Raw genomic sequence first — 60,948 nt, forward strand, 5'->3', positions numbered from 1 at the left:
GATTTTCAACTGTAGGAGGGTCAGCACCCCTAACTCCTGCATTCAAGGGTCAACTGTATATCCAAAACGATTGAAAGCAGGGATTCAAACAGGCATCTCCACACCCATGTTCACAGCAGCACTATTCTCAATGGTGGAAACAACCGTGTCCATCAATAAATGAATGGATAAACAAAGTGTGGTGTATATATTACACAAAGGGATACTACTCAGCCATAAAAAGGAATTAAATGCTTATATATGCTACAACATGGATGGACCTTGAAGATATCCATGAGGTCTCACTAAGTGATATAAGCCAGACACAGAAGGACAGATACTGTATGATTCCATTGAGACGAGGTAGCTAGAATAGGCAATTCACAGACACAGATCAGAAAAGAGGTTGCCGGGGGGTGGGGAGGAGAAAAGGAGGAGTTGGTATTTCCTGGGAACAGAGTCTATGTTGGGTGCAGATAGTGGGGATGAGTACACAGGACTGTGGATGTAAGTGATGCCACTGAAGTTACACTTACGAACAGTTAAGACGATAAAAGGTATGTATATTTTACCACAATTTTTAAAAACTCTTTTAAAAAAGGGAAGGAGAAGTAAACAGTTTCTCAGACAAGTAAAAATTGACAGATTCTAAAATTTATGTGGGAGTGGAAATGGAAAGGACCTAGAATAGCCAAGCAATTTTGAAAAATAACAAAGTTGGACATCTTATACCACCTAATGTCAAAACTTGCTGCAAAGACACAGTAATTAAGGCAGTGCAGAATTGGCGTAGGAATAGAAATGTTGACCGATGGAAAAGAACAGGCAGTTCAAAACTATACCCATGCATATACGGCCATTTGATTTCTCAGCACAAAGACAAAGGTAACTTAATGGTGTTGGAACAACTGGAAATCCATGTGATAGACTTTAAAAAAAAAAGACTCTTGACTCTTATCTCACACCATAATGAAAAAAATCCCCTGGACAAGCTAAAACCACTCAATGTCTAAAACAAAACATCAAAGAAAAAAACTGTTCCCTTTACTGAAAGTACATTTCCTATGCAAGAAATTGTTTTATAACAGATTTCAAGAAAAAGGCAATTAGTCGCATATAGTTAATATTGACTTTAGAAGGGCATTGAAATAAAAAATGTCTCAAAGTAGCCTGAACAGTTAAAATAAGATGCTCTCCTAAAAGCAGTCAGCTGTATTCAGTAATGCTTTTTAAGTTCTCAAAGCACTTCATGATTAGATTTATTTTTATACAAAGTTTAGAAAAGTTAAATTATTATTTTAAAAGTCTCTACTAGATATGTATTTACCTAAAAACTATTATCAACCACCTTTCTAACCAAATATTGTATCTTAAGTCACAGAGCTAAAAGTAACAAACTTCCCACGAGTGATATTTAGATAGCAATTAGCTAAACATTTAAAAGAGCAGAAAAAAAATCGTTAAGGAGATTAGTGAGAAAAAGTCACATCACTAAGAAGATAAAAGTCTGTACCAGTTTTTTCCTCCATAAATTACCAACTCAAGGACAGTACAAATTAATTAAAGATGTGGGCAGCTGTATTCCCTCTTTCATGTTTTCTGAAATCTAACTTTATTAAAAAAATAGAGAGATGTATATTATATCCTAACACAATGAAAAAGGGACAAAATTATAACTGTGCGGGATCATTCAGTAGGAATGGTATGTTGCTAAGTTGTTAAATTAAAGAAGCAGAAATACATGTTCCCTTGGAAGAGCATTTCCCAGGCCCCAAAATTTGCTCGAATTCACACAGACAAATTGGAAGTGATTCAAAGTTCATTATTCTTAAAATCTTTTTAATTAACATGGAATATTGGAGGCCAGTGCAAACAATCAGAAAGAAAAAAGAATTAAAGGTAATTTGTCTTTACTTGTTTTCAAATCCCGTCTCTGCCACTCACTAGCTATGTGAGCTTAGGAAAATTACCTCACCTCTCTGTTTGCAGATTTTTCATCTGTAGAATGAAGATACTATTGCCTACTGCATAGACTGATTATAAGATTAAATGAACTAATATGTGTAAAGCAGTGATTACAGTGTCTGGCACACAGTAAGTATACATGTCAGCTACCATCACTATTACATTGTTATCATTCTCCTAAACTATGCTACAGAAAATAGATTCCTCAAAACTATTTACACAAATGGTCAGGAAGGTAGATTTGGCATACACAGTCTGATTCCAATTTCCATGTTTGACTACAGACAGTGTCCAAGCCCCCCTCCCATATCCCTCCCCTGTGCCCCACATCTGAGCAAGCTGATGAGAGCATCGAATGCTCCTACTTTGGTGCAAGTTCAAACCACACAAGCCCAGGCTGGGTCGTGGGGACCCTACGCCAAACCAAGGCAGTCGCCTTCCCCTGCTCTCTTGAGCCACTTTCAAACCAGGCTGGGAGCCAGCGGCTGCTCGCCCCAGAAAACCTGACTATGTAAATAAACTTTTTTTTTAATTTATTTTTTACTGAAGTATAGTTACAATGTTGTGTTAATTACTGCTGTATAGCAAAGTGACTCAGTGATGCATATATATATATATATGTACATTCTTTCTCATAGTCTTGTCCATTATGGTTTATCGCAGGATATTGAATATAGTTGCTTGTGCTATACAGTAGGACCTTGTTTATCCATTCTATATATACCAGTTTGCATCTGCTAATCCTAAACTCCCACTCCTACCCTCCCCCACCCCCTCCCCCTTGGCAACCACCAGTCTATTTTCTATGTCCCTGATTTTCTGTTTTATAGACAGTTTCAGTAAATAAGCTTTTCCATACTCACTTGGCGTGATGGTGGTGTCATCCGTCTCAACATCAGAACCAGTTTCTGGGTGGGGTCCATCCTCCTTCTGTTGCAAGGTTTTCCAAAGAGAGGAGCTAATCCAAACAAAAAATTATATAGAAAGGGTTGAAGAATGTTATGAGAACACCAAGAAGTAAACTGAAAGCTTCTGTGAAAGACACATATTATTGTGTAAAATATGTTTATGAATACCTGAAAAACAACTATTATAGTATTTCAAAACCTTCTAAAATATGTTAGTAGCAATAAAGTGAAAAATAATTATAACCGTCCCTTGGTATCTGCAGGGGATTGGTTCCAGGGCCCCCTCAGATACCAAAATCCATGGAAGCTCAAGTAACTTATATAAAATGGCGTGGTATTTGCATATAACCTATGCACATCCTCCAGTATACTTTAAATCGTCTCTAAATTACTTATAATACCTAACACAATGTAAAGGCTTTGTAAATAGTTGCCAATGTGCAGCAAATTCGAGTATGGCTTTTTGGAACATTCTGGAATTTCCCCCCCAAATACTGTTGAATCTTCATGGATGCAGAACCTGCAGACACAGAGGATCAACTGTAGCAGGGTCTGAGTTTCTGTATTTTCATACACCTCAGGATGTTGTCGGTATATTCATAAAACACACTGATTAAAAGGCAAGAAAGTATACGGTTGGGGGGAGTGTGGTTCTGTACTTCTATGTCTAAATTCAAGGTCTGTTTTTTAAATAGTAATACAGAATATTTTAATTAAAAAGTTTTAAAGCTTTTTTATTTCATCCATTAAGTTTTGCCCTCCTTCACTGGTTCTACCTAAATCTTAACTGACTAAAAATAACCTACGTGTCACTTTAGATCTAAAAAAACCCAAAAAACTGTTTTTAAGGAAAAAGCCAGAAAAAGAGGGACTGGAAGGAAATATCAAAATGTTAATATAGGGACTATTTCTTGGTGGTAGGATCATAGATAACTTATTTTTCACTTTATAGTTTTCCATGGTTTCTAGTTTACCTATTAACAGCAAGTCACTCGCATATTGATGCAATCTTGTTGCTGTCGTTATTTTGTTTCGTTTTCTTCACATTCGTTGGACAAATGTGAGTAGGAATTGTGGGTATGGGCATTGAGATGCTTGGGAATCTCAGGCAAATTTTTATCTGTCAAAAAAAAAAAGCTCAGGAATATATATAGTATATTTAGATGATCTGTAATCTTCAAAATGATAATGAAGACCAATCAGAAATACTCATTTTAACTCTATGAATTGTAGTTAGTACAGATACAATATAAATCTGTACCTATATATTTACAGATTCATATATATCCTATCAAAACTAAGTCCTGTATGGATGAAAAAAGCACAGGAACCAAGTTACAGTTTATAAAAGGGAGCAACACTGAAAGATGGAAATCCTGTCTTGAAGATCAAAGTCCCCTTGCATAGTCACATCACCCTCATGTCTGTGTGTTAGGCAGCCTCCTCTTTCTTGCAAGTGTTTCACCCTTGTTCTCATGTCTTCCTCTTACTTTATTACCTTCCAGTAGCTATTATTTGTACATACACTTACAGATTGCAAAGTACTTTTCACATGACTTGAGTATTTAGGGAAACCACTCATGTTATCCAAATAAGATGAGTAAGGCAGCAGAACGTTTCAGATAGTCTATAGATGGTTTCTTGTCGCAGCAATATTTATAATCTGACATCTGTAAGTTTCGTCCCTGGCAAGATGAATGAACTTACGTGTAGTCAAAAATTAGAAATCGTCTCGCTGGCCCCTCTCCAGTGTATACCATTTCAGAGTTTACAAGCCATTCTTACACATCAGGACAGTTAATCCAAAGCAATTCAAATTCTCCCCAGAATACTACCTAGAACTTATAACTTGAGGCAGTGCCCACTGACCAGAGGAAACAGGTGACTTCCTTCTAGCAGGGTACACCAGAGGTACCCTCAAGAGAGGTGAGAACGTCCGTCCCTCCAGTGAAGTGAAAAGGGCGAGTCTAGTAGCCGTTGTCTCTTTCAAGAATGAGAAAAACACAGGAATACTCCCCATGTTGAAATAGTGGAGAAATAATCCAATTCTGTAGCGGATGTCTCTGCCTTTTACATTCTCTATTGATAATCCTATCGACAACAGGAAGTCGGTCATCAGTTTAACAAGCACCCAAAGTAGGCAGGATTCAGCATTGTTTATGCCAAATAGTTTGTGAAAGTGGCGAAAGGCTCTAAGTAGGCAGAAAATAAGAGGAGGGGGCAGTGATTGGAAGCGACGACATGGCCCCCACATATGAAGATGGCATGAGTCCCGGAAGTTTTGATTTTATCCTTTCTTCAGTCTTGAGGACACTTGTAATAGGTAGCTATCCAGCACTTACTTACTACTTTGGATTGACTGCTAGTTGGTTATAATTTTTAAATGAGGCCTCATTTCCTCCACTATTAATTTTTAAAAGCAAACATCTATACGATTAAATTTTTTTTTTTTTTCGGTACGCGGGTCTCTCACTGTTGTGTCCTCTCCCGTTGCGGAGCACAGGCTCCGGACGCGCAGGCTCAGCGGCCATGGCTCACGGGCCCAGCCGCTCCGCGGCATGTGGGATCTTCCCGGACCGGGGCACGAACCCATGTCCCCTGCATCGGCAGGCAGACTCTCAACCACTGTGCCACCAGGGAACCCCACGATTAAATTTTATAACAATTTTCAACGAGAAAACATTACAGAACACATGAAGGCAAAATAATTTGACCAAAAAAAGGAAGGAAAGCAATTGGATGAGGTTAGATAAAGAGAAGCAGTAGGTAAGACTGGAGTGGGAACAGATCACACGTAATTGCCGGGAAAGGCAATCTCCTGCCCACGGCCCTTCGACCTCGCCCGCTCCCTGGATACTTCCTCACCAAGGGAAAGAGCCCACACAGCCTGGTCTTTTACGGCCTTGTGTGGGATGTATTTCCCTGTTTCAGGCTCACTGTGGGCTCCTTTGCTCCGCTCCAGTGGGTGTCTGGATAACCCGCAGACTTTCAGTATTTCAGACTCCTCGGGGAGGGATCGGGTCCTTCTGCTGCAGCACAAGAGAGATGCGTGCAGGCCGTTCGTCCTGCCTCGGCTGGGGTGGGGAACTGCTGGCCGTGGGAGAGCAACACACACTGTTTACTGGAGCTGATCTTCCTCTGTCTCTTCTCTACACGAGTAAAAGTGTTGGTCCATCCAGCGCTACACCGCGCTGTGTTTTCCTTGGCGACTCTGATACCAGTGATGAGTTTCGCTGCCCTCCGGGGGCTGGAACCCTCCCCTGGCAGTGTCAGCCAATGCACGGTGTCATCCCTCCCTATTCTGTCTATTTAACTAACTTTTCTAACTACCGTCGCAGTTCTCCAAGTGTGGTCCACAATCATTGGGGGTTTCCAGACGCCTTTCATAGGGTCTACAACGTCAAAACTACTTTCATAACGACACTGAGATGCCGTCTGCGTTTTTGGCTGTGTCGATGCTGTACTGATGGTACAAAATCAAAGGTGGTAAAACTGCTGGCACCCTAGTACCCATCCAGGCAGTGGCACCAAACTGTATTCTTCACCACTGTGCCCTCATGGCTAATAGACTGCAGGCTTGTCAAGATACGTAGAAAAGTTTTTAACTCTTCAAAATTATGGACATATATTCAAACAGACATTAAGAGGAGACAATATAATGCATATACTAGAAAACCATTTTCTATTCCAACACTCTTTGATTATACTGAATTATATCAAACTGCCTGAAATTTTGCAAGCTGCAAAGGGCTAATAGTAACCAGCTGCACTAGGAAACACAGGCGCCGTGACTGTTCACATCCAAAATACGATTTTCTGAATTTCATCTGAGTGAATAAGAACAGCAACAGCCAAAAAGAAATGCTCTAAACTTTCCAGAAAAATGACTGTTCAGAGACTTAAGTTATCATAACGAGAAGTCTCCTGAGATTTCTAACATGTTCAGCTTCACAGAAAGCCAAACACTATGGACAATTTAAAAAACACTGATGACTGACTCCTTTCTGTGATGACTGATTCCTATGTTTCCCCCAATCACTTTGTGTCAAGAAAACTTTTTCCCTATCAAGCGCTGATGATTACTTTTCGTAGCATGTGAAAAACTGTGAAAATTGTCTTCCCATTAAGTTCTACTTAGATCTCAGTTACAATGGAAACGTGTAAATCCGAAAGGTCTCTACTGACATTTACAACATAAGTTAGTACAACTGTGGTCTAAAACAGGCTACACAGAAGGCTTCTTTCATCACAGCATTTTAAGAGGTAAGCTCGATTGCCGTTTCTTCCTTCTTTTCTGACTTTTATCAGTTCTCATTTTGAAACAACTTTGGACACTGAATTCTCCCCAGGTTCTGAGATTGTATAGTAGAAATTCAGCATAATTCAGCATAATATAAAGCACTCAGGCCGGGTCTTTCTATCTTACCTACCTGATTTTAGCTCAGAGGACATTAGCCACAGGAGAGAAAGGCCCATGAGCAGGAACTGTCCAGCTTCTTCAGTGCGCTTGATTCACGGGCCCACGACGACTGTCGCTGTGACCACCCGGGGTTAGGACCTGACACAGAATTTAGGTCTGGGAGCACGTACGTTGGTAACAGAAGAGACATCGTTTCCAGATTCTGTTTGTTTTCTGACTAATCTGCATTCTAAAACTTGAAGTTTTCATCTGAGTCGATTTTCATTTCTGGTTCAAAACCGTACTGGCACCTATCATTCAACAGGAAATTAAGACGTGGCTCCGGAGGCGGCCTTTGTGTTGCTCGTGACCTGGCAAAGCTTGCACCCACACGTCTCTAAGGAAAGTATTTCTCCCAAGCTTGCAACTTGAGCTTCAAAGTCTTCCCCTAGGAACCCTAGGAAAAAGGATTTGGACATAATGCTTTCCTCTGGTAAATGTCAGGATCACAGGAAACGTACTGGAATGTAAATTCAGATTCATTAATTTAACAACACAGACCTACCTATGAATAGAAAAAAAAAAGAGAAAAGAACGTATAAGAAGGCATTTTAAAAGGCTGGTGTTAAATCCTTTTTTTCCCCAGTTTTATTGAGATATGACTGACATACAGTTGGGTGTTAAATTTTCAAACTACAAGGCACACAATTTTAAAAACAATCTATTGTAGGGCTTCCCGGGTGGCGCAGCGGTTGAGAGTCCGCCTGCCGATGCAGGGGACACGGGTTCATGCCCCGGTCCGGGAAGATCCCACATGCCGTGGAGCGGCTGGGCCCGTGAGCCATGGCCGCTGAGCCTGCACATCCGGAGCCTGTGCTCCACAACGGGAGAGGCCACAACAGTGTGAGGCCCGCGTACTGCAAAAAAAAAAAAAAAACCAATCTATTGTAAATGTGGAGGGTAAAATGTTGCTGAAAGGACATCTAGTTATCTGTGACTCCACCCCGTACACAAAGACACCTCCCCCACACACTCAAAACATACAGAGGTCTACCTCACAAATTGACAGCTGAGCTTTTTAAAAACTAGACTTTATTAGAGTTTTAGGTTTACACACAACGGAGCAGAGAGTACAGAATGTTATCGTATACTCCCTCTCTCCCCATCTCAGTTTCCCCTACTATTAATGTCCTAAATAGGTGTGCTACATTCATTACAATTAATGGACCAATGTTGATACATTATTAACTAAAGTGCGTAGTTTACTTTAGGGTTCACTTTGGTGTTGTGTGTTCTACGGGTTCGGACAAATGTACAATGACACGTATCCACCATTATAGTATCACTCTCGTAAAATCCTCTGTGTTCAGCCTGTTCATCTCTCCCTCCCCTTGGGCCCCTGGCAACCACTGTCTCCATAGTTTTGCCTTTTACAGAACGTCATATAGTTGGAATCATACACTATTCAGCCTTTTCAGACTTCTTTTACTTAGCTACGTGCATTTAAGATCCCTCCATGTCTTTTTGTGGCACGATAGTTCATTTCTCACTATCCTGGAATAGTATTCTATTGTACTGATGTACAACGGTTTGTTTATCCATTCACTTACTGAAGAACATAGCATACAGAGATCTACTGCACAAATTGCTGTGCTTGCAACTGCAACATAACAAAAAATTTTTTAATACAAAATGTTTTGACTTCTAGGCAGATCTTACCTAGATCTTAGAAGGTAATTTTATCTGAAAAATTAAATCATCTTTCCCTAAACTTCAAAAAGGTTCTGAAGTCACTGAGAAGTGACATATACATCAAAATTCTAGTTTGATCAGTCATGGAAAGACCTACAGTGAATATTAAAAAGTCTGGAGTGCATCTGATAGAGTACTTTGTAACAAAATGTAAAGTTGAGGGAGATTTTTTTGGCCTGGTATTTATTTATTTATTTGGCTATGCCGGGTCTTAACTGCAACATGTGGCATCTTTTTTTTTTTTTTTTTAGTTGCGGCATGTGAACTCTTAGTTGTGGCATGTGGGATCTAATTCTCTGACCAGGGATCGAACCTGGGCCCCCTGCATTGGGAGCGTGGAGTCTTAGCCACTGGACCACCAGGGAAGCCCTGAAAGAGGAGTTACTGGGGCAAATGGCATTGACATTTGTAAGGATCTTGAAGCACGTTACTAAATTCATTCCCACCAGCAGTGTGTAAGCAAGCCCATTTTACCAAACTCTTGCCAGCACTGAGTACAGGAATTTATATAAGTACCTGGAATTTGAGAAAGCAAGAATGTGTAGTTATGCAATTTTAAAGAATAATAGGCTGCAGTTGGAAGGTCCAATGAGGCTCTCGTCATCACCTAGCTCCACTCCTTCATTTTAGTCGAGGAAACTGAGATTATACAACTCACTCAAGGCCACACGCTATTACTTAGCCGCAGAGCAGTGAAGGAAATTGTTAAATGTCTCCTAACTAACTCTTTATGTGAACTTAACGTTTTTTCTCTAATGGCACCTAAGTGATAACGCTTACTGCCAATCACCCTAAATAAGCATGGCCTTTAAAACCTTGCCTACACTCTTCTCCATCTACCTTCTTGCCCAGAACCTAAGTGAGCTTGGTCAATCTCATTCTTAAAATGCATGCACACGCCACGTCTCCAGAACGTCTATCTCCGGCTCTACTTTCACCCTTGAACTCCAGACCTGTCTATCCACTGCCTACTTCACATCTACAATTAGACATTTAACTGGCATTGCAGTGTGAGGAGTTCCATGAACCCACTCCCCAGCAAACCTGATAAAAGGTATTTAAAACAATCACTTATAGTCTCTGGAAATTATCCTAAGGGCATGCAGCAAATGAAGAAACACTCATTCAAGAAAATCTACTAGGGGCTTCCCTGGTGGCGCTGTGGTTGAGAATCTGCCTGCTAATGCAGGGGACACGGGTTCGTGCCCCAGTCCGGGAAGATCCCACAGGCCGCGGAGCGGCTGGGCCCGTGAGCCACAACTACTGAGCCTGCGCGTCTGGAGCCTGTGCTCCACAACAAGAGAGGCCGCGATAGTGAGAAGCCCGCGCGCCGCAACTAGAGAAAGCCCTCGCACAGAAACAAAGACCTAACACAGCAAAAATAAATAAATAAACTCCTACCCCCAACATCTTTAAAAAAAAAAAAAGAAAATCTACTATAATTTGGTAAAATCAGCGAGAGTTTGTGGTATTTGAACCAACACCTGCTCCCTCCTTCACACCCTCCCAAATCAGAGAGACAGAAACTCCACCCCAGCCTGGTGTCACCCAAAACACGGGGCTCCCTGTCCCCCAGCTCCCAGGCAGAGGGCCATCTTCTGGAGCTGTCAGCCTTTCTCATTCTGCCCCCAGCTCCCTGTTCCTCAGGCTAAGTTCCAGGAGATGCAGCCAAGAGGAGAGGACTTTCTTCTGCCCAGCTCCCGTTTGTGGACTGAAGGCTTTACACCTCAAGTGTGGCACCACTGAGAATACTGGGGCCCTGACTGCCTTTGCCATGGTCCCAAGGCAGAGGCACTGAGAGAAGGAGAGGACCTGTGGCTACCGTTGTCCCCTTCCGCCGAGCGCCCAGCCCCTAACACAGTGTCACTCAGAGAGAGGCGTGTCACTGCCCGACTCCCAGCTCCAGAGTCCTGGATCAGAGACTTTGCCAGGAGGCTACAGGAGGCTGTATAACAGACAGCCTCTCATCTCCTCCCAAAAGAACTGGCTTCATCTGCAACAGAGGAGAGGAAGTTCGAGCTTCCAGATGCTCTCAGAACAGTGGAGGATGTGGGGAAACACAACCCGGAGGAGATTGGTAGAATCATTGCATATGGAGGTTAAACTGTAGGCCAGCCGTTTGTAACAGAGAACCAGGGATAGAGACTGGTGGTAGGAACCCACCTTGAGTCAGATCTCAGTCAAATCTCAGACAGTGACCTTAGAAAGTATCCTGTTAAATGTCCCTGAATTTGATTGGTTTAGTCTGTGGACCAATTTATGCCCCAGGGTAATGTTGAAAACAATACAGCAGTCAGCCAGCACCTAGTGGAGCTTAACACACCGGGGTATGGCCAGTATAAGAAACAGGCAAAGGGAACCTTTCCAAAACCACTGTCATCCCAGAGCGACTGTAGGAATCCGCAAGGCTGCACTCCCTCAGGAGCAACACCAGAGACTTCACACAGCATGAGGTGAGGAAGGAATAGACTTCACTAGAATAACTGAGTCACTAAACAAATGAACAAGCATATAATAATAACAAGACTGGAGAAGGGTGGAAACCAGTAACCAGAGTTGCTAAAACATGCCAACTTCCAGCAAAAGGTTACAAGGCATGCAGAGAAACAGGAAAGTATGACCCCACACCATGGGAAAAAAGCAGGCAATAGAAACCGCCTGTGAGAGTAACTAGATGCTGGACTTACCAGCAGCTTTCAAAGTTGCCACTGTAAACATGTTCAAAGAACTAAAGGAAACATGGTTAAAGAAGTAAGGTCTGATGACAATGTCACATCGAATACAGAATATCAATAAAGAGAAATTATTTTTAAAAAACAAGCGGGAATTCCGGAGTTGAAAAATACAATAATTGAAATGAAAACCTCATTAGAGGGGCTCAACAGTAGATTGGAACTGGCAGAAAAAAAAATTAGTAAACTTGACAATAGATCAATAGAAATTATGCAATCAGAAAACAGAGAGAAAAAAGAATTTTTGAAAGAATGAACAGAGCCTTAGGATTGTGCGACACTCTAAAGCACACCAACATACGTGTAATGAGATTGCCAGAGAGAGAAGAAAAGGAGCAGAAAAATATTTGAAGAAATAATGGCTGGAAGCTTCCCAAATTTATTGAAAAGCCATAGAACAAAGAACTCCAAGTAGAATAAACGCAAAAGAAATCCACATATAAACACATCACAGTAAAATTGCTGAAAGCCAAACACAAGGAGAAAATCTTCAAAGCAGCAAGAGAAAAACAATTCATCATTTAAAGGGGACACTGGGACTTCCCTGGTGGTTCAGTGGTTAGGACTCCAAGCTTCCATTGCAGGGGGCACGGGTTTGATCCCTGGTTGGGGAACTAAGATGCGATGTGGCCCAAAAAAAGTTAACCTCAATGAGATTAACAGCAGGTTTCTCAGCAGAAACAATGGAAGGCAGGAGGCAGAGTAATAACATATTCAAAAGGGTCAAACAGGCTTCCCTGGTGGTGCAGTGGTTAAGAATCCGCCTGCCAATGCAGGGGACACGGGTTCAAGGCCTGGTCCGGGAAGATCCCACATGCCGCGGAGCAACTGGGCCTGTGCGTCACAACTACTGAGCCTGCGCTCTAGGGCCCACGAGCCCCAACTACTGAGCCTGTGAGCCACAACTACGGAGCCCACGTGCCACAACTACTGAGCCCAAGTGCCACAGCTATTGAGACCCGTGCGCCTAGAGCCCGTGTTCTGCAACGGGAGAGGCCACCACGGTGAGAAGCCTGCGCACTGCAATGAAGAGTAGCCCCCCTTCACCACAACTAGAGAAAGCCTGTACGCAGCAACGAAGACCCGACACAGCCAAAAATAAAATAAACAAATTAAAAAAAAAAGGGTCAAATAAAAACCTGTCAACCAATAATAGTATATCTAAAAAGTTATCTTTCAAAAATGAAGATGAAATAAAGAAACTTCCAGATAAACAAGAACTGAGAATTTGCTGCTGGAAGTCCCACCCTACAAGAAATACTAAAGGAAGTTCTTTAGGCTAAAAGAAAGTGACCACAGACAGTAATCTGAATCAACACATAAAAACAAACAGCACTGGTAATTAGGTAATTACAAAAGACAGCATAAATGCCTTTTTGTTTCTTCTCTTAAGAGATTTAAAAAACAATTGTATATATTCATACAATCGAATATTATTCCTCCATAGAAAGAAGTGAAGTACTGATACATACTACAATGTGAATCAACCTCTAAAACAAGTAAAAGAAGACAGATTCAACTGGTCACATAATATATTATTCCATATAGATAAAATATCCAAAATAGATGACTCCATAGCAACAGGATACGGACCAGTGGTTGCCAGGGGCTGGGTGGATAGGGGAATGGGGACAAACAGCTTAGTGGGTACAGGCTTTATTCTGGAGTGATGAAAATATTTGGGACTAGACAGAGGTAGTAGTTGTACAAAATTGAGAATGTACTATAAAATTGAAAAAGAAAAATACAATGATTGCCGAGAAAAGACAAATCCATAGAGAAAGAAAGTATATTAATGGTCGCTTGGGAGCAGGGGTGGGAATGGCGAGTGACTGCCAGTGGGCATGAGGAAATACCACAGGGGTGATGAAAATGTTCTGAAACTGGATTATGGTGATGGTTCACAATTATGGAAATTTGCTAAGAATCACTGAAGTGTGCACTTAAAATGGGTGATTTTATGATATGCAAATCATACCTCCATAAAGTTGTTTTAAAGATGCACACATGAAAAAAAGCAATTGTATAAAACAATACATTTTATGTGTATAAATAATAAAATGTATTGTTGGGTCTATAACATATAGAATAGAAATGTAACATTTGCTCACAGCAGTACAAAGGAGGTGGGTAGAAGCAAGGCTGTACTGAGCTAAAGAAATTACTCCAGATGGTGACTTGGATCCATAAAAACAAGAAATAAAGAGAACCAGAAATGATAACTAAGAAGGTCATACATAATAAAAGCTATACAGTCGACCCTTGAGCAATGTGGTATTAAGGGCACTGACCCCCCTCGCAGTTGAAAACGTGTTATAACTTTACAGTTGGCCCTCCATATCCAAGGTTCTGCACCCATGAATTCAACCAAGCACGGATCACGTAGTACTGCAGTATTCATTGAAAACAATCCACGTATAAGTGGACCCACAGTGTTGTTCAAGGTCAACTGTAAATATGTATTGCTTTCCTTTCTTCTCTCAGTTTCCTTAAAAGATATAAAGTAATCAGCATAACAATGTACTGTTGGGTTTGTAACATTTATAGATACAATATATATATAATAATTATACCACAAAAAATAGGCAAATAGAACAAACCTATACTGGAGTAAGGTTTTTAATCTCATTGGAATTACGTTAGTACAAATTTGGAGCTAATTCTGGTAAGTTAAGATGTATGTGGTAAGCCCTAGAGCAACCACAAAGGAAATAACTAAAATAGTGGGAGAAAAATCACTTAGAGATTAAACTGCTACATTAGAAAATATTCACTTGATTCAAAAGAAAACAGTAAAGGAGGCACAAAGGCACAATAAGACATGAGACATACAGAAAAGTAAAATCATAGACATAAATCCAACTATGTCAATAACATTGAATGTGAGTGGATTAAACAATCTCTAATCAAAAGGCAGAGATTAGAATAGATTTTAAAAAACAAGACCCAACTACATGCTGTCTACAGAGATATACTTGATTTCATAGTAAAAATCACGCAAGCAGCAACCACAGAAAGTGGGAATGACTGTGCTAATGTCAGACAAAATACTACAGAAAAAGAGGGACATTTTGTAATGATGAAAGTGTCAATCCAATAGGATATAATGTTTATAAACATGCGTGAACCTAATAACAAAGAACCAAAATACATGTAGCAGAAACTGACAGAAATGAAGGGGAAAATGGACAACAATAATTGAAGTCTTTAAGACCCCACTTACAATTAGACATCTAATAGACTCTGAAATCATAATATGACTGAAACAGAACTCTTCATTTGCCCCCAATCCCCACCAATTAAATCTGCTCTAAGTGGCAATTGCATTATATCTGCTCAAGCCAAAATACCTTTAAGTCACCGTCTCTCACACCCCACATCCAATCGATCAGGGAATTCTACAGCTTGTCCTTTCAAAATATATCCAGGATCCAACCACTTTTTCCCACTTTCACCCTGTTCTAAGCCACCACCTCCACTCACCAGGATTACTGAGTTACACTCTTAACTGGATTCCACCTTTCCTCCCCAGGTCCCCGGCTGTCTAGCTCCTTGGAGCAGCCAAGAAAACATTCTAAAATAAATTATGCCATTCTTCAACCCTGCACTTACTCTGTCCAATAAATTTTAAGTGAAATCCAAATCCTACAAACTCCCTTTCCAGCTTTACTTCCTACTCCTGTAATCACTGCACTCTCTCCACACTGGCCTCTTCGCTATCCTTGGCCCGTTATGAGACTGCGTTCATAATGCAATTGCAGTTTTTAACATGTCATTAATATACGAATACAAGTATAAAAAAGTAAGAAAGGCTAGCTAGCCCTATTATAAAATGTGAATAATAATTATCTACAGGGAGTAGGATTACAATTTTCATTTTTTCTTACTGCAAAAAGTGCTTCTAATTTATGTATTATTTATGTGTTACTTGCGTAATAAAATTATGAAAAGCTGTGTATAAAACCCCTTACACCCAGTGTAGCAATTGTATGTAACTACATACAAAATCTGGAACTAAACAAAAAAATCAGAACAAAAGAAACAAACTAAAAAAAAAAAACCTTGCCTATAGAAATAGCTAGTATTTATCAATACATGCTCCAGGGACTTTCACTCATTATTTCATTTAATTCTTGTAATAATCCGACATGATGGGAATGATTACGCTCACCTTACTGAGGTGTAAAGTGAGGCTCCAAAGATTAAACACGTGGTGAAGCCCAGGTCTTCCTGACCTGAATGGTCACGTTCTGAACACCATTGGAGACACTGCCTCATCAAAGTCACACACAACAGAGCAACACTGACCCTACTGGACACCCAGTAACAAAGGAAAGGGCCATCGTGTAGTTACGAAGACATTTACTAAAGCTAGAATTATGTAAAAATTGATAGGCATGGGGCTTCCCTGGTGGCGCAGTGGTTGAGAGTCCGCCTGCCGATGCAGGGGACACGGGTTCGTGCCCCGGGCCGGGAAGATCCCACATGCCGCGGAGCGGCTGGGCCCGTGAGCCATGGCCGCAGAGCCTGTGCGTCCGGAGCCTGTGCTCCGCGACGGGAGAGGCCACAACAGTGAGACGCCCGCGTACCGCAAAAAAAAAAAAAAAAAAAAGATAGGCATGTTACGTGGAAAAGCAAACTATCACATTCCATACAGGAGTACAAGAAATATTTCACGTGGAAATAGGCCCCAATAGGCCCATAGATGATTTTTGGTTCAGTTTGGGTAATGGAACTCTGGGTGGTTTTCGTTTCGTTTTCTTTTGCTCTCTTGTATTTTCCAGATATTCGTGAATGCATTGGAGCTGCTTTAAAACAAAGAACAAAAAACTATTTTCATGGAACAAAGGGAAAAGTTTTTGTTTTGTAATAAAGGAAAAACTCAACCCAGTGTCTTCCCAAGCATCTACAAATCCCAAGTCTAGATCTAAACTGAGTCAAACCTTACGTGTTACCTAAAAGGTGGTCGACATTCTTCGAATTGACATCTGGGGAGTCTGCGCGGGCCAGTTTTCCTCAAAGGAATTAGGATAGCTGTTTGTTTGTCTGCTATCGAGCCACGGTATAACGAGCCTATGAAGAGCTTGGCGCGATCAAGAACGGGGTAGCTTAGAAGGTCCAAGTTTAATACATCGCTTGGCACGGGAGGAACGTCACGCTAAAGCACCGCACTATTTCGGGAAGGTGCGTCTTGCAGGAAACCACTAATACTTGGAAAACGGTAAGAAAAAGTCCAGTGTGCGAAAATGCATGCTTGTCCCCCAAACCTTGTCCTCGGGCCGGAGAGTGTGTCCGGCGTCCGGGCGCTGCGGTCCCCGAGATCCGTCAGCAGCTCCGAGCAACCCTCACGGGCCCGCTCGCAGGCGCGAGGCTGGCTGGACTCCGAAGGGCGGGGCGGGGCGGGGCTGCCGCTCTCCTCAGCCCCGCCCATCCTTTCCCAGGCGCACGCACGCAAGGACGCACGCACGCGCCTCCCTGGGCCGAGAAACGCGCGCTCACCGAGGCCCCGCCCCTCCAGGGACTTCCGGTGGGCGGGGTCAGCCCCTGAGCTCGCTCCCGGCGCGGGATCGACCCAGCAGCCGCTACTGCGGCTGCTTTCCGGTGCAAAGGTTCCCGAACTAGGACAGGAAAAAGTAGCGAGGCTGAGAGGATGGGCTTCAAGTTTAAAAATGAAAAGTTGGGCTTAAGTTTGTCGCCTAGTAAAAGTTTGCTGAATGATTAAAGTAATAAGTGGATGTTTGCTTTAACTTCGCCTTCAGAGAACCCCGTTTTTCCCAAAACTTCAACGGCAGTATAGTTCGGACTGAGTCCTTGACAAATCCTGTCCTAGTGCACCCTCCGAGAGTAGTACCGAGCGAGAGAAAAGTGTTTGCCAGCATCATTTTCTGAAACTTGATTTTTACTATGCTTTTGTTGAAAAACTTGAATGGTTTGTCCAAGTCTAAACTTGAGCCAGTCATAATCAGGCTTCAAGCCTGAACCTTACTTCCTGTGTTCCCCACCTATCCTTCGCCACACTCGGTGTGCTTAGTTTAATGTCCACATGAAAGCTGCTGCAAAGAAACGCGGAGCGGGGGGGGGGGGGGCGAGGGAGGTCAGGGAGATCACGTTATGACTGAGGAAAGATTGGTTTATGAGAGTTCCACGAATCAGCAACAAGGAAGAGACTACAGCTTACGGACACAGAGAAAATAAGGAATTTCTAGGTGCCAATCCAGTGCTCTTTCCGTTACCTTTATTCGAAAGGAGTTTGAAAACCAAAGAGCTGTGTGGGTAGGTGCTCAATAAGGGGATGCTAAACCAATGACATTTCTGTGGGAAGCAGCACAGTAAGAAGGAAGAGCACAGACGAGAAATTTCAGTTCAAACCGTGTCTTGGCACCCAGGAACTGAGTCATCACAAGCAAGTCACCTTACCTCTGAGTGCCAGTTTGCTAGGCTTCTTTGCCTTAAAGTATATTATTCTACTGTATATCCAAGGTGAGATCTCTTACAGGCTTGCCCTCAATTCCAAGAAGAGATCTGTAATAAGTCTGTTACACTCTGTTTATTTTCATTTTAAAATTATTTATTTAAAAATAATGTACTAATTTTCTGTTATTTTAATAACATATTTGAGCTATTCTTAACACAATGACACATGGCCTTGCCTTCGTGGGACAGAGAATATAATAAACTGTAAATACAAGGCTGCCATATACAAAGTACCTTTGAAAAGATATACAGGGATGAGAATCTAGAGGTAGGAACAATTAGTGGAACTCTGAAATCCCAACCTACACACTATTCGTACATAGATAAATATATGGTTGAAAATATAAACCATTCTTAACATATTTCTGAAAACTATTTCCTTTGAAAGAAGCCTTCTAAGTTATTATACCTGGATTTGATTATTAAGGAGAAAGAGAAATCCTTCATAAGGAAAACAATATAATTAAGGACCATATAAAGAAATGCAACAATAGGTATGTGGGGGGGGGAACCCACAAAAATCAATAAATATCCAGGGATTGATTTAGTGTTCCATGTTAATAAAGTCTATAAGGGGAAAATGCTTAACATTTTAACACATTTGGAATTCCAGCCAACGAAGGACTTACTTTGTAAGAGTATTTGTAACTCTTCCTCTCTGAAAATCAAGAGATATATAAGAAGCTCAGATATTCCGAACTCAAATTTCTAGGTCAAACCCAAACTCAGTGGATTATAAGAATAAAAGTGATCATCACCCTGCTTTCAGGTTCCAGAGTATGGAGAAAGATATGTCTCTTTTGAGAGACAGAGAATGTAAAAACTTCCATGGTATTGAAAGCTCTCCAAGAGACAGTAAATGTTTTCTCACACAATATTTCATTTAATCTCGTTACTGTAAATTCATTATAGAAAAACAAAGTTACAAAGTTATTCGGACCAATTACAGAACCAGCGAAACTAAACTGGAGTAACGGATTCCTGAATCGTTACCCCTGTACTTAGCAAAAGCTAAACAAAGTTCAAAAGTTTCAAAGAAGTGTATCAATAAAAATATTTCCCTATGTTCTAGGCACAGTCCTAGGTTTCCAGTACTCCTGCCTTTCTACAAGTTTCCTTTAATGCCGCTTCACATTGACTTATCTAGACAGTAAAAGGCATTTAAAAGCAAAGTCATCTTGTTTGCCCCAGTTTGAGAATTTTAACCCAACTGTGGGCCCCACAATGTAACTAGTTCTCGGAACCGCGCCCGCAAGGCTGACACCCTCTTCTTCCACCGGGGTCCTAGAACGTAACGTCGGTTCTAACCCAATCAACGCGTGCCTTTAAAGCCCCAGCCCTCGCCGCCGCAGCCCCGCCCCGTAGCGGAAGTGCGTCATGACGCTAGTGCGCCCTGTCCCCGGATGCATTTTATATCCGGATTCTCCGAGCAATTCTGAGTTCCACGGTTCCCGACGCTGTCGGCACATGCGCGACGGCCCTGCTCCCTCTTCCTCCTCCTCCAGTGGCTTCCACCGTCCGGGCAGCCACCGCCACCGCCGCCCAGGAGTCAGGAAGTTCAAGATGGCCGCCGCGGAGGCTCAGTCGCTGCGGGAACAGCCAGAGTAAGTAGTCTAGGAGCGCGGAAGGCCGGCGCCTGGGGTCGGCCGAGGGGGAACGGGCGGAGAGCTGCCCGGGCGGGCGGGCGGGAAAGTTCGGGCCCTGGGGCCGTGGCCAAACTTTGCCTCCCGCGAGGCGTCGTGGGGCGCGGGCGGGCGGCCTGCGCGCTCCGCTCGCCGGGAGGCCGCGGCTGCTGGGTGGAGGGCGGCCGGGCCTGCCGCGTCGTTGCCCCGGGAGGCGTGGGCGCGAGCGGCCTCTACAGGTCCCGAGCGCGCGGCTCCAGCGGGGGCGCGCCTGCCCGCCTGCAGTCCGCGGGGACGAGCGGGGCTCCCGGCGGCCTCGGTGCGGGCCCCCGAGCAGCAGGGCGGCGCGGGCGAGCCCTGAGACCTTCCCTCCGCAGGCGGTTCCCCCAGTGCTTCTGCTGCCCTTGTCAGTCTTAGGACCTGAAAGCAGGGAGGAGAAGGGGTGCCGGGGCCGTGCTCCTTGACCACCCCAGAGCTGTAGTTTGTGGCTGGCGGGGTGCTTTCTCCTGCCACCCTGTACTCTACTCCAGCATCCACCCGATATCCCCCCCTTCCCCTCCCCCCCCCCGGCCTATTACTGCAATTTGCCAACTTGCAAACTTGAGACAAAGTAAGATCAAGTCCTCGGTTTTGAGGCCTAGCATTTTTGGCCTGAGTTTATAGTGCTTCTTTGGGAGTACGAGTGGAAGAAGTAGAAATTGTTAGCTACTTCCAAACCCAAGCACTTAATGTCTGTAATTAAGCTAATATAAGGATCGATGCGGCCGAGCGAAAACAGACTTGTACATGCTGCAGGGGTGACCGTTGCCTAACTAAAAGCAGTATCTTGTTCTTCGTGTGTTTGTTAGGAAAACTCAAGAACCTAGAAGAGAATGGATTTTAAAACAGTTTTCCTATAGCGACCTTTTCTTTTGCATCCGCATTATCTGACTTGTTTCCTGACGTCTTAGGAAAGAGGTAGATACATTCTCCCAGCAACTTTGGACTGAGAGAGAGGAGAAATCTTTGCCACCAGCCAGCCCATCGCTTCGTTGCTGTGCGTCCAGTTGTGGACTGCTCAGTCATTTGTTTTACTCAGCTAGACAGAGGTATTTACGAAGTTTTTCATTAGAGGCCTCTGAAAGCTGCTTTATTATCTTCACTTCAATTTGACTTAAAAGAGGGCAGATGGATTCCGAAGTTCTGGGTAGACTTTGTCTCTTTTTGTTTCTCCTCGAGTTCACAGTGAGGCCCAGTTCCAGTCTTCATGACAAGATGGTCCAAACCTTAGGCAACGCGGCTGATTTTTCTAGTAATCTGTTTAAAGTTCTATAGTATGTCCATTTATTTGATTTCAGGGACAGTTCAGATTCCTTTTGAGGAGTGGCTCAGCCATGTTTATTTACATATTCAAATAACACTAGATTTAATAATATTTATTTTGGCCCCTGCAGTATGAATGACCCTGAGATAGTCTTTAATTCCACCTCCCCCCTCCTCGACACTTGTTTTGCATGGAATGTGTGGTCTGTGTGTGTCCCACTTTCACTTATTTGAAAATGTTTTGCCATAGAAAATGACAGTTTGCTAAGAAAGCAGGTACCCTGTTGGCTGCCCGCAGTGAATGCTGGAATGTAGTGTCTTAATAGTTTTTTTTTGAGGACACAGTGAGGAGTTCACAGTTACATGGAGTCTATTCCAAGTGGAACATTTAGAAAAGGTAAAGGTATAAAATAGTTTTAAGCTCCCTGAAGGCCTTTTAGTGGCTTTTACATTTGTCAGTCTCTTTAGTTCAGCCTTTTTCGATGGTTAAGCATTTAAATTTTTATATGCATTGACTTACTTGCACTTACCAAGACCAGGTACTGAACAAATACCACCTCAGTCAATCCTTCTAACAACCCGACGGAGGTGGATACTGTTATTTCCCACATTTTACAGATGAGGAAACGGAAGTATGGAGAAATTAAGTTAGCTTGCCCAAGGTCACACCAAGTGACAGATGCAGGATTGAAACCCAGGCAGTCTAGTTCTAGAGCCCTGCTCCTGACTTCTGTACTGTCTGGTCCCTCGCTATACAGTGTGGCTCCTTTTAAAAATAGCCTTTAACATTTGAAATCATTTTTATTTATTTCCAGTGTCCTAGAAAGGTCCGTTTTCATGATATGACAGTTCTAACTCTTTGAAACTTAATATCCCACTTGGAAAAGGTGGGGGGCAGAGGAAGGTTCGTTTTAAGACTAGTTGGTCTTTTGAATCCATTTTTATTTTTACATCTACATAGTCAGAGAAACAGGCTTAATTATTTTCCTTATAAAATGCAGTGGCATTCATTTTGCTCCCCCTTGCCCCCAACTGCAAAGCATGAATTGAATGCTTCCCGAATAAGATGTTATTAAGAATATTCTTTGAAAAAAATATGTGAAAGAGGAAGTTAAAATAACGCTAGAGGTTGGTAACTGGTCACTATTTTAAAGTTGTTCCATGGCTATTTTCATTGTGCCAGATGCCCCTGGGTTGTTTGAAGGGTGAAACTTGTACAATGTATTTAACCAGACACGTGAATGCATACTGCTTAACACTTCCATACTGTCTGCACTTTGAATTCAGCCTTGTTTCCAAGTGAGATTTGAAGGCTGTTACTCAGCTCTCAGTAAGTACTGGTTTAGGACACACCTGTTGTAGACCAGCTGAGTGTAGACGCATACCTGCTAAATGTGCAGCGTTAGGCTGCCAGGTGTAAATGTTAAAGTATAAAGTCATGTGTATGCAGCTTGTATATGAGCCACATCCAGGAAGATGATCAGGTTTCTTTACAAGAAACCTTTTCCTAAAGCTTAGAAGAACGTTGTTGATAATGAACCTAAATTAACTGACCTAGCACAAGCTCGTGCGTTATATGTGATATGTTACGAGTTCACTTACTCGTTGAGTTCAACTTTCCCTGGTTTACCTAGTCAGACTTCACTCGTTATTTTCTTTGAAATTTGCCTTGAGAGATCAACGGAGGAGGCTGAAGGTCTGCTCTCTGCCTAACCCCAGTATAGGGGAACTCTGGGGTTAGTTATTAAGGTTAACCTAGCTGGCCCTAAGGCACTGGTAGCGTTTCATTAGCAGCCTAGTCATTATTTCTTGAATTACATTCATTAAGTTACAAGGAAAACTGGGGTCACTCATGGGAATGACTGTTTAGTAACATTGGGAACCGCGATGTCAGTCTTCATTCTGAGGCTTTAGGAACTTGATTTTCTTTTGAAGGAAATTACTTCCTCTGTGGGTAAACTTTTTTTTTTTTTTTTTTTTTTGCGGTACGCGGGCCTCTCCCATTGCGGAGCACAGGCTCTGGACGCGCAGGCTCAGCGGCCATGGCTCACGGGCCCAGCCGCTCCGCGGCATGTGGGATCTTCCCAGACCGGGGCCCGAACCCGTGTCCCCTGCATCGGCAGGCGGACTTTCAACCACTGCGCCACCAGGGAAGCCCCCTGTGGGTAAACTCTTAAGAATTTTGATTGAAACTCCTTGGAAGACTTGTAAATTATAGGAAGCGTTGGAAAAGGGTTAAAAGAGCAGATTTTTCTGCGGGAGGTGGTTAAATTTAAATCGTTTGAGGGTCTTGCCGTCAAGAAATAGGCACGTGCACTGTATGGGGCACTGGGGGTGTGAGTGAGTGAAAAGCGTTCACCGTCAAGAGCTGCGAGTGCGGGTGCAGACAGTGTAAACCAGCTGTAGTCAGTGATACCGTTTCTATATGTTACTCCATGTAGATCGTTTCTTTGACACAACAAATACTTACTGAGTACCTGCTCTAGCTTAGATCATCTTATGGGCCTCGGGGATAGAGCATCGAGCTAAACAGATTCAGATCCTGCCCTCTTAGGGCTTGTGTTACAATAGGGAGAGATGAATAAGAATTCTATTAAGTGGAGGGCAGTTAAGCAGAGAAAGCGCATCTGTGTGGGCTAGGGTGGGGTAGCAGTTAAAAGGAACTGGCCCGGAGGCCTGGCTGAGGAAGTGTAATTTGAGCAAAGGCCTGAGGTGGGCGAGGGGCAGCAGCGCTGTGTCTGGGGGAAGCGTGCCAGGCCCTTTGGTGGGAGAGCCCCTGCTGTGGGAGGAGAGCAGTGAGGGTGGGAGGGAACGAGGGGTTCAGGGTGGTGGACGGGTTGGGCTGATAGTATAGGACTCAGAGAGAGTTTTAAGTTTTTGCTCTGAATGAGGTAGGAAACAGTAGTCAGTTTTCACTCAGAGTGGTGACATGACCTGACATTTTAAAAGCATCTTTGAGCAAATGCAAGAGCTCTGACTTTGAATGTAATACCAGCCTTCTCATCAGCTTGAGATACACCTGCCCTTAGGCGAGTCCCGTCCACCTCCTTGAATGTGAAGTCTCATCTGTCCTGGGGACATAGGCAGAGGCAGTACTTCTTGAGCACTTTGTGTGACAGTTTAATTTGTATGAACTCATTGCTGCGACAAACCTGTGATTTGCCAGTACTGTTATGTCCCCCGTTTTTACAGTGGAGGAAACTGAGGCCCAGGGGAGTAGCTTGTCTAAGGTCACATTAGAGGTGTCCCATTGCAGGCAGCGTTGGAACAAGGCCGTTTGACTTGAGGATCCTCGCTCCCGCCAGGATTCCTTAAAATAACACTCTTAGTGTCTGTCTGCAGCTGCACAGTATCCACAGTGGGGAGCACATTTATCCAGTGTCTGAACAATAAGAACAACTTACTTTTGGGGCCCTAGGGTTGTGCTAGGCCTCGCTATCCTTGATGTCTGTTAACCAGCACTGTGCTGTCCTTACCGCGTGCCTTGAGGTGGGTACTGCTCCTTTCTCCAGCAAGCTTAAACTCACCTAAGGCCACATGACTAGTAAGTAGTGAGACCAGGAACTGAGCCCAGGTAGTCTGGCTCTGGAGACCTTACCACCCAACTCTCCTTTTTCTTGAGGATACTTAGAGGGTCTTCAGATGGTTTGAGTTTGTTTTTTTGCTGCACTGTGCAGCTTCTGGGATTTTAGGTCCCCAACCAGGGATTGAACCCAGGCCCTTGGCTGTGAGAGCATGGAGTCCTAACCACTGGACCACCAGGGAATTCCCTAGATCAGGGGTCCCCAACTCCCCGGCTGCGGACCGTTACTGGTGCGCCGGTGCGTGGCCTGTTAGGAACCGGGCCGCACAGCAGGAGGTGAGCGAGCGAAGCTTCATCTGCCGCTCCCCATGGCTCCCTGTGGCTCCCCGTCGCTCGTGTTTCTGCCTGAACCATCCCCCGCTACCCCGTCCGTGGAAAACCTGTCTTCCATGAAACCGGTCCCTGGTGCCAAAAAGGTTGGGGACCGCTGCCCTACATTGTTTGGGTTTTAGCTTATTGACTAGAATTTTGTACTTCGGACACTGAGATTTTATATACCTGAAAACCCTTCCCGACCTTAAAAAGGTTCTCCGTACCTACTTCTGTATCTTGAATTAGCCTAGTTCTGTTTTTCTCAAGCTTTTCTCTCTGTAACTCAAGGTTCAGAAAAACCGACACATAGCTCACCTTCTAGACTGTGGGCTGGGAGATTCTGGGGAAGGGAGGTGGTTACCTGTATGAGGTTGTAGTCTATACAAGGATCAAAGTTGAAATGTCTTTGTATCTTCACCCTAAATCTGTGATTTTTCCCCCCTCCTTGATAAAGCCATGTTGGTTTTTTCTTTTTTAAACACAAAAATTACACTTTCCTTTTCCAAATCTCTGAGAAAATTTGATGATCCCAGAACACTATTTCATCTATCCTGTGTCTTCTTATACCACATCTGAGAGAAGTCAGGCCAGACTGAAACCTGACTCAGCTGCAGACACGGCTTCCTCTGCAGCATCGTTTAATACTTTCTCCTTTCCCACAGTGCATAGTGCCAGAAACGGACATTGGCAGTCTGGCACCCCAAATTCAAAGTTCGTGCCACGTGGTAGTTGTATGTTCTCCATGTTCTCCACACCCCCTCATTGTTGTGAGCGAGTAACTTCACAAGCATGCTGTGCTGTGTTGGCTGCTCGCCCCGCCCCTCATCCCTCAAGTGTATTGAAGACTGAGACCTGGCTGGAGGACCATAACAGCAGTATCATTACAGACCATCCATCCAGTAGCTTAACCTTGCAGTTCCTGAGCCTCTGACTGTCTCAACCGTGTGCTTCCAGAATCCCATACTATATCTTTTCATCTGGAATTGGTCCACTTGAGATCTTAACCTCCGTTAGACCAGTCTCTTCCACAAGTTTGACGCCCTGGTAACACTGATCTTTTTTCCTATATCTAAAGTACCCCTTAACCCTTGTGGTTGATTTCTTACTCATTCTTTAGGACAGTGTTACTCACCCTTTTTTTTTTTTTTTTTTTTTGCGGTACGTGGGCCTCTCACTGCTGTGGCCTCTCCCGTTGCGGAGCACAGACTCCAGACGCACAGGCTCAGCGGCCATGGCTCACGGGCCCAGCCGCTCCGCGGCATGTGGGATCTTCCCGGACCGGAGCACGAACCCGTGTCCCCTGCATCGGCAGGCGGACTCTCAACCAGTGCACCACCAGGGAAGCCCAACTTTGAAGTTTTTAACCCTCGGGATGTGTTTACAATATCAGCATCAGCCAGCAGCCGCCTGTGCGCATGAAGGGACTGCTGCTTTCGGGCGCAGCTCTGTATTGGCGCTAGAGATTTAAATATATATATATTTCTGAATCCAAGCGGAGACGGAGATGAGTGTCCCAATATATGTCATTACTAATGTTTTATGGAAAAAGAAAATGGGAGGGGGGGTTCCTTTGGTGTTGAGTTGGGTGGGAAATGCTGGTTTAAAAACCAAGTTACTTGAGTGACTGTTTAAGGAAGTCAGCATTAACAATTTGTTGCACCTGGTTTGGATTCCCTTCCTTATTCTATTAAGTATAATTATGTTAACCTCCCCCATTATGTATTTCCTGTAATACTTTTGGTATTTGAGTTCAACCATTAGAAACAAATTAAAGTTAAATCACTGTTCAACTCAGTTCTTGCCATATACCTTTGAAATAAAATATTTCAGTGACTAACTTCTTGTATCCCATTGAGATGTATTTTTCATCATTGCTATTATTTTGTTATGATTCTGAATGCTTGATAAATGATGTGACTTTTAAATGTGTTTGATACATTTATAGGATGGAAGATGCTGATAATTCTGAAAAGAGTGTAAATGAAGAAAATGGAGAAGTATCAGAAGACCAATCTCAAAATAAGCACAGTCGTCACAAAAAAAAGAAGCATAAACACAGAAGTAAACATAAGAAACATAAACATTCTTCAGAAGAAGACAAGGATAAAAAACATAAACATAAGCATAAACATAAGAAACACAAAAGAAAAGAGGTTATTGATGCTTCTGACAAAGAAGGTATGTCTCCAGCAAAAAGAACTAAACTTGATGATTTAGCTTTGCTGGAAGACTTGGAGAAACAGAGGGCCTTGATTAAAGCTGAACTTGATAATGAGTTAATGGAAGGAAAGGTCCAGTCTGGCATGGGGCTCATATTACAAGGTTATGAGTCCGGCTCTGAAGAGGAGGGAGAGATTCATGAAAAGGCACGAAATGGAAATAGGTCTAGTACTAGATCTTCAAGTACGAAGGGGAAACTTGAACTTATGGACAATAAAAATAGTACAAAAAAACGAAGTAAAAGCAGATCCAAAGAACGGACTAGACATAGGTCTGATAAAAAGAAAAGTAAGGGAGGTGTGGAAATAGTTAAAGAGAAGGCGACGAGGAGCAAGTCAAAGGAGAGGAAAAAGTCCAAAAGTCCCTCCAAACGAAGCAAGTCTCAAGATCAGGCAAGAAAGTCCAAATCTCCTACCCTTAGAAGGCGCTCTCAAGAGAAGATTGGGAAGGCCAGATCTCCTGCCGATGACAAGGTGAAAATTGAAGATAAAAGTAAGTCAAAAGATAGGAAAAAATCCCCAATTATAAATGAAAGTAGAAGTCGTGATCGAGGCAAAAAATCTAGATCCCCAATTGACTTGAGAGGTAAATCCAAAGACAGAAGGTCACGGTCCAAAGAGAGAAAATCGAAAAGGTCTGAAACTGATAAAGAGAAGAAGCCAATTAAATCTCCCTCTAAAGATGCTTCCTCTGGGAAAGAAAATAGGTCCCCCAGTAGAAGACCTGGTCGTAGTCCCAAGAGAAGAAGTTTGTCTCCGAAACAACGTGATAAGTCAAGAAGAAGTCGATCTCCACTCTTAAATGATAGAAGGTCTAAGCAAAGCAAGTCACCTTCTCGAACTCTGTCTCCTGGTAGGAGAGCCAAGAGCCGATCCTTGGAAAGAAAACGCAGGGAGCCTGAACGGAGACGCCTTTCTTCGCCAAGGTAACTTGACTGCAAAGCTGTATTGCAGCAGATTTCAGAGGAGAAACTAGAACTTGTGGACAATAAAAATGAGATGGTAATGAGTTTTATAGTGTTATGTATAACCCTGTCCACTAACTATATTAATGTTTGCACTTTTTTGTCAGTATCTTGACTCTAGGTGATTTTTAATTTTATTGACATTTTAAAAGTTCTTAATTTAGTATTTGATGTGCAGAATCACTCCTTTAAATCCAAGTAATTTGGCTGATAAGTCTATGTGTGCCCATTTTATGGGTAAGGAGATTGTATAGTTCCAGAGTAGGGATTGTTCTTTGAACAGTATGGGCTGACAATTTAAAAAATGGAGGTATCAGTTTAAGGATTGTGATCTGTCCATTCTTTTGAATTGACATGATTTTGAATTCTGACAATATGATTGGAACTACAGTTGTCTTTTTTGGTCCCCAAAATATAATTAAATTAAAACTGGAAGTTTTTTTCTGTTACTAATTCATATACTTGTAATCTCATTGAAAAAAATAAATAGTACCTCTTAAGTTTAGGAAGAATAGTGTAAAGTGATTTTATTTTTTATCAATAATAATGAAAATATTTCATGTACATTTGGTCCATCAGTTCTTTTCTCATAAGTTCTCATGATTGTCTCTCAGGAAGTGGAGTGATCCTCATACTTAATTTTTTTTTGGTCATCATTTTTTTTTCACATCTTTATTGGAGTATAATTGCTTTACAATGTTGTGTTAGTTTCTGCTGTACAACAAATTGAATCAACTATATGTATACATATATCCCCATATCCCCTCCCTCTTGAGCCTCCCTCCCACCCTCCCTGTCCCACCCTTCTAGGTGGTCACAGAGCACCGAGCTGATCTCCCTGTGCTATGCGGCTGCTTCCCACTAGCTGTCTATTTTACGTTTGGTAGTGTGTATATGTCCATGCCACTCTCTCACTTCGTCCCAGCTTGCCCTTCCCCCTCCCCGAGTCCTCAAGTCCGTTCTCCACATCTGCGTCTTTATTCCTATCCTGCCACTAGGTTCATCAGTACTGCTTTTTTTAGTTTCCATATATAGTTGTTAGCATACGGTATTCGTTTTTCTCTTTCTGACTTAATACAGAGTGAAGTAAGTCATACTTAATTTATAAATGAGAAAATAGATTGAGAGGTTATCTAACTTACCTAGGGTCATAGAACTGATGAGTAAAGGCACAGAAGGGATTTTGGCGGAGAGGGGAGGGTGTTGTTTAGATTAGTCCAAAAGCTACTTTAGAAACTGATTTTTTAATGTCTTTATATTCAGTAATTAGACATGAGAAATTACCAACCAAGTTTCTAAAAGAATGTCGGCTTATACCATGCAAAGATAACTGAATTCCTAGCCATCTACTGTTGCATGTTAATGTTTCCTGTGTATGGGTATAAATCTGAACTGGCCTTGAAGTTTAAATAAATCATCCTATGTTTTGAGAAGCTTCAAGAATGCTATTTTCAAAGTGCTGTATCTTAAGAGATCCTGTTGACTCTTCTAAGCAGTGTAATGAAATGGCTCTGCCTGCAGCTCTGTGGAGACAGTGTTGCTGGTGTTATCTGACGTCGTTCTTAAGGTCCTGTTCTCTTTCTGTTGCTTTCAGTTTGAAAAGGAAATTCTGAGGAGGAGTTTATCAAGGACTAGAGTTGAATATTTGAAACAAATTTTTATTTTTAGTTGCAGAAGAGATACATGCTAATTAAAGAGAAATTTAAATCGTGCTGGAAGCCTGTAAATTCACTTTTTCCATCCCTCCTCTGCTGCCACTCCAAAGAAGACTGTCTCTTTCTAGCCCCTTTACTATGCACATACAATTGTATGTATGCGTTTTTTCTTAAAAATAGGATTCATACTGTTTATGTTAACAGTGATTTTCTTTTTTCATGAAACACTTCTGTGACAATACATAAGGATCGTTTTTAATTCTTCATATATCAATAATAGCAACATGGTATTTCACAGTGTAGACGTACCATAATATATTTAACCATTCCCTTGTTGAAACTGACGAAAGTTGAGGTTGGTTCCAGTTTTTCATGATTGTTTGCAAAGACATCCATTGGTTCTGTGTTAAGTTTCTTTTAGAATAGATTCATAGAAGTGGAATTGCAGTCTGAGATTATGTACGTTTACATTTTAGAAAGTTAACTGCCACATTTCCTTCCAGATAAGTTATACCAATATTTACTTCGATGACTAGGTGGACTGTCCTTTTCCCTAAACTCTTACCTGTATTTCCTCTTCTGAGGTTAATGTTGACTTTTAAGGGGGGTTTTATTCTTAATTGATACATTAAAAATAAGGCTCTTAATTGCAAAAATGTCAAAAATTTAAAAAGAAAACAGTATTCAAACCAAGGGAATGGAATATTATTACTCACTTGGGCAAGTTTTATTTGTTTATCTGAAATTAAAATCAGTGGCTTTAACAATATGAATAATCTTTAATAATTCTTCAAATTGTGAGACCAGAGGAAATAGACCTTCTATTGTGTGTCTGCCGTAACACCAGATGTCACTGTGATCATCTGAATTTTTGTTATAAAACTTATTAATCTGTGTTTACTACCTTTAGGTTAATGTGCCCTTTCTTCAAGTGTTCTTTACATGCAGAAGAAATTCATTTATTCTGATTTGATTTATTCTTCTTTGAACTTGTATTTGGTCTCCTTAAGAACACGACCTCGAGATGACATCCTCAGTAGGCGGGAAAGGTCAAAAGATGCCAGCCCAATCAGTAGGTGGTCTCCAGCCCGAAGAAGAGCCAGTAGATCTCCTGTTAGGAGGAGGTCCCGCTCCCCCCTCAGACGAAGCCGATCTCCCAGAAGAAGAAGCCGGTCTCCTCGGAGAAGGTAAAGATACCCGTTTGATCCGTCAAACTCTGACTGTTTTTGAAGCTCAGTTGGTAGGTTTTCTTAACAAACAGTTTTCTCTGAAAAATTGTAGCTGTGACGCCATATAGTTTTCTATTACCAATGTGTGATGTTTCACACACACTGATTTTTCTTTAATAGAGTTTTCCTTCAAATTTATATAAATCCATGTTCGTTAAAAACACAATCTTTTTTTTTTTTTAAGTAGGACATTTTTTTTTCCTCTGTTTTAAAGCGAGATAAATACTAAATGAACTAGGCTTATGATTTTTCTTTTAACTAGCAGGCTAGATCACAGTAATAAATGAGTATCCTGTCATTCCATAGTTGCAGCTCTGTATTTATTTTTCTGTGAACTTGTATTTGGTCCTCTTAAGAACACGACTTGGAGACGATGTCCTCAGTAGACGTGAAAGACTCTTTGGGTGAAGATCTCTTTTAACTCACAGCAGTAGAAACCAGTCTTTATGTATGTATCTTTGAATGTTTTTTTTTTTTTTTTTTTGCGGTATGTGGTCCTCTCACTGTTGTGGCCTCCCCTGTTGCGGAGCACAGGCTCCGGACGCGCAGGCTCAACGGCCATGGCTCACAGGCCCAGCCGCTCCACAGCATGTGGGATCTTCCCGGACCGGGGCACGAACCCGCGTCCCCTGCATCGGCAGGTGTACTCTCAACCACTGCGCCACCAGGGAAGCCCTCTTTGAATGTTTTTGTGTACTAGATTCTCAGAAGTGGAAATGCCTTGATAGTGTGTTTGTCTAAATTTTTTTAAGTTATTGCCATATGTTTTGGTTTCATTAGTTTTTTTAATACTGTTCCTCACACGTTTCTCTTCTGCCCAGTTTCATCACATTTCTTGCAGATGGACATGGTCGAGGTTAATGTAATCATTGTGATCGTATACATACCGTTCATTCCAGAGCAAGCAGTCGGTGGGAGAGGGGAAGAGAGGACTCTCATGCTCCCAGCCTTCTGGCTCCAAGCTGACGGTAGTTTGCGTAGGATTTGCTTCCCTTTTCCAGAGTCCCTTGTTCTTCTCTGACGTTGTGATTCCGTTTCCTGTATCCAGTTTCTTGCTTTACCTCCTTGTTTGCTAATGCATCTCCAATAGCTTTTTGAGGAAAGTGAACATAAAGGACAATTTTGGGGAACTGTGTCTCTAAAAAATGCCTGTTATTCTCATTGCTGATTTATCAAGGAATAGAATTCTAGTTTGAGATCATTTTCTTAAGAATTTTTAAACTGTTATTCCACTGATTTCTAGCTTCCCATATTGCTATTCAGAAGTCCTCCTCTGATAAGAGGGCGTTTCTTTATAGGACTTACTTTTTTCTTTCTCTTTTTATAAGAAATGTCCTGTGTTCCGAAATTTCACTGTAATAATGGCCTTGATGAGCAGCTCCTTCTTTTCCACTTATTTTGCGGGGCACTAGATAGGCCCTTTAAAGCAGGGAGATTATGGCTGCCTGTACTGGGAAATTTTCTCATGTTTTTGTTTGCTTTCTCCCCCATTATTTTCTGGATTTTTTCCAATTAGACCTTATAAATTGTTACACTGACTTCCCCCTCTCTCATCTTTTTTTTTTTAATTTGTTTTATTTTATTTTTATACAGCAGGTTCTTTTATGTCATTCCCAAACTCCACCACCACTGCCCCCTACCGCTTTCCCCTCTGTTGTCCATACGTTTGTTCTCTACATATGTGTCTCTATTTCTGCCCTTCAGACCAGTTCATCTGTACCATTTTTCTAGGTTCCACATATATGCGTTAATATACGATATTTGTTTATCTCTTTCTGACTTACTTCACTCTGTATGACAGTCTCTAGATCCATCCACGTCTCTACAAATGACCCAATTTCATTCTTTTTTATGGCTGAGTAATATTTCCATTGTATATATGTACCACATCTTCTTTATCCATTCGTCTGTCGATGGACATTTAGGTTGCTTCCATGACCTGGCTATTGTAGGTACTGCTGCAATGAACATTGGGGTGCACGTGTCTTTTTGAATTATGGTTTTCTTGGGTATATGCCCAGTAGTGGGATTGCTGGGTCATATGGTAATTCTATTTTTAGTTTTTTAAGGAACCTCCATACTGTTCTCCATAGTGATTGTATTAATTTACATTCCCACCAACAGTGCAAGAGGGTTCCCTTTTCTCCACACCCTCTCCAGCATTTGTTGTTTGTAGATTTTCCGATGATGCCCATTCTAACTGGTGTGAGGTGATACTTCATTGTAGTTTTGATTTGCATTTCACTAATAATTAGTGACGTTGAGCAGCTTTTCACGTGCTTCTCGGCCATCTGTATGTCTTTGGAGAAATGTCTATTTAGGTCTTCTGCCCATTTTTGGATTGGGTTGTTTGTTTTTTTAATATTGAGCTGCATGAGTTTTTTATATATTTTGGAGATTAATCCTTTGTTGATTAGTTTGCAAATATATTCTCCCATTCTGAGGGTTGTTTTTTCGTTTTGTTTATGGTTTCCTTTGCTGTGCAAAAGCCTTGACGTTTCATTAGGTCCCATTTGTTTATTTTTGTTTTTATTCCCATTACTCTAGGAGGTGGATCAAAAAAGATCTTGCTGTGATTTATGTCAGAGTGTTTTGCTTATGTTTTCCTCTAAGAGTTTTATAGTGTCTGGTCTTACATTTAGGTCTCTAATCCATTTTGAGTTTATTTTTGTGTATGGTGTTAGGGAGTGTTCTAATTTCATTCTTTTACATGTAGCTGTCCAGTTTTCCCAGCACCACTTATTGAAGAGACTGTCTTTTCTGCATTGTATATTCTTGCCTCCTTTGCCATTGATTAGTTCACCATAGGTGTGTCGGTTTATCTCTGGGCTTTATATCCTGTTCCATTGATCTATATTTCTGTTTCTGTGCCAGTACCATATTGTCTTGATTACTGTAGCTTTGTAATATAGTCTGATTCCTCCATCTCCGTGTTTTTCCCTCAAGACTGCTTTGGTTATTCGGGGTCTTTTGTGTCTCCATACAGATTTTAAGATTTTTTGTTCTAGTTCTGTAAAAAGTGCCACTGGTAATTTGATAGGGATTGCATTGAATCTCTAGATTGCTTTGGGTAATGTAGAAATTTTCGCAATATTGATTCTTCCATCCAAGAACGTGGTATATGTTTCCATCTGTTTGTGTCATTTTTGATTCCTTTCATCAGTGTCTTATAGTTTTCTGAGTACAGGTCTTTTATCTCCTTAGGTAGGTTTATTCCTAGGTATTTTATTCTTTTTGTTGCAGTGGTGAATGGAATTGTTTCCTTAATTTCTCTTTCTGATATTTAGTTGTTAGTGTATAGGAATGCAAGAGATTTCGGTGCATTAATTTTGTATCCTGCAACTTTACCAAATGCATTGATTAGCTCTAGTAGTTTTCTTGTGGCATCTTTAGGATTATCTATGTATAGTATCATGTCATCTGCAGACAGTGACAATTTTACTTGTTCTTTTCCAATTTGTATTCTTTTTATTTCTTTTTCTTCTCTGATTGCTGTGGCTAGGACTTCCAAAACTATGTTGAATAATAGTGGTGAGAGTGGACATCCTTGTCTTGTTCCTGATCTTAGAGGAAATGCTTTCAGTTTTTCACCATTGAGAATGATGTTTGCTGTGGGTTTGTCATATATGGCCTTTATTATGTTGAGGTTGGTTCCCTCTATGCCCACTTTCTACAGAGTTTTTATCATAAATGGGTGTTGAACTTTGTCAGAAGCTTTTTCTGCATCTATTGAGGTGATCATATGGTTTTTCTCCTTCAGTTTGTTAGTATGGTGTATCACATTGATTGATTTGCGTATATTGAAGAAGCCTTTCATCCCTGGGATAAATCCCACTTGATCATGGTGTATGATCCTTTTAATGTGTTGTTGGATTCCATTTGCTAGTATTTTGTTGAGGATTTTTGCATCTGTATTCATCAGTGATTTTGGTCTGTAATTTTTTTTTTTTTGTAGTTTCTTTGTCTGGTTTTGGTATCAGGGTGATGGTGGCCTCATAGAATGAGTTTGGGAGTGTTCCTTCCTCCGCAGTTTTTTGGAAGAGTTTGAGAAGGATGGGTGTTAGCTCTTCTCTAAATGTTTGATAGAATTCACCTGTGAAGCCATCTGGTCCTGGACTTTTGTTTGTTGGAAGATTTTTGATCACAGTTTCAATTTCATTACTTGTGATTGGTCTGTTCATATTTTCTATTTCTTCCTAGTTCATTCTTAGAAGGTTATACCTTTCTAAGAATTTGCCCATTTCTTCCAGGTTGTCCATTTTATTGGCATAGAGTTGCTTGTAGTAGTCTCTTACGATGCTTTGTATTTCTGTGGTGTCCATTGTAACTTCTCCTTTTCATTTCTAATTTTATTGATTTGAGTCCTCTTCCTCTTTTTCTTGATGAGTCTGGCTAAAGGTTTATCAATTTTGTTTATCTTCTCAAAGAACCAGCTTTTAGTTTTATTGATCTTTGCTATTGTTTTCTTTGTTTCTATTTCACTTATTTCTGCTCTGATCTTTATGATTTCTTTCCTTCTACTAACTTTGGGTTTTGTTTGTTCTTCTTTCTCTAGTTCCTTTAGGTGCAAGGTTAGATTGTTTATTTGAGATTTTTCTTGTTTCTTGAGGTAGGCTTGTATTGCTATAAATTTCCCTCTTAGAACTGCTTTTGCTGCATCCCATAGGTTTTGGATCGTCGTGTTTTCATTGTCATTAGTCTCCAGGTATTGTTAGATTTCCTCTTTGATTTCTTCAGTGACTCTCTTGGTTATTTAGTAGCGTATTGTTTACCCTCCGTGTGTTTGTGTTTTTTACGTTCTTTTCCCTGTAATTGATTTCTAATCTCATAGCATTGTGGTCGGAAATGATGCTTGTTGTGATTTCAATTTTCTTAAATTTACTGAGGTTTGATTTGTGACCCAAGTTTTGATCAATCCTGGAGAATGTTCTGTGTGCACTTGAGAAGAAAGTGTAATCTGCTGTTTTGGGATGGAATGTCCTTTAAATATCAATTAAATCTATCTGGTCTCTTGTGTCATTTAAAGTTTGTGTTTCCTTATTAATTTTCTGTCTGGATGATCTGTCCATTGGTGTAAGTGAGGTGTTTAAGTCCCCTACTATTATTGTGTTACTGTCAATTTCCTCCTTTATAGTTATTAACAGTTGTCTTATGTATTGAGGTGCTGCTATGTTGGGTGCGTGAATATTTATAATTGTTTTCTCGGAGTGATCCCTTGACCATTATGTAGTGTCCTTCCTTGTCTCTTGTAACAGCCTTTATTTTTAAGTCTGTTTTATCTGATGTGAGTATTGCTACTCCAGCTTTCATTTGATTCCATTTGCATAGAGTATCTTTTTCCATCCCCTCACTTTCAGTCTGTTTGTGTCCCTAGGTCTGAAGTGGGTCTCTTGTAGACAGCATATATATGGGTCTTGTTTTTGTATCCATTCAGCAAGCCTGTGTCTTTTGGTGGGAGCATTTAATCCTTTCACGTTTAAGGTAATTATCGATATTTGTCTTCCTATTACCGTTTTCTTAATTGTTATGGGTGTGTTTTTGTAGGTCCTTTTCTTCTCTTGTGTTTCCCACTTAGAGAAGTTCCTTTAGCATTTGTTGTAGGGCTGGTTTGATAGGCTGAATTCTCTTAGCTTTTGCTTGTCTGTAAAGCTTTTGATTTCTCCATCGAATCTGAATGAGATCTTTGCTGGGTAGAGTAATATTGATCGTAGGTTCTTCCCTTTCATCACTTTGAATATATGGTGCTACTCCCTTCTGGCTTGTAGAGTTTCTGCTGAGAAATCAGCTGTTAACCTTATGGGAGTTCCCTTGTATGTTATTTGTCATTTTTCCCTTGTTGATTTCAGTAATGTTTGTTTCTCCTTGGGTTTATCCTGCCTGGGACTCTGTGCTTCCTGGACTTGGGTGGCTATTTCCTTTCCCATGTTAGGGAAATTTTTGACTATAACCTCTTCAGATATTTTCTCGGGTCATTTCTCTCTCTCTTCTCCTTCTGGGACCCCTATAATGCAAATGTTGTTGTGTTTAATGTTATCCCGGAGGTCTCTTAGGCTGTCTTCATTTCTTTTCATTCTTTTTTCTTTATTCTGTTCCACAGCAGTGAATTCCTCCATTCTGTCTTCCTTGTCACTTATCCGTTGTTCTGCCTCAGTTATTCTGCTATTGATTCCTTCTAGTGTATTTTTCATTTCAGCTATTGTATTGTTCATCTCTGTTTGTTTGTTCTTTAATTCTTCTAGGCCTTTGTTAAACATTTCTTGCATCTTCTCGATCTTTGCCTCCATTCTTTTTCCAACGTCCTGGATCATCTTCACTATCATTATTCGGAATTCTTTTTCTGGATGGTTTCCTATCTCTCCTTCATTTAGTTGTTCTTCTGGGGTTTTATCTTGTTCCTTCATCTGGTACGAAGTCTCTGCCTTTTCATTTTGCCTCTCTTTCTGTGAATGTGTTTCTCGCTCATCTTTTATGTTTGTCCTTTTGTTCTACTTTGTCTTGAGAAGCTTTCTCAATCTGCCTTCTTACCTTTCTGTTGATTTTGTTTTTCTCCCTTCTGCACACTCATAATTTTTTAAATTTCCAAGACCTTGTTGGCTGTTTTTTAATAACATTTTACTCTCATTTTATGGAAGTAGCATCTTTATGTCATAGATGATAATGAGTCTATTTTGTGGCGCTTTTCTTCTCTGTAGTCTCTCCTCTACCCTGTGTATTGTTTCTACCCAGATTTCTTTGGCTGCTTGTTTGCCTTTTCATTTGAGGACTTTCCTCCACCAGGTGGATCCTCCCTTGCTGCCTATTCCGATTCATCTGCCTATCCTCTCCATGAGAGTAGGAACTTAGGTCTCTGACCAGGGATGGAACCTGGTCCCCCTGACGTGGAAGTACAGAGTCCTAACCACTGGACTGCCAGGAGAGTCGCAGATGACTGTTTATTTATTTTTCTATTCTGGTTTAGAACGCTAGATGGAAGCTTTCTTCCATTCGGACAACCTGGAACTTGCAGTTTGGTGGCGGATTAGCGTATCAGTGACTGTAGATCTTTCCTTTTGGGCTTGTGAGTTTTCCAGAATCTCCTCGTCTGCTGGAGAGTAAGACATGGCTGCCAGTAGAGTTCTGGTCCTAAATAATGTGGGTCCCCCCTTAACCCTTCTCTTCCCAGTGCAGTGCCCTCCAGTGCCGTGGGCCAGTTTTCACAACCACCACTACCTCTCTGTAAAGTGAATATTAAGTTTCCTGCGGTAGTGTGGGGAGGGGCGGCCGGTGGCATTCTCCACTGAGTCAGAAAGGGGAATATACCAAGTCAAGCTGCTCCTAAAGGATTTCAGCCAATTCTCTTTAGCTTTTCCCTTGTACTCCATCCTTCAGAGGATACAGTATCTCCAGATCTTGAGACTTTCTGGGGCTTTGTGGCAGGCACTGACTTGTTTCTTACTTACCTTGTGTGTCCCTATTGGACTAAGATTTAGAGTTGATCTGCTGCTGCTTTTCTGTCCACTTTGCATGTTTCAAGCTTTTATTGGTATCTGTTGTCACATCTCTTCACATTGTCTTTGACTGAAGGTTTTATTTTGTCATTGTTCCTTTTAATGTTGTTTTAGTAAGTTTTCAGAAGAAGTCTGAGATAAACATGGTCAGATGTGACATGAACCTAGTTTATCAGCCCTCTGTAGACTCACGGCCTTCTCTTGGGGTCCCACAGCACTGTCTCACACAGACTCCCACCTTCATACTTGCACTCTGAAGTCACTTTCTGTTTGGTTAACAGGGCATTTATAACAATGTCTGAGGGCCATATTAACTAGACTTATAATTTCTGTCACCTTTGTCTTTCCCGTACTTTATTCAGCAGTGATCTTTTTAAAAATCAAGTTTATCGAGATATATTATTTACATAAAGTAAAATTCACCCTTTTTTTTTTTTTTTTTTTTTTTTTTTTTTTTTGCGGTACGCGGGCCTCTCACTGTTGTGGCCTCTCCCGTTGCGGAGCACAGGCTCAACGGCCATGGCTCACGGGCCCAGCCGCTCCGCGGCATGTGGGATCTTCCCGGACCGGGGCACGAACCCGTGTCCCCTGCATCGGCAGGCGGACGCTCAACCACTGCGCCACCAGGGAAGCCCCAAAATTCACCCTTTTTGTTGTAAAGTTGTGAGTTTCGACAGATGTGTGGTTGCACAGCTGCCATCGAGGTACAGAGCCCGACAGTTCCCTCGCGCCCCTTTGTAGTTGATAAGAAGAGTAGCTGTGGTTTAGTTGTCGTCAGTTAGGCTGGGTATCCATATCTTACTGATGGTGTGTTAATTTTGTTTAAAAATTTTAACTGTTTTTAAAGACTTGACTTTTAGAACGCTTTTGGATTCACAACAGAGCTGAACTTTTGAAAGGTACAGAGAGTCCCTGTACTACCCCTACGCCCAGCAAACTCACAGCCTCCTCAGCTTTAATTGACCTTTAAAATATGTCTTCTTCTTCTCCTCAAACAGGGACAGAGGTCGAAGGAGCAGATCACGCCTGAGAAGGCGGTCTCGGTCACGGGGTGGTCGTAGACGTAGGAGCAGAAGCAAAGTAAAGGAAGATAAATTTAAAGGAAGTCTTTCTGAAGGAATGAAAGTTGAGCAGGAATCTTCATCTGATGATAAGTAAGAACGGAACTTTCCTATAATTTCCTTTTTCCAAATCAGAGAAACACTGTTTGACTTGGAAATCTTTAATTTCCTTCTGAATATTTTAAGCAAATACATTAATTTGACCCTGAATTTAAGTTCATCTTCTGTGCAGGTTTTATAGGTTATGTGACAGAGGTCATGGTTGTCTGAATTTGGGTTTGGCTGGGGTGAATATGGGCCGTCACTTTATCACGAGCCTTTCCTTCTATATTTTCATTAGGAACCATAGAGGTATCCTGCCAATCTCAGTTACCAGTTTTGGTGGGGGGATTTTTTTTTACTAAGTGTAGACTTTGCATTTTGTGTAAACGGTACACACTTGCTGTGCCTGTTATAGTGTGGAAAATGCAGAAATGTTCAGCCTAATAAACTCACGGGGACAGTTTTTAATGCAAACTTCGTTGTCTAAATGGCACATCTCAAAAACAAGTGAGACGAATTCAGAGCAGTGGTTCTCAGCGGGGGGAGCTTTGCCTCCCTGGGATGTTTTGGTGATGCCTGAAGACCTGTTTAGTTGTCATCTAGTAGCGGGAGGCCAGGGACACTGTTCTGCATCCTCCGGTGCATAGGATATGCCCCACCGCACAGAACCGTCCTAGTGTTAGCAGCGCTTGAGCTGAGGAGCCCTGGTTGGAGCTGGGAGAGAAGAGGGCTGAGTGGAGGGAAAGTGTCCTGCGCAGACCTGGTACCTTCCAAGTGCAGGTCGCTTACACCTCTGCAGTGAACACCCAGCAGGTCGTAGAAAGGGCTGCGCTAGGAGCGATCATGAAGAGTGCGGGGTTCTTGGGGGACCATCTGAACCGCTCGGGGCAGTGTTTGCAGGGAGAGCCACTTTCCCTTCAGATTGTGTGCAAATGTCTACCTGTGCATTTTGGGTGGGGAAAGGATCTATAGCTCTCAAAGGCTTCTGTGACCCAGAAAAGGTAGCAGTTCACTTGTGTATCCCAGCCCCCCTCTTGTTGTATAGGTGTGGAAACGAGGGCTGCGGAGATGAAATGACTTTACTACAAGGCACAGCTAGTGATGCCTTTTAAACTTAGGCATCTTTCTTTTGTTCCCAGTCTTTGTGCTATGAAACAGGTGAGGAGGAAAATGAGACGTAGAAGGTTAAGTTACTTGCCAGGATTCCAAACCAGGACAGTTCGAAAGCAAGGATAGAGTGGGGTGGCTTAAGATTTTTGCTCAATGTACTGATGACCTACATTTTCCAGCTTTTATTTTTTTAAAATGTATAAACGTAATGCTTTTGGAGTCTCTGTGTTTGAAGTTAATTACACGGATGTGTGTAATTTTTTCTAAGCCTTGAAGACTTCGATGTTGAGGAGGAAGATGAAGAAGCCTTGATAGAACAGAGAAGAATACAAAGGCAGGCCATTGTTCAGGTGCGTGGTTTCAGGAACATGTTGATCAACACTCCTTCACCACTATTGTAACAAAATTAAGGATTTTTACTTTGACAATGCAGTGACAATAGTAGCAATTGAATAGGTCTTGAAAGGAAGGTGGTTCCTTAATAAAATTGAAACAGTTAATCTTTTTTGTTATACATGGGATTCTGATATAAACCTCTTTTATAAGACAAAATTTGGAGTTTGCTTTCTTTTTTTTTTCTTTAAGTTGATGAACAAGAAAACCCTCATAAGTGAGTATAAATTGGAGGAATTTCCTTTAGCTCAAACTTATAAATAGCCTGTTAATATGTGGGAAAGGTTTTTTAATGCCTAATAAAATGGCACATTTTCTAATGCAGTTGTGAACGTTTAAATGGAACATCTCAATAATTGTAAGACTCCTTGAGAGCCGAGCGATGCAGGGATTGGGTGGGAAAGGGTGTCAAACTCAGGCCTAATGGTAAGGTGAGCTGCCTGGGAAGGCTGCCGGTTCTCCCTGCCATCCTGAGATGAGGCCTGGCTACTCCAGCCTTGGAGGACGGTGGTCCCTGTAAAGCGCCTTCTCTCACCATCATGTGATGGGGGTGAGTGATGGAGCTGAGAGGAAGAATTCTGGAACATATGAAACATACTTGGGTGCTGTTAGGAGGACAGCAGACAAGGAAAGGACAGTCGTAGCAGCTTGTGTAAACAGAGAGAGCAACCACAGCATTTCAGAGTGAGGGGAAGAATTTGAATCACCTGAGTACATAGGGCATAACTAGAATTCCAGAGGAAACTTACCTTTGTGGGGCACTGATGAAACTGTTATTAAACTGATATCCCTAAAGACTTGGTTGAATCTTTTTTTGTTCTTACCCAGGTCCACAATCCCTTATCTCCAACCTTTGGGGCCAGATGTGCTTCAGAACTCAGAAATATGTGAATGTTAGAAAGGTAATATGGTGCATATATGTATATTCCTTTGCCCCATCAATGGGGTCTAGCACAGCACCCCATTATCAGCCACTAGGAGAGTTTTGCAGTGAGTGAGGCGTATCGTGTTCACACTGGGGAAGGTGAGCCTGTTCAGAGCATCACATCTCTGCAGCGCAGGTTTTGCCACCTAATGAATGTGCACCAGACATAGCAAAGCTTTCAGAGTTTTGTGGATTTGGAATTACATATAAGGGATTGTGGATCTAATTCAGTTAAGACTTCAATACCTTTAAAACTTTTTTAGCATTACTTGACACTTAACTTTTCAGTTCAGGCCCTCTTAGCACCAGATGTTGTGACAGTAACACTCTGTGTCGTTACCGCAGAAATACAAATACCTTGCTGAGGACAGCAACATGTCCGCGCCATCTGAGCCCAGCAGCCCCCAGAGCAGCACCCGTACCCGCTCTCCCTCCCCGGAGGACGTCCTGGAACGCGTCGCTGCCGACGTCAAGGAGTATGAACGGGAGAACGTTGATACGTTTGAGGCCTCAGTCAAGGCCAAGCATAATCTCATGACAGTCGAACAGAATAATGGTGAGTCAGTTACAGTTTTGTTTCAACCATGCTTTTCTCTGAATTTGCAGCCCTGTTACTTCCTAAGGAGGGAGGTTATTTGGGGATGGGGGTGGGATGGGGGACTAGGAATGCTGCTTCTGCAACAAACTGCAGAGGACGGCAGGGCCCTGGGCGCCTCAGTGACTGCTCCCCGTGAGCAGGCGTGACCTGAGTGTCGCCCTGAACCCCACGCGCGTGCTCACCGCCTTCGCTCTGGCTTGCTAGGCTATTTTCAGGCACATCCCAGCCATGATTTGATTTCATCTGGGAATACTTCAGTTTGTATCTGCTAGATAAGGACCTTTTAAAAAACATTACTTACACTTGATAAAGTTGATAATTTTTAAATATCTGATGTCTAAAGTTGGTTGGTTTGGGTCAAAATCCAAATAAGATACACATTATGTTTGGGGTATACATCTCTGAAGTCTCTTTTTTAATAGTTTTCTCATGGTGGTGTGGTCTGTCCCCCGCCCCCCGACGCCCCCCTTTACTTGTGAAGGTGCTAGGGCCTGTGTCCTGTGAACTTCTCTACTCTGATTTTGTCTGGCCACGTTCTTGTGTCATTTATTTCCGCTCTCCGTATTTCTTGAAAACTAGTAGTTAGCGTTAGAGACTTGAATAGGTGTCGGCTTAATTTTTTGGGGCAGGAATGCTTCATTAACTGGCGGTATGTACTTCTATATCACATCTGGTGGCACGTAGGTGTGGTGTGGCTGTCCCTGTTTTTATTGGCACTGAGGTTGTGTGTTTAGGTAAGATATTCCACTGAAGTTTCTGTTCAGCTGTTTGCCTCACGCTTTTAGCAGCCATCGATGGTTCCTACTTAGATCCATTATTTCATCGGGGGCGGCAGGGTTTCCAAAGTGGTGATTTTCAAAATATCATTCCTGTTGAATTATTAGCTCTAATTCTGTAAAAGAAGAGGTTTCCATTCTTTGGTTACCCCAAAATCTAGTTCATACAGGAAAGGCAGGTTAAATGCTTGATTATTTTCGCTATTGACCAGTTTTTAGCATGGCATAGAGCTGGTGCCCCAGCAGCCTCCAGAGGTGAGCAGCGAGGTTTTGGGTATTTTGTTGGGTTTTACTCTCTGGTGTCATTATGCTCTTGTTTGGATCCACTGCTGCCATTTTCTTTTTGAAGCTTAGATTGTTCTCTCTTCACACGAGGAGGGAGCCCCTTTTAAATGGGTTTCTGGTGTCTTTTTGAGGCAAACCCTGCAGTATTTATTTAACATGGCTGTTTTACTTTCTGGGACAGGGGCTTTCTGTAAAATATCCAATATTTTAGGCTTTTGTAATTATTTTAGACTTTTTTCTCTGTTCCAACTACTGAGCTCTGCTCTCGTGGTGCAGAGCAGCTGGGCCAGCACAGATGGATGAGCATGGCCACGTTCCCAAAACGCTTGATGGACTGAAGTTCACGAGGTGTTCACGTGTCAGGGCCATACAGGAACAAGCAAGGGGCCAAATTCGGCCCCATCTGTAGTTTGCTGACTCCTGTTCCAAGGCAGTAAGACGTCATAGGCTCACCTTGTGTGTGTCTTGCCCCAGAGCAGAATCAGTTATTATTCCAGGGATCCTTGGTTCCACTTGGTAGGAAATGCCACTTGGAGACTGCAGGGCACTTAGGGGTGCCCATTACTGGTGGGCCTTTTCAGTGGACCAAACTAGGAAATACATACGTTTTTGGAAAGGTGGAGTTCATACTGATTTGCCAATTCAAATTCGAGATTACAGGGTTTTTATTAACTTTCTTGACTTTGTATTTCTCTCTTTTACAGTAGAAAAACTTGGTTCCTAATAAGCACAGGTACTTAGGTTGTTTTGAAACTTTCATACGCAGAGTTATCACTGCGATTGTCAGTATTAAATGTACTGAATGCAGTTTGAAAATGTAATGGTTTTGTCCTTAGGATGTATTTCAAGATGTATACAAACCTGTGTTGTTCTAAAGGTTTTTGAAATAGTTCTCTGTGTGGTTATACCACCAGTTTGATTTGGTTTAGGCTTATTTTCATTTGCTTTTGATTTTTAGGAATATTTTGAGTTTTAAAAAAATCACTAAAACATCTTTCATACATGCATGTGTTTATATTGTCTACACATGCACACAAAATATTATACATACTCATCTGTATGAAATGACCTTCATTCCCTTTTACAGCTGCGTATTCCCACAGTGTGATGAGTGTGCCGTAGTTTATGCAGTTAGTCTTCTAATGGTAGATGTTTGGCTGCTGATTGGAGCATCAATGATAATAGCGTTGTGCATTAAGTCGTTTTTTTCTGCTTGTTACTGTGTCTTTGGAATGGTTTCATAGAAGTGGGATTTCTGGGTCTGAATGAATATGTCATTTTGCTCTATACTTCCAGATCCCCTCTGTAAAGGTTATACAGTTTTGCCATCCCACAAGCCATGTCTGAGGGCTTTTTACCCAGGGCCTTGTTAACAGAATGTTGTCATACTTTTAGATTTGTAGCCAGTCTCATAGGATGGTATTTCATTGTGACTTTAATTTGCGTTTGAGTTGGGCGTATGAGGTCGGGCATGTGTTCGTATGGTTAAGGCTGTTGCATTCTTTTTTCCTTACATTTATTTTTTTGCCCAGTGTTCTAATGGGGCCATTAGGCGTTTTAGGAGAGAAATACGCAGATCTGTATTCATAGTGCGGGGTGCTAACCTTCTGAGAGAAATTGCAGTTTAGAGAGGAGCGTCCCTTGTAATACCTAATCGTTGCTTAGTTACTAGCATATTAATTCAGCGTTAGTGGAAGTACCGCTGTTAGGTCTTTCAGCTTTCTGAAGCGCACTCTCAGTAAAAAGTGGAGAGCTGCGTATGTCTTAGTGTCACAGAGTGATTGTAAGCTGGATATTGGTGAAAAACGGATGTGCAAGAGGAAAAGGAAGTTAGAATTGCTGTTAGTGATTTTCCATTGATATATTATTTGTGTTTCCATTTGCATCTCTTCATTTTTCAAATATTAATGCTAATTTCCATTAAGGTTCATCTCAGAAGAAGCTGTTGGCGCCCGACATGTTCACAGAATCTGATGATATGTTTGCTGCGTATTTTGACGTGAGTAATTTTAAGTCATAAAAACAGAACTGTTAATCAGAAAAGGGTATATAACAAATACGTATTTCAGTGGTATATACGTAGAGAGAGAGGGATAAAGCAAACTGATGCTAACATTCGGACCGTCTGGGTGAAGTGTATCTAGAATCTCTTTATACTAGTTTGGCAACTTTTCTCTGTCTGAAGTTAAATCAAATTTTAAGACAAGTACAGCAGAGCAGTCTGAGGGCTTCATACAGTTAAACAGCAGATGACTTGAACGCGTAGGTATTTTCTATTTAAACAGCTTGCTGCTTGGCTTTACAAGCCTCTGTGTGTGTGTGCTGCAGTCAGGGGAGACCAGGTGACGTCAGTAATTTTCAGGCCTAGGGTCCACTTTGGGCCTCTGCATTGTAGGCGATTGGGAACTTAAGGATTTGGAGCCTAATAGAAGTCATGGAAGAGTTGGAAATGTTACAAGGAGTGGGTTGAGAAATTTTGTACCGTTAGCCACTTTATCAGTGGTTTTTCTTGAAAAGATTTTCTTGAAAAATGGTCTCAAAAGTAGCAGACCATTTCCATCATAAATTTAAAAGAACGTGAGAAATACAGAGGCTTTGGTGAAGGGAGGTGGGAGAGATAAACATGTGACAGGGAGATTAAAAATGGACTAGGATAAAGCAGTGATGTCCAGGACCCTGAAGACACCGGTGATTGGCTTAAGTAACGTGTCCCTTGTGTGGTGTGCTGCCACAGGAGCACGCAAAAGAGATGGGTTAAGAAAGCGTGAGATGATTTTGAGCCAGTTCAGGTATTGGCACCCATCATCCACCTGGATGATGTTGAAGGGCTTTCTGGGTGTCATGGAGAGTGATGTGAGTGACGTGTAGTGAAGACACTTCAGAAGTACCAGATATTCCTAAACTCATCTTCTAACACAGCCAGTGACGTTTCACCCATAGATGGGAGGAGACAGGGAGGGGGTGTTGCGTGACTAGGGCAGTAACGAAATGTGACGATAACTTGTTACTCTTTTCTTGAGCGTTATTGTGGTTCAGGAGACTTGATCGTGTTTCTGCTGCGGTGCATTTACACAGTCATAGTACGAGTTCATTTAAGTTGGCATAAAATGTTACCAAATTTTAGCTGGTTCTACCTGTTTTTCTTTTAAAGGAAGTGCTTTAAATGTCTGCCCGTTTGGTGGCTAAATAGCTCATGTTGCTGCCTTAATTTCAGAGTGCGCGTCTGCGGGCTGCCGGCATTGGAAAAGATTTCAAAGAGAATCCCAACCTCAGGGATAACTGGACTGATGCAGAAGGCTATTATCGTAAGATCACAGTTTTTTGTTTTTGTTTTTTTAACTTTTTATTTTCTATTGGAGCATGGTTGTTAACAATGTGATAGTTTCGGGTGTACGGCGGAGTGACTCAGTTATACATGTATCTATCCTTTTTCAATACAGTTCTTATTAATTTTAGAGTTCATTGTAACAGCTTGTAAAAGTACGTGGCCTAGTGCCTTCACACTTGGGAGGACTCTGAAAGTCACATCACAGTGCCGTCACTTCAAAAGTGGGGCACGTCTAGCAGCTTCATGAACCCATGTTACAGCCCAGAAGCATCACAAATTGAAGTGAGGTGAAGACTTGATGTGCAGCTTAAATCTGTTCAGAGTTATTTTCAGCCATGAGATCATCCTCCAGAGGGAAGGGGTGCCAGCCACGCAGACTGCAGCTGGAGACCCTGCAGTGAGCACAGTTCTTCCTTCCTCGGTGTTAGGACCGTCAGCAGTTGCTAGGAGAGCAGAAAGTCTTCCTGCAGCGGTTGGCAGCCGGCAGCTTTAACCACATTACGCAAGAGGGTCACGACGGGGGCGAGGCCTTGAGTCTGCATGGTGTCCAGGAAGCCAAGCACGCAGCAGAGATTTGACAGTTTTTAAGTGACTGCACTGTGTATCCTACTTTTCGACTTTTCTGATGTGTATCTCACAGTTTTGTGCAGTAGTCTATTATGGTCAGAATTCTAATCTTTTAGCTTACCTTTTCAGGTGTGAACATAGGTGAAGTCCTGGATAAGCGTTATAACGTGTATGGCTACACAGGTCAAGGCGTGTTCAGTAACGTGGTCCGAGCCAGGGATAATGCGAGGGCCAACCAGGAGGTGGCCGTGAAGATCATTCGGAACAACGAGCTCATGTAAGTTCAGGACACAGAACAAAACCTTCACCGACACCTTCGCGGGTGTTCACAAATAAGCCTGTTTTGAAATAGTGACCACAGTCTGCGTAGGACAGGCATTGGGCTGATAAAGCGACAGAGCAGCTCTGGGTATTTGATTGATCGTCACGTGTTGTTCTGTGAGAAGCTCTCGAGCCGTAGGCTGATTGTATTTGATTCATTTCAGTGCATTTCAGCACTTGCTTTGTGCACTGATGTCAGCTCAGACTCCTTCCGCCTACCGCTTGTCTTACGACCATCCTTTGCTGTGAACGCTTAAGCTCAAGCCGAAAGGTGAGAAATCAAAAGGGCAGATTGATCAGGTGTCACTGAGCATACGGTGGCCTGCAAAAGGCGTCGAATCAGATAGTTCTGGGAATTATCTGTATCTTTGTCTGTTGCCTCCTCTCCTTATGAGCAGGGAGGTGATTGCATACCCGTGTGCGTTAATGCATAATCTGTGCCACACACTGAGCTGGCATTAAAGTCAACTTGGCACTGGTTTGGAAACGCAAGAAAGAAGTATTTAGGTTTATACTGAAGTCTTAGGTTGCCTAGGCTTAGAAAGTTTGTTTGATGGAAGTCCCCAACTTCTGTATTATAGACACTAATTTTAAACTAGTCTATTGACAAATTATAACTAGAATTTCAGAGGATAATATTTACATCAAGACATCTTGAGATAAAATGTGCAAGATTGATTTCCGTTCAAGCAAGGTGGGTTTATTCCTCTATGTTTCTGTTTTGTTCATTGATTATTTTGGAAATTAACTCCATGAAAACAGTATTTGGCTAAGAGTAAAGTATTGTGTGAATGATATAGAGACTTGTGTTCCTCAACAGTTCTGTTATTAGTACTTAAAAAAAAAAACAGACTAAACACATCACTAAATAAATACATATTATTTAGTTTTCCTAAATTCTTTTTTTTTTTAATTGGGGTATAGTTGTTTTACAATGCTGTGTTAGTTTCTCCTGTACAGCGAAGTGGAGTTCCCTGTGCTATACAGCAGGTTCTTATTAGTTATCTGTTTTATACATAGTAGGGCATATATGTCAATACCAATCGCCCAATTCATCCCACCCCACACACCCACCCTGGCTCTCCCCCCGGGTGTCCATACGTTTGTTCTCAGTATCTATTTCTGCCCTGCAGACCGGTTCATCTGTACCATTTTCTAGATTACACGTATATGCGTTAACATGATATTTGTTTTTCTCTTTCTGACTTGCTTCACTCTGTATGACAGTCTCTGGGTTCATCCACGTCTCTACAAATAACTCCATTTTGTTTCTTTTTACGGCTGAGTAACGCTCTATTGTATTTATGTGCCACATCTTCTGTATCCATTCATCTGTCACTGGACACTTAGGTTGCTTCCATGACCTGGCTATTGTAAATAGAGCTGCAATGAACATTTTGATACATGACTCTTTTGAATTATGGTTTTCTCAGGGTATATGCCCAGTAGTGGGATTGCTGGGTCATATGGTAGGTTCTGCTTTTAAAGGAACCTCCATACTGCTCTCCGTAGTGGCTGTATCAATTTACATTCCCACCAACAGTGCAAGAGGGTTCCCTTTCCTCCACACCCTCTCCAGCATTTATTGTTTGCATAGTTTTCCTAAATTCTTGATGTATCCAATTTTGACCTAATTTTCTTTTTCATTTCAGGCAAAAAACTGGTTTAAAAGAACTAGAATTCTTGAAAAAATTGAACGATGCTGATCCTGATGACAAATTTCATTGTTTGCGACTCTTCAGACACTTTTATCACAAACAGCATCTCTGCCTCGTGTTTGAGCCTCTGAGGTACAGTGTCAAAACCTGTACATTACCCTGAAAACTCAGCCTCTTCACCGTTGCCAACCTCAGTTCAGATAGATGCCGTGATAAATGTTCTGGGTATTTGATGTGTTTTTAACTATTGGTGAAGACCTAGCTTCTTGACAGTTGTTAATGTGTAAACAGTGATTGGCTGTGTACTGTGTGTCACACGCTCACGTCGTGTGGCCTTCAGCTCAGCAGAGAGTTCTCTGAAAATTAAGTACTTCAAGAAAGGATTAAGCCACAGTGAAAAGAAATGGGAATAGTGGAGGAGGAATATGACATCCCCCTTCAGAATTGTGGCTTCATGTTTATGCTTTCCAGCGGAAGCCCATTCCAAATCAGTAGGAATTTTAGCACTGCATACCTTCCCTTCTCTTCATTTTGAAAATTGTGTTGTGTACACACAGTTTCATGTGCTCTCATTTCAATGTAGGATAATTTATCAAACGTTTGGGCCGTGGGAGGGGGTTCTTGAACAGAGTGTTTTCATTGTAATTCATGCTTTGAACTTGATTTTACTTTATGCTTGAAAATGGTTTTGCCTTCCTTAATTTCCACTTTGCATTTTAACCCTAATTTTATTTGTTTTTTTCTTTCCTAAAAGTATGAATTTACGAGAGGTGTTAAAAAAATATGGTAAGGATGTTGGCCTTCATATTAAGGCTGTACGATCCTATAGTCAGCAGTTGTTCTTGGCACTAAAACTCCTTAAAAGATGCAATATCCTCCATGCAGATATCAAGCCAGACAATATCTTGGTAAGTCAAACGATCAGGCTGCCTTGTTATATCCATGTAACTTCTATAATGTGATCACCACTGTGTTCTAGAAATGACACCTTTGAAGAATAATTCAGTGCATTACCCATTACAAATGACTTTGCCAGTGTTTACTCTTCTAGAAATTGGGCCATGAAATTTTATAGTAAAGTATGAAGAGAGAGGAAGTAGGCTGCTGTCCCAATTTTTTCCTGTTGATTGATGGATTTGATGAGTGCACACAGACCCCCAGAATGCTTTGATGTAGTAACGATGGGCTTCCTCGGGTACCTGGAGAAATGCTGCAGTGTTGCTGTTTTGAAATAAGGAGTGTTCACAGTCTTTTGTTCTCTAGTTTTATAGACTGACAGAGCGAGGGACGTTTAAGGGAGTTACCCTCTCTGAAGTAGATGCATGGGGTTGAGTTTAGGGTGTCCAGGAATAATTCTTTTTCATTTATTCTTCATGCTTTAGAAGCTGTGGCTTCTGGCGGCCACACCCAGGAAAGCTCGGTCGTTCTTGGGCCTTGTATGGAAGGGAGCCTTTCCCAGTCTTGACCTCTCCTAGCTCGTGCCTTCTGGTGTGGTACATGCAGATTTCCCAGTGCTTATGTTTTTGAAACTTAGAAACACATCTCATTACAGTGGAGTGATTGGTGTGTATGCGCCCCTTCCCTCCCCAGCCCTTTCTCTGTCATGCTGTCAGAGTCGGGGCTGTTCACAGCTGGGGGATTCTAGCTCGTCTGCCCATAACATGTTCCACATGTTTTTAAGAAAGATACAATCCCATTAAAGTTTGTTTTGGACTCCTTGTCAGTAACTTAGCTCTTAGTTCAGATTTCGCTTTCTCTTCTTTTTTAAAAATCTTAAAATATCTCCTTCCAGACCACCACGTTAATGAGGCGTTCCATTTTGTACGTTTGGTCTGAGTTTCAAAGGAAGGTACTGCATCTCTGATGTTACTTGAGGTTAGAGTGGCTGAGTAATTCCAGTGAACTGGCGGCCACAGTGTCAGCTGTAGGCTGCACAGTCCACTTCATAGTTGATCTTTACCTCAATTTTTCTCTCTCTTTTTTGAATTGTGAAGTACACCATCCATATCAAAGAATGTATAAACTATGTATAAGGTAAAGGTAACTATGCACTGAACATCTGTGTAACCACCATGGAGGTTAAGTAATAAGACATTTGTTAGCATCTTAGAAGCTCTTGTTTTTAAAACTTCATTTTTCTTTGAGTTAGTGCTAAACTAGTATAGGTTTTCACATGGGTTTCAGACAGTTTGGCCTTCTTCCTGAGGAAGGAACAGACAGACATCCTCAACCACGCGGCGCTGTTTGTTAATGAAAATCCAAAGCTTTTAGCCCAGGATTTCAGCCGTCAGGCCGGCAGAAGTGCTGCGTTCCCCGCGGGCGCGTGGAGGGAAGTGCCTGAGTGTGGGTCCCTGCTGCTGAGGGCATGTCACCCAGCCCGAGCACTCCCCTGGCAGACGCAGATGTTAAAGTGGCCCCGGGGTTTTCTCTGGTTACTGCAGCTGCACCCTTAAGCGGCTGAATGCAGTTTATATTTGAAAACTTGAAGAGTGCTTTTCCTGTGTTATCTTAATTCCGTGGATGTCGTCTGTAGTGGACCAGTCGGTAGCGCTGACCAGGCTCTATGCTACCCCAGGGGAGACTGCCCAGGGCTGCTTATTTAAAGTGCTACGTGTCTTTGGGGTGGGAACAGTAGGCCAAGTTCAAGTCCCAACTCAGAATTTGTGTGTGTCTCTTTTGAAGGGGGGTGGGGACTCTGGAATGTGGATTACCTTCACTTGTTAACCCTGAACATGCTCCGGCTCATGAGTGTGGCAGTAGCCATGGGAGCATCTCCAGCCTCTCTCAGAAGGTGCCACTGTCGCTGTGAATGTGGAAGTGTTGACAAAGGAGAAAAGAGACAAATGACCAATACAGTGTTCCTGTTTATCCGTCTTGCCAAATATATTTAACATTTTCCTAATACTTTCTTTACATTTAAGGGATTTAATGTTTTTTAGACTCGAAGGGAGTGCTAAATTTGGGAAGGTCTAGCAGCTTCGGATGAAGAATTGTTTTTATTCTCTTTTTGTCCAAATTGAATCTGAATCATTCTTCTGCTTTCATTGCCATCATAATTTTCTGGCAAACGAAAGTTAACTTAAGTCAGTTGTAAGTTAATCTAAGTCTGATTTCTTCCCAGTGACCGTCTTCGTGTTCCTTTAGGCAGTAACTTGATTGGTTCGGGTTTCCTGGGGGTTTTTAGAAGATGCTTTGCTTCCGTGCCTTCTGTTACTACTCCACCCTTTCCTAAATAGCTTTGGTTAAATTTACTTGGCATTCTCTCTTATTTCCTCACTGAAGAAAGTTCTTTTACTAATTTATGATCAAATATTTGAGAGCTCTTAATTCTTCACAATTAGGAAGTTGAATTATAAAATAATTAGAAAAGGAATTTTCAAGTGAGTGACTTTGTTCTCAGTATTGGGAATAACTTCTCAGAGCCGTTTTTTTTAATCTGATCATGTGTCTTAATTTCTCCCGGCATGAGTTAAACTTCAATTATAAAATGTTTTGCAGGTTAATGAATCAAAAACTATTCTAAAGCTCTGCGACTTCGGGTCGGCGTCACATGTGGCGGATAATGACATAACGCCTTACCTTGTCAGTAGATTTTATCGCGCCCCCGAAATCAGTAAGTTCCTTCCAGCGCTCCTCGACCTGGGCCGCCGTGCGCAGTGGGAGCGGCACGCTGACGGTCTAAGCAGTGTTTTCCGGCGCTGCGGCAGCGACTTGAGTCATTCGTGAGGAAGGGAACCGTAGCCAGTTCATGCTCCTCAGGTGGGATGGCCGTGGTTGTGGCAGGTGTGGAAAGCCCTCGGCTTCGGGCGACTGCTCTCACTTCCTCAGGGCCTGTCACACTGTGGACCGTCTGGGTCCTGTGTTCTTCCCCTTCCTCGGCCTTGGCCGAGGCTGGCGAGCCCTCCACCGAAGGCGCAATGAAAGGATAGAAGAGATGCACCCTTCCTTCTGCCCCTTCACTGCTTCCCCACGCCCTCATGTTTTCAAGGTTTCTAAGTTGAAGGGTCCCATAAAGAATTAGTGGGAAAGAATATGAAGCTAATGTGAAAGTGAGGTACTCAGACTGTGGTTACATAGTCCGAGCTAAGTTGATTCCCCTGTTAATGGAAGTAAACAGTAGTTGATTGTTTTTATCGTCATACGTTAAAATTTGCATTATGTTTTCAGTTATAGGTAAAAGCTATGACTATGGTATAGATATGTGGTCCGTAGGCTGCACCTTGTATGAACTCTACACTGGAAAGATTTTATTTCCTGGCAAAACCAATAACCACATGTTGAAGCTCGCCATGGATCTCAAAGGAAAGATGCCAAATAAGGTAGGAGTTAGTGGGAGCTTGTTTCCGAGGTCTTCGTGGCGCCTCCGGCAGATTCGTGGTTGCTGACACTCATCTCTCGTGGCTATAAAACAGTTTCTGAGAGGTGGGCACGTGGCTACTCTGATTCCTTAGCTCTTCTCATTTCTGGTGTTTAAATTAGTGGTTCTAACCAGCCAAGAGCTGTCAAGAGAGAATAAGAGAATCCCATTTTCCTTTTCTCGTCTAAAGTCTGCCTTTGTGCTTTTCTTTACTCTCCTGAATTAAGCAGAAGCGTAGGGCCCATAGTTTAAGGTAGAATTGGAACTGAGGGAGAGAGGATACATGCGACTGTTTTCACATCTCTGTCCTTCCCTTGTTCCACTGGTTGTCATTCAGTGATGGGCAGAGCAGCAGGAGGGTTCCTGGGAGCACACCTATATTGGTAACAGCTGCAGTGAGAAAAGATGCAGGTCCAGGTAGGCAGATGGTGGAGAGAAGGACTCAGTCATCAGAGAATGAGCGGGGGACTTGGCGGCAGTCCGTTTATAGAGGTTGGAAGCTGCTGGGAGAGGAAGAAGGTACCGAGAAAACTCACGGCAAATGACATCTTTTTAACGTGAAACTCACCGTTAATGCTTGAGCTGTAATATTAGTTTGTTTGATTAACACAAATCAAGAACTTTATAGGCATTTATAAAAATGTCTAAAGACCGTATCTTAGGCTTTTATGATTTCAGCTTATGTGCTGACTTTCTGAGAGATTTACAGATTTTTCTCCCTGTAGGTCAGAAGCCATTATGTTTTTTAAGTTCTGTCCAAATTCTGTTATGTTGGACTCGTTTAGACAGAAACACAGAAATTAGCTATGTTGGTACTTGTTTTAACGAGGCCTGACCTGCTATCACTTTAGGGCTGTTAGAACATCATTTTTTAAACGTCCTTAGGTTTCTTAACTGCCAAGAGAGAAGGCCCCACTTGTGTAGTATTTTTCCTAAGAACCACTGATGTAAGTCTCTGCTCACTTAGTCTTCAGTGTTGAATAGTGAAAGCACAACATGATATTTATTGTAATTGGTTTAAGTCACTGCCCGGGAAAATATAACTTCATGTTGTTAAGTAGTCTTAGGTACAGCATTTGTCTGAGCTTTTCCAAAGGTGTTATTCTCTCGAGAACAAGGAATCGGAGATCATTCTCAAATAAGGAAGCAAACCCAGAGACACTAAACAGGAACACTTGTGTGACTTGTGTACTGGGGTCATCGGTAGACCAGACTACCAGTGTTGTCTAAGAGCTCAAAATCCAACTGTTCTGTTTTATTGCCAGATGATTCGGAAAGGCGTATTTAAAGACCAACATTTTGATCAAAACCTCAACTTCATGTACATAGAAGTTGATAAAGTAACAGAGAGGGTAAGTGTCCTTTAGGTGTGCTACGTTAGATGATTATCTTACGTTAACGGATTGCGTGCCGGGTGGTTCTAGGAGATGCGAGTATTTTAAAACAATAAAAATAATTCCTGTTGCAGTTGGCCAGTTCCTGAATAAGACACGTCAGGTTATGGAAAAGATTTTAAAATGTTTGCCTAGTACAATGAGTTTATTTTTATCGTATTCAGGCCCTTTTCTCTCTCCTTGGGTCCCTCTCTTGGTCTGGCTTCCCATCCAGCTTCCGTACTGCTGCCAGTGGTCTTTTTGAAAACAAATCCGAGCGTGTTACTCTCCCTGCTTAAAGATTCTTCCTTGGCGCCCTCTTACCTGTAAGATAATGTATTTAACTCCTCAGAAAGACTGCGGTCCTCAGCCGTTCCCCCTCCTCACGACTCCATGGACCCCACCATCCCACACCTGGCAGTAGGCCAGCGGGCACGCTGCTTGTTCCAGACCTCCATGCCTTTGTTCACACCCCATCCTGACCTTAATCACTTAACTATGTTTTTGAATTCTCAGAATTCCTTTCTGCTGTCATTCTGATCTGTTCATAAAATTAAATTACAGAATGATGTTTGAACTGTCATAGCTAACTTGGGGCTGGCCTTTTCATTCAGGTTTTAGGTTGTGTATGTTTAGTAATTTATTTAGAGATACACATTTAAAACATTATTTGTAGGAGAAAGTTACTGTCATGAGCACCATTAATCCAACTAAGGACCTGTTGGCTGACTTGATTGGGTGCCAGCGACTTCCTGAAGACCAGCGTAAAAAAGTGCACCAGCTGAAGGACTTGTTGGACCAGATCCTAATGTTGGACCCAGCTAAACGGATTAGCATCAACCAGGCCCTACAGCATGCCTTCATCCAGGAGAAGATTTAAGCGAGATGAAGAAGCTCCAAGGGTTTGAGTAATTAAATACAAAGACTGAAGAAATTTCACAGCAGTTTATTAATGTATATAAACTTATAAATATTTCTCCTGCAAATTTGAGGAAGCATGATATATTTGAATTAACACCAAGGGTGATATTTCTTTTAGAAATGTTAGTTAATCTGTTTTGTGTCTTATGTGAAATTTCACTGTAGAAATGTTTTAATTGCCAAGACTGCACAGAATTACAGTGCTAATGTAAATGGTTGCAGTTCACATAAAAGACAGAAGCATCTGTTATAAAGCGAGCAGTAATACTGGGTGGTTGATTTATTTTTAGCAAACTTGGCTTCGTTTTGGTCTCCAGGTAAAAAGGCCAGCGTAAATGCTGTTTATATTCACGTTTTCCTAGGTGTGTGTGTGCAGGCCACAGCAGCATGCCCTGGGTAGTCAGTGCCGAAGGGGCCTGTTCCTTCTTGAGCCTGCCTGCAGGGATGGTCTCCTCTTTTAAAGCAGGTTGTGTACAACATTCAGTACACTGAAGGTAAGCTAAACCATCAACATCACTGGTGTTTTAAGATGTTATTTTATTGGAACAATTGACAAATGAGGGATATTAGCTTTGTGGCAGAATTCCCTGCATGTGTGATAACTGATCTTGTTTTATTTTTTGGCATTGCAACTGTGGCATAGTTACAATTTCTGTTCTGTTCATCACATTTAAAATTTGAAGAGTATGCGCTTGATGGATAGAGCGCCTTCAGTGTACTGTTTCTTATTAACTTTAATTTTTTTAAATCAACTTGCTATAGACTTTATATACATTTTGTTTAAATACAGTTCCTAGTGACACAGAAACGATGCGTAGCTTTCATTCCCTAGTAACAGATGTTGAGGCCTAATTCCGCAAGTCCTCATATTGAAAAGTTAGACAACATAGTGAAATTTTTAACTATTTGTATGTCATTTTGAAAGTGTACTGCTTTATGGTAAAAGTGTTTTTCATTTGTTCATTGTTTTCATTATTTGTGATCATGTTGTCTTTCAATACAGGCATAAACCTTCCACTCTTGAACAAAGCAGCTGCTTTTTAAAAGCGGTAATTGCTTCTTTACCTTTTATTTCTTTTGTAAATGAAGCTTTTCTTTAAGGATGTGACTTTACAGTGTTGTCTATTGCATAAAACAGTTGACACTCACTTATTGTAAAGTGAAGATTGTTCTACTGCATGTGACGGTGGACCATGCAGATTTCTGTATGTTCTCAGTATGCATCACTAGGTAATAAAGTCTTTTGTGAACAAGGCATTTGTAGCCATTTTTAAAAGTTTTTGTCTTCAGTGCTGGTAAGTCAGGTAAACGATATAGAGTTAAAAGCAACCTTGCGTTTCTTCCTTTAAGTCTTTAACTGAAAGAATTATTTGTTAAAGATGTAAACCTAGCCAGAAGTTTATCATTTTATTAATAATTAGGATCCTAATTATTTCATCAAAAAATTCTACCAGTATTGTCAGCTTTCAGTGTAGTGAGGTAATTCCTGTAGGTTATGGGGTATAATTCAGGATTTAACTAATGTTTCTGCTATTTTCTCACTTTTCCTTCTGATGGTGCGGAAAGAGAAAAAGGAAAACGGGGCACAGGCCACTCACCGCCTTCTCCAAGGGGTCTGATTTGCTGAGACACCAGCTTCACCTTCTTAACAAGGTTATTTCTGACAGCATGTGTAGATAAACATTTAGCAACAATTTAAAACAAAATCATGTAAATCGGTTTGGCTTTGCAACACGAAGAAATTAGTATTTTTTAACATGATAGCAGAGAATTTTCAGAAATGTATGTAATCTTTTCTGTTTGGGTGGTAAAATTAATGCTTGTCTCCCTGAGGAATGTGGAAAATCATCAGATTTTAGGGGTTTAAATAATATTTTTAAATTGTAAATGGGATTTTTTTATTCACCCAGGCACCTAATTACAACAAGCATGCACATTTTGGTGCATTCAAGAATGGAAAATCAGAGTAGCAGCATTCTTCTGGTGGGTTTACTCCATTTAAAGGCATGAGATGCACTACAGCCAGGAAGGTGATAGGTGATACGATAGGCCAGCTTTGACGCTGTACCCCCGTCTCCTCGTGGTTCAGACGTAAACTGACATAAACGCCAGGTGGTTCTCATCCTCAGGTGGTGGCGCCTTGTAAACAGGGCACCACAGGTGCAGCTTTCCTACCTGAGTGAAACGGGTAGTGATTTTCCCACCGCTGTTTACTTTGGTGATAATATGCTGCATGGTCAAGTCTCTCCTAGGCATTTTCACTCAGAATATTGATAGTTAGCGTTTGTATGTTTCTGGTGATTTTCATGGCTTCATTTTATATACTTATTTAAGTAAGTTAACTTCCACTTAGAGACAGTTCATCTTATGCCTTCAAAACTGTTACGTGTTCTTTAAAAAACAAAGTTGCTTGTTACTTGTTCTTTGTGTTTTAGGTGCAGCTCAGTGGAAGATGATGACACCAGAAGACATGAGCTAAGGTTTCTGTCCTATAAAAGATTAAAAAAAAAAGAATCCTCCATTTAATTTTTGTCCAGTTTTTTAGTTTTCAGCATTATGATTTGGGGTGCATTACTGTTGGGGGCTTAGAGTGGCGCTCCTGTGTTCATTGTAAAGTTTTCGCTTTATCACGCTTCCTGCCTCTCCCCCGCTTCCCCCCCCCCCAGGATGAGAGTAGTGGTCAGATCTAGTGATGTTGGCCGTGTGGGTGGTGAGGTTCCACATCACACGTGGTTGTCAAGATTGGTCCCTAAGGATTATTAGAAAGACAGTAGCCACCGGAAGAGCATCCGTCTGAAGGTAGCCGCCCATGTGCGTTGCCACGTCTCCTTGGCTGGTGCAAAGGGTCGGAAGGAGCCCTGAGAGCGAGCGCTGCTCAGCGCCTGGGGCGCCCTCTTCTCCAGCTCGCCCGCAGTGTCTGTGTTCAGCCGCTGCTCCGGGCGCGATCTTGAAGTAGACCAGATACCCAGAGCACTGCCAGCGGTCCTTCCTAAGGGAAATGGCGAGGGCACGTTCCGTAGATCTTTGAAATTCCCGAACTCAGCATTCCTTGATTTATCTACTTGAAAGGAACCCTGTAAGCAGTGTTTATCCACACACACGTAATTGTATTGGAGTCTGTAATGTTCTAAGGCAGAGAGACGTGGAGCTCCGCAAGCCCTCTGCTAGGTGGGCCCAGGGCATGGACCATCCTCCACAGACGCGCGGTCAGCTGCTGTGTAGTTACTCTCACAAAGGTCTTGCTGTATTTCACTTTATGGCAAAAATGATGCCAAGTGATTGTGAGACTTCAGGATCCATAAGTCCTAGGACGGCATAGTTCTCTCTGTAGTTGGGGGGATGGTTGAGCTTCCACATTTTAGACACCGTTCTCTGGGTAGACCTGTTCTCGAAGGTTATCAGAAATTAGGCTGCAGTGTCAGGGTTTTGAAGGGAGTGTCTTGTCATAAATCTTAAGACCCTCCCAGCATTTGTATTCACCCTCACCTTCACGTCCTTATTAATAGCGTCCTGTTTCTTTATTCCCCAGTGCCTGTTTCATTCCACTTTTTCTCAAAATAATTTTGTGTTTAAAAAAAAATTGTTTTTTGCCATTATAATTACCACTTTCTTTTCTTGGCTAAAACAAATACTCAGGACATTTTTACAGTCACAGTGTTTTGGGTATGTGGTGGAGGCAGTGAGGTGCAAAGTTCTCAGGTTTGTCCCTTTTTGCATTCTTGCCCCGCCCCTTCACCTGGACTTCTGTAGCTGGCCGGGGAGAAGGAGACTCTCTGAAACGGGCATCACATGTCTTCAGATTTAGGCCGAGCAGTTGAGGGAACCCCCTTTTAAATGTCGAGATAGGAAAGAAGCCAGATATCAAATGCACAGTTACTTTATGTTAGTTATCATGACATTGTCAGAAATTGGGCCTCATGAAGTGCTTGCTTTTTCATAGCATCCTAGTTCAGGCGTATATTTAACGTAAATTTTATCATTCTTTTCTGAGACGAAATGTCCTTATAGAAATGTTCACTACAAATTCATGTGTTTTACATGTCAATTAATGTACACTAAATTGACTTTTTAAATGCTTTCCAGTTATTTTGATAGATATCATCATGGTATCTTTAATTTTTCTTCTCCTATGTGTAGGGTAAGGGACTGTTCTTCTGAAGAATCTTTCCATTTAGTGATCAAGATATGGAAGCTCATCTCTGAAAATACTTGACATGTGTCCTAATTATTCCCAGTGTCATTTGAATTGTAAGTTGCATTTCAGCAGCAATGTTCCCAGTTGACTTATTAGGAAAATGTAATAAAATGTGCCTCTTGTTACCATACTGCCTCCTGAGTTTTCATTGCTCGAGTTTGGTATCTTACATTTAGCTTTAGGTCAGAAACACTCTTTCTTACCTGATCTTCATAGATGTGCTTTGCGAAGTGTTTTGTGCTCAGATATGACTGGGAACCGCCAGGTTAGGGAAAGTTGTCGGAAGACATCCAGCAGGCTTTGTGAGTCTCACGCAGGGGAGGGTGGGGAGGAGGTCCCGCCGAGCGAGCGGACCTGCGCTCAGAACCTGCAGCCCGGAGACAGCCTGCAAGCCGCTGAGCGCAGAGCACACGCCAGAGGTGCTGTGTTCTCGTTCCCGCTACACGTGCTTCCCT

The 60,948-nt window shown here is 42.0% G+C and overlaps 1 protein-coding gene across 6 annotated transcripts; it reads left to right on the plus strand.

The window, feature by feature from the left end:
• Nucleotides 1-19,635: 19,635 nt before the first annotated feature.
• PRP4K (pre-mRNA processing factor kinase PRP4K) lies at nt 19,636-60,604 on the plus strand. 6 transcript variants are annotated; one of them, XM_082663686.1, is made up of 19 exons: nt 19,648-19,813; nt 26,974-28,173; nt 30,878-31,054; nt 39,582-39,737; nt 41,065-41,146; nt 42,460-42,670; nt 45,699-45,772; nt 46,988-47,078; nt 47,798-47,945; nt 49,642-49,779; nt 50,402-50,555; nt 53,146-53,260; nt 53,815-53,966; nt 55,270-55,356; nt 56,054-56,792; nt 57,302-57,347; nt 57,865-57,951; nt 58,734-58,778; nt 60,436-60,604. In XM_082663686.1, the coding sequence occupies exons 1-15, from the start codon at nt 19,677-19,679 to the stop codon at nt 56,255-56,257; spliced, it is 3,126 nt and encodes a 1,041-aa protein (XP_082519812.1). In that variant the 5' UTR covers nt 19,648-19,676; the 3' UTR covers nt 56,258-56,792; nt 57,302-57,347; nt 57,865-57,951; nt 58,734-58,778; nt 60,436-60,604. The 6 variants fall into 6 exon arrangements, with proteins under 6 accessions (XP_082519814.1, XP_082519812.1, XP_082519810.1 ...); XM_082663684.1 differs by having other exon boundaries at nt 56,054-57,347; XM_082663685.1 differs by having other exon boundaries at nt 57,302-57,951.
• The last annotated feature ends 344 nt before the right edge of the window (nt 60,605-60,948 follow it).

Source organism: Grampus griseus (genome assembly GCF_964374135.1).
Source record: "Grampus griseus genome assembly, chromosome: 10".
Lineage (NCBI taxonomy): Eukaryota > Metazoa > Chordata > Mammalia > Artiodactyla > Delphinidae > Grampus > Grampus griseus.

Excerpts from the sequence above, each read along its gene's own strand:
- PRP4K (XM_082663688.1), top strand. The coding sequence starts at position 19,677 with ATGCGCGACGGCCCTGCTCCCTCTTCCTCCTCCTCCAGTGGCTTCCAC. Across the intron at positions 45,773-46,987 it reads TGTTTGCTGCGTATTTTGAC|AGTGCGCGTCTGCGGGCTGC; the intron begins GTGAGTAATTTT and ends CCTTAATTTCAG. Across the intron at positions 53,967-55,269 it reads AAGGAAAGATGCCAAATAAG|ATGATTCGGAAAGGCGTATT; the intron begins GTAGGAGTTAGT and ends TTTTATTGCCAG.